This window comes from Lissotriton helveticus, chromosome 4_2, assembly GCF_964261635.1.
Source record: "Lissotriton helveticus chromosome 4_2, aLisHel1.1, whole genome shotgun sequence".
NCBI classification, from domain to species: Eukaryota; Metazoa; Chordata; class Amphibia; order Caudata; family Salamandridae; genus Lissotriton; species Lissotriton helveticus.
Window position 1 is genome coordinate 146,325,167 of NC_136064.1, and position 72,089 is coordinate 146,397,255.

Consider the following 72,089-nt stretch of genomic DNA (forward strand, 5'->3'; position numbering starts at 1 on the left):
AATGTACAGAATACCACACATCTCTCCCCCCAGAAACAAAACAAAAACAAATTTAAGACACATAATCATTCAAATACGCTGGTCTTTTAATAATCCTAGAAGATGCACGCAAGGCAACTGAACTAGAATCATTACACACTTTAGTAACATTTTTTGGCCTAGAACTTGCTGTCTCAGGGTACGGAACAACAGAAACCCTGTTAAGGTTCCACACCCTATGGTCTTGAGTCCTGACAGCATTGCTAAACACTTTAATGACTTTAATGGGAATAGAAAAACTAACCTTAGAACCTGGAAGTTTAATTACTACAAAATCACCAACTCTAACCCATGTGTTCTTTGCAGCTTTCCTAAGATCAAACAATTCCTTTCTTTTTTGACACAAATACTTTTCTTTGAAACGTCAATCAGGTTCTTTTGAAGAAAACTCACAAAGAGAGTCACCAACATCTCTCACCCAAGAAGGTTCAACGAGGGTACATGGAACCCTCCCCTTAAAAAGAAAAAAACTGAGATTTCCCAGTTGAAGAATGAGGGGTCAACCTGTATATCTCCACTTTCTTTAACACCTCTTCTTTCCAATTTAGACCTGAGGACTTGGCCCAGGATATAGCCTCCTTCAAAACTCTGTTAAATCTCTCAATCATTCTGTTCGTTTCTGGATGATATAATGAACATTTTCTATGAAGAATACCTCTATTCTTCAAATAATACTCCATCTGTTGTGAAACCAATTGAACCCCATTATCCGTGAGAATGGAATCTGGAAATCCTTCCCTAGCTATAAGGGTATCTAAAAATTTTATAACCTGACACGTCTCAATACTCTGCATGAAATAAATTTCAGGCCATCTCGAATATAACCATGATAAATGTCTGTTGACCATTATGAGGGATCGGAACAAGTATATCGAAAGCAACCTCACTCCACGGTTTCTTAGGAAGATCCCTGACTACCATAGGCTGAACTCTCACCAATTTGGATTTACCACTATGAGTACATACCAGACACTCCCTGACAACCCTCTCAATGGAAATATCCATTCCTGACCACCAATAACATGTATGCAACCTCTCCTTGGTTTTTGATATGCCAGAATGTGACTCATGGGCAAAGTCAATCAACTTCCCCCGAACCTCAGATGGAGGAACCAGCTTAGTGCCTCGCAACAAAAACCCATCACAGAATCCCAATTCATTTCTAACACCCCAAAACCTTGAAACCTCATTGGAACAACCTTTTTTGCTCTCCCAACCTTTGTGTAAAAGAGAAATAACCTCAACAAGAACAAAATCCAAAGATAAGAGATCTCTCCATTTCTCTTTACTCACAATCTCTTCATCAATAAAACAGACATGCATCTCCGGATCATCCCATTCACCCACCTGTACCTCTTCATGTCCAACATTTACTAATCTGGAGAGAGTGTCTGCTACACAATTTTCAGCACCCGGTATGTATCTAATCTCAAAATCATATTCCTGCAGAGCAATAACCCATTTGGTTATCCTACTTGAGATAAGGTTAATTCCTCTTTTGGAAAAGACCTCACACAAAGGCTTGTGATCCGTCTTCACTACAAATCTAGTCCCCCACAAACATTTTTTAAACTTCCTGATAGCCCAAAACACCGCCAGACCTTCACGTTTGATAACAGAGTATCCGGACTCAGGATCTCTTAATCCACGTGATGCAAACATTACAGTAGACATACCTTCCTTACCCTCTTGTTGTAGTACCGCACCAAGATGACCCTTAAGACTCGCATCCGTAGTGACAACAGAAAGCTTGCCAGAATCAAAACTTGTCAAAATTGGTGGAGATTTTAACCTATCCTTTATCAGATTAAACTCTTCATTACACCCAAAACTCCACTTGAATTCACAGCCTTTCTTCAACAAACTCCTCATATTGGCTGTTAAAATTGCAAATCCCTCAACAAATTTATTATAGTATTCAACCATACCAAAAAATGTTGCCAACTCGTCCTTACAAGAAGGAGGTGGCATCTGAGTAATAGAATCAACAAGACTGGATTTAGGAGAGATACCTTTTTGTGAAATCACATCCCCCAGATAATGAATAGAGGACGTACCAAATTTGCATTTCTCAGATTTAATAGTGAGATTGGCATCATCCAACTTACTCAGGATATCAAAAAGACATTTCTCATGTTCAACTTGATTCTTTGCAAAAACCAGGATATCGTCTTGGTAGACACAACAACCTTTACAGCCCTGCAAAATCTTCTCCATCATACGCTGAAAACAGCTGCTGCCAAAACAAGCTCAAAGGGCATACGTACAAATCTGAAAGAACCAAACAGGGTGATGAACGAAGTGAAATCCCTAGAAGCCTCATCCAGTTCGATCTGATGGTAGGCTGAGGACAAATCGATGGTGCTAAACACCTTAGCCCCATTCAACAAAGTGAGCAATTCTGAAATATTTGGTAAGGGGAACCTATCCAGAATAACACACTTATTCAGTTGCCTTAAATCCACACATAGACGAAGTGAGTCATCCGATTTTCGGGGGGGCCACAACAGGAGAAATCCAATCCGTTGCTGTTACTTCCTCAATGATACCACCCTCTTGCAACTTACAGAGTTCTTTTTTCATTTCCTCTCTCAGAGCTAAAGGTACATTCCTCGCCTTGCACGAGAAAGGTTGTGAGCCTAGCCGCAGAGGTATTTTAAGTTTGAACCCCTTGAGACAACCCAAAGTATTCTTGAACACAAGAGGAAACTTTTCTTTGATTCCAGTTTCCAACAGACTATCAGAGGATACGGTGACCTTTTGAACAACCTCTTTAAGTTTGATGGGAGTATCACTACCAGGATCTAGTACAACACCTAAATCACCTTGATGGAACCAACTCACAATGCTATCACCCTTAAGTGAAACATAAATCTTGCCTGAAGTATGGCGGCCCTTATATTCAATCGACCCGTTAAAATATCCTTTCAGGGGTATAATTTCACCCCATAGGCTAAAGGACGTATGTCTGGCTTGTGCAGCACAATTTTATGTGACAATTTGGATTAAAAAAAGTTTATTGAAACAATGGTGATTTTCGCACCAGAGTCAAATAAGACTTGAGTTGACTCTCCATCAACTAAAATAGAATCTAAAGGACAAGACTTGCGTTCACTAAGGGAGACAAAGTCTTCCTCTAAAATCTCTGTCTCTACTGACTTCACATTAGAGGAAGCAATCTTGGTCTTGCAAACAGCAAAAAGATGACCCTTCCTCTTACATTTGGAACAGATAACATTCCAAGCAGGACATTTTTTGTCACTGGCCAAATGACCTAACTTATCACATCTGAAACATCTTGGTACAATTATTTTTTTAGAATCAAATCTGGACGTATTTGAAGCAGTAGAGGAAAGTGGGCTGGAAGTAATTTTCCCAGTGTTTTTAACCGATTGTACTGGTGCTTGTTTATCTTTGTTCAGGGTATCAACACATTTGAGAGAGTGTTCAAGCCTCCTAGCAACCTGCAAAACCTCACTCAAGGTAGGCTCGTCCCTCAACCAGAGTTCTCCTCTTACCTTCTCTATGCTACAACCAAACATGAACTGATCTCTAATCCTTTCATCGCTTAGATTTCCAAACTTACAGGAAGAAGCGAGCTTCCTCAGTTGAGTAACATACCCTTCCACAGTCTCACTATCCTCCTGTTTCTTTTTTGCAAATCGATATCTCTCAAGTATAGGGGAGACTTTAGGTAAATTATGTTTGTCAAGCTGCTTCAAACAAATCTCAAATTCATTCAACGCTGACTCTCCTCATCAGTAAGTTGGGGAAGATGGTCAAAGACATCTTGACCCTCTGACCGTGGCAGTGGAGAAGGAGAGAGGTTTTACGCTCAGCCGATAGACTAACCACACACACCCTGGCATAACGCTCAAATACTTTCCGCCATTTCTTCCACTTAATTGTAGGCTCCCCAGGGGACATCAGGAAAAATGGGGGAGCTGTGACATTTTGCATGTTCAAGGAGAAAGAATTATACACTCAGAAGAATAACTTGGACCGTAATAGTATGCTGTATACATAACACTGTGAAACGAGTCACACTAAAAGAAACACTTGACCTCTATTATATGACACCGTAGGACAGTGACAGTAAATATAAATTAATGTCACCATAAATGTGTTTTTCCCTTGTATTTCTCTAATATGCGTATAATTCAATACATATATCACAGTGAATAAAAACACATCTAATGACAGTGACAGAAATAAAATGACATTGTCAATGTAGTGACCATACAAATCCACTAGATGTCACTGCTGTACCACTATGTGATGAAGAAATGTTATGAAAGGTACCTCAAGTCTTGAAGTACCGTACAATGAATTTGATGTTGGCTGGAAATAAAACACTGCAAGAAAAAAGAAAGAAACCCTTCAAAAAGAAATAATAACTTTAAAAGAAAAGAGAACTTGACAATGCAATGAAGCTGAAAGTCAGCACAAAATGGCTGACACGCACGACGCGATGACATCACGCGTCATAAACTACGGGATCTTTGCAGGCTCGAATTTCCTCCCCACAGAGTGCTTGGCGCGCGCCAAGCGGTGAGTTCAAAGGATGCCGCGAGCCTTTACCTGCAGGCCCTGTTTACTTTCAAATGACTGACAGACCATTTGAATGACGACTACACGGCACCTTCTCCTTGACTTTCACACGCTCAGCACCAGACTTGGTTTTGTTTTACACAGCCACTGTCAGTGCAGTTCGAAGTAACCACAAAGCTTCCTTAAGTAAGTTGAACGTCACAGGCTTAATTCAAACACAGCTTTGGAGCATGCCTCCTTCATGCCTCCTTTCATGCCTCCTGTCATGCCTCCTTTCATGCCTCCTTTCATGCCTCCTTTCATGCCTCCTTTCATGCCTCCTTTCATGCCTCCTGTCATGCCTCCTTTCATGCCTCCTTTCATGCCTCCTGTCATGCCTCCTTTCATGCCTCCTTTCATGCCTCCTTTCATGCCTCCTTTCATGCCTCCTTTCATGCCTCCTTTCATGCCTCCTTTCATGCCTCCTTTCATGCCTCCTGTCATGCCTCCTTTCATGCCTCCTTTCATGCCTCCTTTCATGCCTCCTTTCATGCCTCCTGTCATGCCTCCTTTCATGCCTTCTTTCATGCCTCCTTTCATGCCTCCTGTCATGCCTCCTTTCATGCCTCCTTTCATGCCTCCTGTCATGCCTCCTTTCATGCCTCCTTTCATGCCTCCTTTCATGCCTCCTTTCATGCCTCCTGTCATGCCTCCTTTCATGCCTCCTTTCATGCCTCCTTTCATGCCTCCTTTCATGCCTCCTTTCATGCCTCCTTTCATGCCTCCTTTCATGCCTCCTTTCATGCCTCCTGTCATGCCTCCTTTCATGCCTCCTTTCATGCCTCCTTTCATGCCTCCTGTCATGCCTCCTTTCATGGCTCCTTTCATGGCTCCTTTCATGACTCCTTTCATGCCTCCTTTCATGCCTCCTTTCATGCCTCCTTTCATGCCTCCTGTCATGCCTCCTTTCATGCCTCCTTTCATGCCTCCTTTCATGCCTCCTTTCATGCCTCCTGTCATGCCTCCTTTCATGCCTCCTTTCATGCCTCCTTTCATGCCTCCTGTCATGCCTCCTTTCATGCCTCCTTTCATGCCTCCTTTCATGCCTCCTTTCATGCCTCCTTTCATGCCTCCTTTCATGGCTCCTTTCATGCCTCCTTTCATGCCTCCTTTCATGGCTCCTTTCATGCCTCCTTTCATGCCTCCTTTCATGCCTCCTTTCATGCCTCCTTTCATGCCTCCTTTCATGGCTCCTTTCATGACTCCTTTCATGCCTCCTTTCATGTATATTTCACTAACTATCAGGAAAGAAGAGTTACATGGGTGCTGGTTGGGCTGGGTGGGAAGAGTGTGTGTATGGGGAGCCTTATGGGAGTTGGAGTAATGACAACTGCTCTGCCCCCCACACAGAACAACCACTTCATCGGGGCCTATGGCTAACTGACGTGAGTGGAGAATGGACTTGCAAGGTGGCGACACTGGGGACTGGTTGCTGTAGCACAAGGCCTTGATGGGAGTTGTGGGCTACTCAGACACTGGTTACTAGTGCCAGCCATCTTGCCAGTACAATTCCCCTCATTGTCAGGAAAGCTGAGTCCCATGGTTGGGATAGATGGGAAGTGGTATGTAGGACAGGACCTGATGGGAGATGTAGTCAGTGCAAACATTCCTCACACCCAGCCTGTAGTGTATTTCCTATATTCCCAATAGGCTCTGCGCATTGGAATAATATACCCTGCAGCTTAGACGTAGGACTTATGTCGACTAGGTCTCTGCTGAATATATTAGACTTGATTGTGTGTGCCAGCTAGCTCAGAGGTCACTAGAAACTTTCTCGAATAAACAAGAAGGGATTAGTTTCTGACAACCATATGACATGACAACTTTGTTTACCCAGAATGAAACGTATCTCTAGAGTCGCGGAAACAATAGACGGCTATTTCACTCAGTCAGATGTGCATGATTCGTTTCACCAGAGTTGCATAGAAATAGAGAGACGGGCATTTTCAATAAAAGTATTTATTGAACAGTCTTATTTTTTAAGCATACGAAATGTACTGCTACAATTGAAATGCTAGTTAAGAAGTACAATGCATATAATACGAATAGTATTATAAAATAGTGCTGTAAAAGCATGATATGGTTTCTAAGCCATAAATATAGAATACATAAAATGCATAAAATACATACAACAATAAAAGAGTGGCTAAAAGTACTCAACTGGTGCTTCTAACATACGCCTACCCCGGTGTACCTAACCTAAGTCTAGTACAAGGGAAGAAGTAAGTGAGGAGTAGTTTAAGTTTTAGCATTTCTCTGCCAAGAATCTGTTCAAGAATTCTCTAGGGATCTAATCAGCTCCGTACCTTGGTTTTAGGATAATAGAGGGCTGATATCTCTCTCTTGGGACTCGATCTTCCAGCAACCCGCAAGGGCAGCCTGGAAACACCGGAGCTGGATTTCTCGGCAGGAGAAAAGACAGAGTCTCTCAGTGCGTCAGTTGGAGGGTCGGCTTCCTTCAGCACTTGCAGCAGCAGGGCGTCGGGCAAGTAGTTAGTCGATCTGCTCCTGAACCATCGTGTGTTTGACTGGGCATTATACCCCTGAAGGTGCAGAGTCTGACGTAAGATTGGACATAATATCGTTACTAGTACCATAGTTCCTTGAAAACTCCCGGATTTCTTTGATAAATTAGTATTCAAGCAGGGGGAAGTTCCTGACTGCTGAAGGCTGGTTTTACCACGAAATCAATGTGGATTCTCGGAGTTTAGTGGAAGTAGCCATGCCATATTAGGGCTGCATAGGTTATAACTAAATAAGGCAATGATTCTTTATGCCTATATAAGGACTGGGTGAATTATACCTATATATGGGCATGAATCGGGAAAAATTACACTAGGGTCCTAGATTCCCACATAACAAGCCAAACAAACTCATCAGGGACCATGCTTTCCTGACAGTGAGTAGGGATGTATTAGTAAGATGACTGACACTGAGGACTGCTGCTCAAAGCACAAGGCATGGATGGGAGTTGTGGCCAACTCAGACAGCAGGCACCTTTGCAGTCTCACATCACCCAGATTACACTCTGGGTCACACAGTCCTGTAATGCCTTGACTAGGTGAAGACTGTACTTGGAAAGCACAACATATTTTATTTTTACTGTGTTCAACCACAGGAGGCAAAATAGAGCAGTTTCCCAATCAGGATGTCATGTGCTACTCAAGGTTTGATCATCATGGGAGTGTGAGCGTTTCAGTTAAATGTCCTTTTCCCCCTTTCCCCCAAAAAATGCTGCATCAGCCAAGGAACTGTAGCAGGGATTCTGCTCATACACAGAACTGTTCATAGAGACTTGGATCCTCAGTGAATTAGGGTGAAACAAAACTCACCTTAGTAAAATCCCTACCAGACTAGCAATCAGTGTCTCATTGGTTCTTCCATACCCCCAATGATTAGACAAACCAGAACATGGAACTTAGAATACCTCAGGCAATGTGGAACACTTGAACACTCTTTCGTTATACTCTCATGGTAGTCCAAAATGGGGAGTGAATGAAGACACGTGCAAATTCTAATGCCGTGTTCTCAGGCGCAGTATCTTAGCTAATACAAGCAAACAAATTATAAGCAACACGATTGTCAGCATAGTTACTATTCCAAAAATACAAAGGGAGAACGCATGTTAAAATGCTAAATGAAAAAAGACTAGATTACACCTAGAAATCACCTTCCCTTCCTAGTAGGTTATTTGTATATCTACAGAAGGTCTCTTGGGTTTACAAGGGCGGCCCCATACCTCTGGTTCTAGTAGAAATGGATCACATCATTTCCTACACCAGCTCTCTGCATGCAAATGTTCTCCAACGTGTGTTTGCATGCCTGCGCAGTGCATTATTAAATGTGTCCAATTCAGAGGTGGCCACAGCTGCATATATGTTATGTCTAGAATGTGTGCTGATCAGATCGAACAACAATCACTGTGTTGAAATAACATTGAAGGCATCGACACTCACTGTTCAGACAAAGCTTACCAAGCAAAGCTGCTACTATAAGAAAACATTATTATTCGCGTGTGAAGCAAAACAGTCTGCTAGACTCTAAACATTTGTAATAATGTGTGCGGTATGCAAAGGCAGCAGAAAGGGAAAATGACGTTTAAACTTATAATAAGCTCATGCTAATTTAACACAGTGTAAATCCCCATGACAGAATAGCACAAACTCACAACATTTACAAAAGTGAATGCACCACAATCACAGTAGGCATCATCATAACTAAATTTGACAGAACCACAGGCTGTTAGTTGTCATGGTGACAGGCACAGGTCTCGGATTGTGTGAGCATTGAGTATAAACCAACGTGGTATCCTCATATTGGTAATGTATCAAAGTCACTTGCGGTCCGATGATGTATTTTGAACCCTGCAGTAGGCCTGTCATCTGTAAGCAATGGAATGCAATGGATGGATTCAGAAAATGCGACCGACACAGACCTATGTCTTTGAACCTATAGACTGTAGGCTTCCTCTGCGGTTTAGATATAAGTCTGTTGCTTCCCTAGAGAGTGCACTTGATTCCAGGACCTTCTCATCTCTTTGCTGCTGTCCACATCCTCTGGGAGCTACAACGATGTGGTGAGCGCAGAGCCCCAGCATTCACAGCTGATCAGAACTAGATGCTGCTGGACACGCTTCTGCCTCTGTACAGCCAGCTCTATGGCAAACCAGAGGAGCAGGTGAGTGATGATCACACAGCATTGTCAGTTAACATGTGCATTAACCATGCACTACTCACATTAGGAATCCTGGAGGCAAGCATGTAAGCTGTTATGTTTCAAAGTTTCAAAGTGTGTATATAACTGTTCTGGGCAAGTAGACTGCTGTAGAAGTGTATGCACTGATGTAAACACCATGTTACTGTTCTCATGGGAGAGAGTCATCATTGAACCCTGGTTAATTGCACAGAATGCCACTTTGCTCACCTTCAGCCAGTGTGGGTAAGCTGCTCAAGACCTATGTGTGCCAGTATTTGTCTATATACCTATAGCTTGTAAACTAAGGGCCTGCCTCAATGTCATCGTTTAGGTCAACTCCCATCAGAAAGTCTACTTGTGGAGGACCATCGGCAGGAAGGTGTGCTCCATGGGGGTCAACCGTCGGCGCAGTACTCACTGTAGGAAACGGTGGCAGGACGTGAGAAGCTCGACCAGGAAGATCACAAGAGTCCAGCTGGGCCTAATACCTCCAAGCAAGAGTGGCGTGTGCCGCACCCTGACCCCTCTAATGCTCTCTATCCTTGCAGTGGTCTTCCCTGACCTGGATAGGCAGTTGAGCGTCAGACAGAAGCAGGGACGGGGAGAGTATGTGGCTTGTTGCACAATATATCAAGCCATGCATTTGCAAGTATCTTAGCCTGTGGGCCCTCTCTTAGGTTGTAAGACACACAAAGCCACTGTTCATTGTTAAAAGATGCATATGCACAAGGACAAGGAGATGCATGTTTATGCCCCTTTCTTCTGGAACATGTGAGGATAAACTGGTCTGGCAATTGACTGTAGTGCCATGTTATTGTAATTGTAATGCATGAGAACAACATGGGGATAAACTTCACAACTATTGTACGTGCTCAACATGCGTCAGCACTTTGACAAATGCCTGGACTGTTCTCTGTGTGGTCACACCAACTCTGTGAAGGATGTTAATGTTGGAGCACTCCGCTGTGAAATCCCGAGCTATACATCCAGGTAGTGGCTAAAGCCTATGTTGAGGGCTTGATGAGTACTGATAGGTCAGTGCACCAAAGTCAGGTCCCATCAATCGTGCCCAGTGTACCTGGGGGTAGATGTATCAAGATTTACGTTTGCGATTTCTTAATAGCGATTCTTTGCAAATCGCTATTATGAAATCACAAAATGCGATGTATGTACTTTTCTGCGAGTTTTCTGCGATTCCTTAAAGGTCGAATTTTTTTTTTTGCGATTTTTATGCAACTTCTAATTTTGCGTATTTCGCAAATTAAGGAATCGCAAAAAAGCGTGAATCTGCTGCTGCCAACAAAAAAAATGCTGAGTCATAGTCAGGAAATGCTCTTCATTAGTATCACCTGCATGCCTGAGCCACACCCAGTGGCAGTTGGAATCCTGTTTGGCTGGAGAGCAGACCTGTTTGACTTCAGTATGGAGGCTGCAAATTCAGAAGGAGGCCCCTCAGCTGAGAAAAGGAAGAGAAAGCAGAAGTTTTCTGAGAGGGAGGTGGAGACGCTGGTGGAGGAAATGGCCTGTAATCACAAACTTTTATTTGGAAATCAAGCCAAACATGTGCCTGAAGTGAGGAAAAGGAAGATATGGCTTGAAATTCAAGAGAAAGTGAATGCGGTGGGAGTCATCCCAAGATCTATTGATGAGTTAAAAAAGCGTTGGTACGACATGAGGCTGAGGGCAAAGGAGAAGCTTGCAGAGAGACTGAAGGAAGCTAATAAAACAGGAGGAGGAACAGCAAATATAGACCAGCCAACCCCACATCAGGAGCTTGTTGAATCAACAATACAGCATGAAAGTGTCAGTGGAGTCTCAGCCATTGATAGTTCCGAGCACAGAATTGCAGAAGAAGGTAAGAAGGATGCAAGATTGATTGCATTTATATGTATGATGTTTGTGTGTTTTTGTATGAACATGAAATCTGAATGAGAGCAATTATTTTGAGGATGTTGATTAATGTAATGTCAGAATTAATCCCCTTGATTTTTTAATTTTCAAAACTAATTGACTTCATTACACTTTAGCTTCAATTAAACCAATAACTGATAGTAAATAGACACAATTACATCTGTTGTTTGCATTTTTTAATAGTTACAAAGCAGACAGACAGGCACACATCTCATGTGCCTCTTTCTTTATTCCCAGATCATGTTAAACAATCACATGATGGTGATGGAGGGCAATCTTCCCAAGAACATATTACAGCCCCTGAAGAATTAGTTTTCAATGATGAAGAAGAATCCATTTCTTTGTGAGAAGTAAAAGAAGAGCAGTTGCTCAACTAAAAGCTTTCCAAGAGTCAGATGATGAACCTAAGGGATCAAGACATAGTGCACATGTGTCAGAACAGGAAGTTGTTCATTTTGAAACAGTTAATGATTCCGCTAGAAAAAGATCATACTCTGTTAATCCTACCAGACAGAACAGGGGCGAAGTTACAGAGACCACAAATGTTTTTGCTGGTTTGGAGCAGAACATGCTTATAGTCCAAAAGAAGCAGCACAAAGCATTAAGTAAGGTCAATTAATGCACAACTAAGCAAATTAAATAAGAGCAATAGCAACATTGGTGATGGCATGAGGCGCATGGCTGACTCTTTGGACAGACTCTGTGTTGCATTTGGAAAATCTGAGTCTAATAGAGTGAGAGATTCACGCAGACATAACATTAGATTACAGAAATACTACTCTGCAATCAACAGACTGTGCACTGTGACAGCACAGAGCAATAGGCGCAGTATTGCAATGCAACGCATGGTCAGTGAATGCTCAAGAAATGTTGCCAAAGGGCTTGACAAAGTTTCCAATTCTTTTGAATTACTAAAGACATGTAACAAAGGTGCCAGTGCTTTCTTTGAGCCCATTGAGACTGAGGACACGGGAAGTAGAAGTAGCAGTAACCCTACGCCAACATTGTACACCACTGAACAGAGGAGTGGGAGCCATGTGAGTCCACACACATCTGTGAGGAGAAGCAACAGACAGGGCAAAAAAAAAAACTTTTGTCACATATCTTACAAGGAAATAGCATGTAACTGTGACCAAACAGTCTTTGATGTATGCCCTGTGGATTAACAGGATTCAGATTTCTTTTGCATTTGTGATTTACTAGAAGTAACATTTCTGAAATCAAAAAACAGTTGTCATGCTTTTTATTCTTACCTAGAAATAATTGTTTGTAATTTCTGCACGCCTTTGTCGACCAGCCACAGCTCCTAACCCTGTAGCACATCTTCTTGGGGGTGGTACATCATCATTGTCTGAAGATTCAGGGTCACTTACTTCACATTCAGTTCCTTTTCTAATGGCCATGTTATGTAACATTGCACAACTTGTGATTAATTTGCAACACAGTGATGGTTTATATTGCAAGGATCCTCCACTTTTATGGATTCTTCTGAATCTGCTTTTCCAAAAGTTCTTTCAATAACTCCGCGTGTAGAGCGGTGCGCCTTATTGTACCTCCTTTCATGAACATTTGCTGGATTTAGGTATGGGGTCAAAATTAAGTCACGAACAGCATACGCACTGTCTCCTACATGGTAATTTGAAAAGTAGTTTATTTTCTGAAATAGAAGAGATTGGAATTTATAATATGGATTATGTGTTTTGAAAAGGCACTTACCTAGCAGAAATCCATCTCCAAATTCACCAGCACTCAAAAGTCCATGTAATCCACTGTGTCTAAACATGTATGAGTCATGAGTGCTACCTGGGAACTTTGCAACAATGTCAGTTATGACATACTTGGCATTACACACCATTTGAATGTTTAAAGAGTGGTAACTTTTCCTATTCCTATAAACATATTCAGTTGCAGCAGGAGGAGTAATGGCAATATGTGTCCCATCTATACGTCCCATCTATACATCCAATAACATGTGGAAAATGAGCAATTTTATATTTGGATATCTTGTGGTGTGCTGGAGAAGTAAATATGATGGTGCAACCTGTTCATCATTGCATCCAAAAAAAAACTAAAAAGGTTTTTGGAACAGCCTAAAATAACATCATGGCTTGTTTTCCTTTTTCCCTTTCCTCCTGGGCAAGGAGAACCCAAATGATGTCAAAAAGAGCGGTACAGAGCGGATACTGATGGAAAAAAGTACCCATGCCCTCGAGCTTCAGCTCACTTATTGGTGTCACACTTGGGTGCTGACTTGGGTCTTCACCTCTAATTTATACATTTACACACTTGTTGTCTTTCCATGCAGTAGTCTTGTGGTTACAGTGAGCTTAGTTTGTTGTTTTCTTGACCCCTAGATATGCCGCTTGACATCACTCCCAAGGAAGTAGAACATTGTATTACACTTAGTAAAGGTGGTAAGGCACAGGGCCCCGATGGGGTCCCCATCGATGCATATAAGACTGAACCCAAATTGTGGGGACCTCTGTTAGCATCTGTTTTTAATGCTGCTGTTTGTAGTGATGCACCTGTTACCTGGGGACAATCAATTATTGTACCCATTTATAAAAAAGGCAGCAGGTCAGAGGCCCAAAACTATCGCCCTATATCCCTCCTTGATTCTTCGGTTAAAATTATGAGCCGGGTCTTGCTAGTAAGATTGGAGGAATGGGCCGAGCAGGAGGGTATTCTGGCTAATAGCCAATATGGCTTCAGAAGGGGTAGGGGTACTCTCGATCAGTGCATCAATTTGGATCTGCTGATTGGGAAGTACACTGAGGCTAAACAGGGCTCCCTATACCTCTGCTTTGCAGATCTGAGCAGTGCTTTCGATCTAGTGGACCACCCCACCTTGTGGACCACCCTGCTCAATCTAGGTGCCCCAGAGGGTATAGTATTCTTTTTGGCCAGACTATACGACAAATTGCAGACCTGTGTTCGTTTTGGTAAAGGGGGGGAATGTACCCCGAACTTCGATGTTAAGCGGGGCATTAGACAGGGCTGTGTTTTGGCCCCACTTCTTTTTATCTGATTTATTAACGGGATTGATAATGTTTTAAAGAAGGTGGTGGCTGACGCCCCCCAGATCCATGGCGACCCTATCCCAGTGTTATTATATGCCGATGACGCTGTTTTACTATCAAGAACGCGATAGGATTACAGCGTCTAATGGATAGTTTCTCAGCCTTTATCAAAGCAAGGAAATTGGTGATTAACAAAGGGAAAACTGTAATAATGATCTGTGGGAAAAAAAGGAAGTGTCCAAATGCCTTTTTCATAGATAAAGAAAAAGTCCAACTTGTGGACACATTTTGTTATCTGGGAATTACCTTTGCAAATGACAGGAAATGGTCCAGCGAATTCACCAATATCCGGAATAAAATGGCCAAGAATGCCTATGGTGTCTATAGATTTGCCTCAAAAGTGGGGGAGAGGCGCACCTCAGACATGCTTAAAATTTATCAGGCTAGGTGTGTGTCTATCGCATTATATGGCGCAGGCATATGGGGCTAAAGCCGGCATGACAGCTTACAAATTGAAGAAAATTATTTTTTTTAAAAGCTTCTGTGCCTACCTGTCTCAACCTCTAATGAATTAACCCATCGAGAGCTTAATATCCACTTTTTAGGTGATTTGTTATCCCTTAGGCCTTTGATGGTTTGGCGCTCCATCTGGCTCAGAGAAGAAAAGGCCTTTAACAGATCAGTTATTGAGGATTGCCTTTTAATGGACACATTTTTAGTGATCCCATGGATTAAATATGTTGTTGTCTGTTTTTCGGAAATTTATGGTGTTAATATTGTTAATGACCCATCTGAAGTATCCAATATTACTAAGATTGAAATGAAAAATACCTTTCTTGGATTTGCAGACAGAAAGCGTAAATTAGCCTCTGGATCATTATCTACTGTACTGTTTTATAACTCATTTGTCACAGGAGAAGTGTTTCCATTGTATCTCCTGATGGTAACTAAACAATCACACAAGTTTGTACTTACAAGGTTGCGGTTCGGGATGGCACATTATTTAGTGGCTCATCCCCAGATTAAGAAACATCCGACAGGACCATGTATGTGTGATTCTAAATCTACCGAAAGCACTCAGCACTTTCTTTTGTTTTGTGAACTGTACAGGGAACAGCGCACTATGTTTTTGAAACCTATGTTTAACAAATATGGTGCACGTACAGTTAAGGAAGCCATGGGTCTGATTTTAAATTTACAATCAGCAGATATTTGTTTTTATACTGCAACGTTTTTAAATAAGTGCATTTACTCCAGGAAAAATATGATTTTTTAATGTACTGTATATACGTTTTTTTTAAATCCTTGGATTTTAATCTTTTTTAAACATGATGTATTTACTGTTTACCTTGTGCTTTCATGGTCATACATTTGCACCGAATAAAAGCTTCATGAACTGAACTGACCCCTAGATATAATTGTTGTTTTTGCTGTTAGAGTTGGGGCACATGTCTAGCTTGGGTCGTTAAATTTGCCCTCGGACCCTCTTTTCTAAGGAGTTTGTTGATATATCCTTGACCTCACACATCATAAGGGCTGTGTGCACTGGTACAGGGTGCCCACTTTAATTAGTGGACAACATATACCAGGCCACCTTCTCACAATATTCTTTACCGAAACCTGTGTTTTTTTTTTGTATCGCAACTATGTGTATAGGTTTGTTTAGAAAATAAGGCACATACTATGGAACCCAGAAGAATCACACATGTGCCTGCTGTGCACTAGTGAATATTACAAGTAGTGTAAGAGTCAGAGTTATCTTTTAGCAATAAGTGCACTCCCATCTCTGAAGGAATCTTCAACCTTTATGTACTCAAGCCTCACCGCTTTCACAATGGTACTACGTATTCAGGTACCTTAAGGTACAGGTGGGTTCCATGACTATGCGTCCCTCAGGTTTGCATAGAGTAGGCATGGCTCTGTAGGAAGAGTGAACGTTAGAATGTACCGTTGGCTAATCCATGGCATGTCTAGGACCCCAGGAGATGAAAGTTGAACCCACCCCCTTGATTGATCAGGGTTTCTCCTGAGTCTAGCTGGCTTCCACTCTGGTTCACTGAAAGCGGCAGCAGCAGTGACAACCTAAAGGTCTCTCTGTCAACAGAGGTCCCTCGCCTGAAACCCCAAAAGACTTGGTTAAGTAGAGAAGGAAAGATTCCATGCAGGAGGTTCTCTCTTCATTTAATAATTTAAAAAAGGCTTCAGAGTAGAAAAGGTGACCACATGGGCAGATTAGCGGCTGGGGATAGTAGTCTCTTTCTTTGTAGTTCTACAGCATTTCTGACCATCATGCCAACATCAAACCCATCTAAGTAAGGACTCTCGACAGTGCTCTGGTCCTTGGTCCCCCTAATGACCAAAACAATCCTGATGCGAGCTGCAAGCTGGTATGTTGGGAGATCTGCAGAATTTCAAGTGTTCTTCATTCAAATCTAGGTCAATATTCTACAGTTCAGACCTGACCTTAACTTCACTCAGTTGGAAGATTTATCACTAACTCAACCACAATCGGGACATTGAATATTTCATTTTTAGAAACTATTTATGCCAAGGCAGAACCCATTGGTGATGCGGTTCTTTAAAAACACTTAGGTCCTCATTTTCTAGTTTTTGACACACGGCAGAGCATCACCCCGAATGTAGCATGTTACAATGCATACTTTTACATTGTGGTAGGAAACAATGTGGCCATTACAACGACTGCGTTGTTACAACACAATGTTATTACAACACAAGTCATTTCATTGACTTGCCGCAACATTAGGAATGTATAATTTATTATTCCAAATCCAGCCTCCGCAACAATAGGGAAGGTATTGGAAAAGTACATTATATACTATTTCTTATGTTAGAGCACCATCTACTGCAAGTCGATCAATGACTTGTGTATTAATGGCATTGCATTGTAACAAGGCAGTTGTTGTAACAACCATCTTGTAAAGTCTAATGACCACGATATAAAGGTTGTTTACCATCACTTCACTATTCTGTACTGCGCTGCATCAGAGAAAAGGACAGGAGTGCGCTGTACCTATGAGATAGTATTCCTGTCCCCTTCACTTGCGCTGGCACCCCATTGGCTGCCTTCCGCCAACTCAGGCATCCTTGCACTCTGGTTCAAGGGTGTCTTCAGTGTAGCAATGTTTTTTTGCAGAAATGGACACCTTCCTGTACACAAACTATCAATGGAGGTATTTCCCTCGTTCTATATGTGCTCAGAATTCAGCACACATAGAAGAAAAAAACAAGATACAGTGCTTTCCTGTCCTCTTCCACCGTGCTAGCACACAATTGGCTGCTTTGCACGAATGCAAGCATCCGTGCACCATGGTGCAAGGGTTTCCACGTTGTAGGAATGATTGTACATATAACCATGCACAGTGGCTTTTCCTGTCTTTGTAAATATGGAGGAGCAAGATATGCAACCAGTTTATCACAAAAAGTGGTGTACTGGTGGTGCAGGGGGCTTCCCAACGCAGGAAAAAGCCAACCCCATGCCTCAGGCACATTTGCATCTCTGACAGGTGGGAATATTAAGTACTCAAGAGGTTTACATCCCTAGAAGTCTAGCTGCACCCCTAGGGTGGGCTACCTGGTTTGTACAACCGAAGAAGGGTTCTGCTATTTTTAAGGTAACGGAACAGAGGTGACCACATGGGCTGATTAGCTGTTGGGATAGTAGTCTACTAACTCTCACCCCCCCCTAAAGATCCAAAATAAATGATTTAAGAAGCTCTTCTGACATCAGAACCTGAGATCTGATGATTAACTTTCAGCCAAATGACAAAGAAGAGATCCGAGGCTGCAACTTCAGGGCCCGAGCAATGTCTGCTCCTGTGACAACCTCAACTGCTTAACTATGACTCGTCCTGGACCAGAAACTGATTCCAAGGGGAACTGGTACTCCCCTGTGCAAGCCAAAGGGAACTCCAGAACCCCCTTTGAGTAGAGGTACTAGCCCCCTGCAACCTGAAGCCAAAACCACACCCAGATCCAAAGAATCACTAACCATCTGGTTCACCGAGGGAATCACCCAAAAGTAAATGCTTCTGCCATGGCTTATTGGTAGCCAGTCTGGTTACCACTACCTTGGTTTGATGCTGTGCCTTGAAGGAACCCTGCAGCATCCTCGACCTGTGACACTTTTTATTTTCCATCCCATTCCTCACAGCAGCTCCTGTTCTTCAGCGCCAGGGACAGCAAAGGCTACTCTATCCATTTTTGTGTCTACATTTATATCAGAATTTACTTTATTTCTATAAACTGGTATTGAATTTCTTTTAATTTAATCCATGTTGGTACTCTGAAATGCTTGTTACTCTAATAAAGCCTGACTGCGCTGTGCCACACTACCAGGACTGACCCAGGGATTTATTAGTATAAATCCAAAGGAACTGTTTGCGGTATTGTGAGATTATTGCATAGTGAAGTCTAGCCAGCCTCACTGCATAATAATCCACTATTCTACAATAGCATTCTTCCATTTCATGGGGGACAGACATAAAAAAAGCAGGCAAGGCTAAATTATGGATGGATATAGTTCATGCTGGCGATGCTTTGTTCTACTAGTCACTACCCCTACAGAGCTAGTCTCACTATTGTTTACGCCAACCTCGCCTTTGGTCAGGCCTGGTGATGCCATCACAGTTGTCCCAAGGGTGCAGTCTACCTTTTCAGCAGAAGAGGTTTGTAGCTCAACCAGGGAAGGATGATACCCTGAACCCTTTTTAACAGGCCCCTCATTGTGTCCCTACAAACTGCACAATGAGAAGGATGGCAACTTCCTCACTGCTCCAGGGGTGGGTCTCTATAAAACATTAAAAATAGATGTAGATTTGCTTGCTGTACAATACATTGAAATCATTTCCCTTCTGTTCCTTTCCCTGCGGCAAATATTTCCCATGTGCTCCAAATAATCACCCACGGGAAGGTGCAGTTTAGAAAACTGTTTCCCCTCTTCCTACAATCCCCACTAAAAGGAGGAGTAGAAATACCCTGTGATTATATGGGTATGTGTACCCCACAGCTGTTTTAATAAAGATTAAACCCCATACATCAGTTCAGTAGATTTATATCTTTTCTCCAATTCACGTGTGCCACCTGTGTTGTCCCTTTGTATTCTGAGTCCATATAACAATCAAAAAGAGATCAGAACAAAAAGCGTACATTATTCAGTGTTAAATAAGTAATGCTACATTTAGAATCCTACATAGAAATTTAAATGTCCTAGGTTTGTAGTCTCTCTGCTGGCCATTGTAAAATATCCGATGATCCGATGAAGAGGTCTTGAAAGCTGTGCGGTGCTATGAAAACACAAAATTCACATGTGCATAAATTGATCAATCACATGTGCACTTTATTGGTTGTTGCTAGAGCTGGTCTTTTGCATTAAGTATTGCTTGGTATTCAAGTCCGACCTCCAGAGGATGATATAACACTTGGGAATGAAGATACACCCCAATAACCCAGCAGCTGAAGACAAGATAGCGAAGATCTCCACGGCCACCATATACTTCCCTTGCGTGCTGAGATATGCAGGTATAAAAGCGATCCACACGGCTAGAAACACAAGCATACTGAAGGTGAGGAACTTGGCTTCGTTAAAACTCTGTGGCAAATTACGAGCATAAAATGCAACCAAAAAGCTGACTGAGGCCAACAAGCCTAGATATCCCAACATCAGATAGAAGAAGAGAACTGAACCCTCGTCACATTGGATGATGGTGGTGTCTCGTATCTGTATCTTCACTGGGAACGGAGGGTCAAGAAGCAGCCAGACTGTGCAAATCAGGACTGGAGCAAATGAACACAGAAGGACAACGCCACTGGGTATTCTGGTCCCAAGCCATCTTGAAGACCGGCTGGTGGGATCGCGAGCATTGAACGCTATAATCACGGTGATGGTCTTTGCCAGGACAGTGGAGATACTGATGGCAAAGCTAATACCAAAAGAGTTTTGTCGGAGCATACAGGTCGCCATCGATGGATAACCAATGAAGGTAAAGGAGGAGAGGAAACAGAGCATTATGGCGAAAAGAAGCACATAGCTGAGAACTCGGTTATTTGCTTTGACGATTGGCGTGTCTTGGTACTTTCTGAAGGCACAGAGAACAAACAGGGTGAATAGGAGAAGAAGGCTGGTTAAAAATGAAAGAGCTGTCCCCAAAGGTTCCCCAAAGGAGAGGAACTGCAGAGTGGTGGAGAAACATTGCGTCTGTCTTCCATTTGGCCACTGGTCTTCAGGACACGGCCAACAGTCAACTGAATCTGAAAGGAAAGAATGAGGCTGTGGATAAGAATTTTATGGCAAATGAAATAGTGTATGGACTGGCTATCAGGTTGAGTTTAGCACGAATTATAAGCTAATAAACAACAACAATAACAACAATCCTGTTTACAATGACAATTTGCATAATTTTATTGTCTGATTAATGTAGAAAGTGTTCGGGTCTTGTTGAAGATGATAAGGCTCTGTCGATTGGTTATAATGCAGGAATTATCTAGTGGAAGAGGAGTGGTTGAAGTAGGCATAATATGTTTGGTGGTAGTAGGCTTTTTCAAAATCCTAGATTAAATTCCTTTGATTATTTATAGGTCAAAATCTTTAGTTGTTACTCTTGACAAGAGATATCATCTCCAATCACAGAGTAACACTTTGGGTGCGTCGGGCATATCTTTACTGAGCAGCAGGATGGCCGCTCCTTGGAGGGCTCTGCCGGTCGGACTCCAAATCTGTTCATCCATCTGCTTTTCCAGGGGTGCCTGACACTGTAAAACCAGATGTACCTCTTTGCACTACACTCGTGACTTACAGCAATAACTGGGCGGTTGCTCTCAAGGCTCATATTGAAGCATGTGAAATTGGTCCTCCCGGGGACTGGTGTGGCCTGGCTGGAACTACTACTTGGGCTGCCCCCGCTTGCCACACCTTGTGCTGTGCCCACGATGGCTGGCTATTGCTGCTCGGCGGTCATGGCTGGCTGGGTCCTCTGAGCTATGAGCAGGACCCACCTAATGCCCCTTTGAGAATGCTGTGCTGCTGGAAGGGTGGCCCGTGAGTCTCCCCTATCACGTTTGGGCACACCATCTACCCGATATCCCTGGAGGAGGGGGCTCGGGCTGGGGCACTATAGGTGTGCCCATGCCCAACTGCTTAGACCAGTGGTTGCGCAGGGCTCAGGGGTCACCAGCTCCCTATCGCCAATGGGGTTGCTGCTCATTCTTCAGCTGGTACTGTCTCCCACTTGCCTACAGCACCCTCAGCTTTGCCGGTCCCCGGCATCAGGGCTGGTGCATCTGAGGGCTGAGTGGTGTACTGGTGCATCTGACCTGGCAAACCCTGCTGTGGAACCTGGCATTAGCTTTTGGGCTGGTGACTGGGGTGGAATGCGCTCCGGCATGTATCATACAGTCCTGCTCCCCAGGCTGTCCACGCCTCCATGAACATTTGGGACTCTGTACTCTGCCACGGGTGTCGCGTGGTCTACATCTCTCACAGAGGCCATTCTTCCCTTAAAAAACCAAAGGGGATGATGGACGGAGGGTTGAGCATTGCAAGCACTCACCCCCAGTCAACTGATCTGAGTTTAATCCATCATCATTCTTTAGCTCACTCCCCCACCCAAGTTCAGACATGGCCATATGCAAATCAGTCTGACCCTGTGCCTCATGGGAACAGTCCAGGCCGAACTACCAAGCCATGTCTTCCCTGGACAGGAAACAAGCATCTTGGGACCGGTTTCTGGTTATCAGCCTTCATTCAGCCTGAATAGCTTGACTCCAGTGGCAAAGTGAGCAAGGGACCCGCGTCTGGGCATACACTGCCAACTTAGGATGAACAAATCAAAACCAAAGTGTATTGCATTCTTCCCTTCGGGCTACAGTCCACATATCATAGTGTCTCCCTTCACTACACAATTGCCAACCTGCTGGACTATAACAGTGAGGCCCTGTGCCACCTCACATTGGGCAGCCAATGAAATCCGGACTCAACCACCACACCAGCTACACCCCTTCCAAGTGCCCTGTTACTGGCTACACTAAATGAAGAGGCTTGGCGCTAGCACCACTCCTGAGTCAGCTTGTGCCCCCTGTGATGGTAGGTGCCCAGGGTGAGGCGGGTCTCTGCAAACCTCTGCTTTCCAGGCTGAATACATCACAATTTTACTCCAACCTGGAAGCGATTCCTAGTTTGCCCTTCTCTGTTTGACTGCTCCTTGCTTCTGTTTGCCCACGCCGATCACACCTCCCATTGCTCATCATGGACAAACACAATACCGAAGAGTCCAAGCTCTTCTTTGAGAACAGGTGCCTCACTCGCCATGCTAACTAGTGTCAAGATCCTAAGCCCACTGCAGCAAGCCGGGGGAGGGGGATTCACCGGATATAGACCAATGCACATGATTTATGGATGGCAAAACAAGACTGAAAACCATTGGATCTAAACTTGACCTTCTTACTGGCAGACTAGATCACATCAAATAATGTGTCAACAAACACAAAATCTTACTTGACCAGCTGGGAAACTGGGCCTAGATGATATCCAGGCAGACTCTAAAGAACATTTGCTACAAATGGACAAGTGTCTCAACATTATAAAAGCTACAAATGAAGATCTGGAAGCACAGTCCAGACAATCAATCTCTGTATCTACAGCTATCACCTAGATGGAGGACTGTGTTGGGAACTTACTGAGTGAACACTTTGGAGAAGGCCTGTTGGTGGTCTTCGTTGTGTAGCGTGCCCACCTCTCAACCAAGGTTGCCTGCGTGTGTACTGGTTTGCCTCACATAGTAGCACGCATATTGAGCTACCGAGACCATGATGCAGTCATGTGACTGGCACATGAATGTGGATCACTTCAGAACCAGGGTAACAAAATCTCATTTTACCCATATGTCACCCTAACAGTGCAAGCAGCCTGCCGCAACTTCCTACCTGCTCAATAACTCTTTCAACAAGCAGGTGTACCCTGACAAATTGCAGGATGAATCCCGAAGGATTTTTTTACTAATGTTAAAATTTGCAAAAAATGTAACCAAGATACTGCAGTCCCAAGCGGACTCACGTCACTCATCAGTGGGTGCCCAGATCAGTGATAACGAATGATTGACTACAGTGAAGGATATCTTCAATTGTTTGCCTCCCTGGTTTTTTCTGGGTGTGGTCTTTATCTCTTTAACCTTCTATAAATTTGACCGCTGTGCTATTAGCAAGGTAACTCCACGGCAGAGCTCGCTCTATTCATCCTCAGTCTGGCCACGAAGCCACCTATGCAGGGGGGTTAGCCTTGTGTTTCCTTGTCCCTGTGGGCGGGAGGCTAATACAAAGAAGCCTGATTGGGCAGTTGGTGTGGGTGGGGGTTGTGGATTGCTTTGTTTATGCTGCTGGAACCATGACACTAGCCTCTTCATATGAGGATATAATATAGCCAATATCACTTGGATTACATTTGTGGGCTTAAAGATCATAAAAAGTCATGCCTTGTTTATGATTTTTCACAGAGACACAAAATAGCCATTTGCTTTTTACAAGAGACACATTTTAGAGGCCTGCGAGCACACTGATTTATTCTCCTATATACTAATTTTGTCTCCTGCATACTCAAACTACACTAGGGATGTTGCTTTGCTTTTGCACAAAGATCTCCCATGACAGTTATCTCACTCTCTCACAGATCCAGAAGGGTAAAATATTATACCAGCAGGTTCATTGCATAGGAGGCCAGTGATAGTGGGCACAGTGTATGGACCCAACTTCTACAAACTCCTAACTTCTTTTCTGGGATTTGTACAAAAATCTCCTGCTTAGGCCCCTGGGTTCTCAAATGGAGCCATGACTTTAATGCAATCATGGATAGCCAATTGGATCTCTCTGGTGCCTCACAAAGCCCACATCCATGTTCCCCTGTAGCCCTGAACAAGATAGTCCAAATTGCCTGCTAGACAACTGGAAAAAAGCACTCCCTCTGGTTCGAGAGGTCTCTTTCATTTTATCCTTTTATAAGGCTTGGTCCTGACATGAACTCTGGCTGGTGTCCAGGGAAAGCCAATCTCGGATCTCCTCGCTATCTCACCTACCACCTGCCCTTTCAGTCATGCTGATGGCACGGATTCTGAAGGTGCCTCCTTGTGCCTTTACTTGGTGCTTGCCAGAGGGAGCACTACTAGACGCAACCTTTTGGGAGGAGATCCGTGATGACTGTAGGAGAGTAGGGTCTGCAATCCTATGGTCACCCCAGATTTTTGCTTTTTGCTTCACTGATATACGACTTTCCCTGGCTGTGGGCCTCCTAATCAGACCCACAGCCTAGCTGTTCTCTCTCTAAATTGACATCCATGTACTTTAGGTGCATTTACCAATTGGTATTGGGACACCTTATCAGACCCTGTACAGTGTACCTTAGGTACCCAGGGCATAGGTGAACCCAAGGCCCACCAGGGGCTGAAGCATGTATTATGCCACCCCTGGCTGGCCATCTAAACAGACACAACTGGCTGGTAAGACAGCTGGGGCAAGTTGGTGTAATCACCCTTTGCTGTAGATATAGTATACCTATATCTAACCCCAAAATGGACACATAGATTCAGTCACTCCTATGGCAGGCCTTATCAATCCTGAAGGCAGAGTGCTTGGAATTATGTGAGATGGTGCTCTTGCATGAGCTGAGCCCGTCTGCAGCTTGCGGAACCAAGCCCTAATAGCTGTTCCATGATAACGCTATACCATATACTCTTAAGTGCATTATAATCCTTGGGGTTGAATGCTAACTTTGGTATAGCATTATCAAAACATGTCGAGTAAGGTGTCATATGAATTGGAATACTACCCCGTCACCAGTTCTGGCGACGGGGGTAGCATTTCACCCTTCTAGAGGGACACAGCATGTATGTAACTGTGAACCCCGGTTAAAGTTAACTCGAGCCTTGGCATCACAAAATGGATGCTGCCACCACAGACACAAGTCTGACCTCCTGCTGCTGGGAGTCCTTCCAGCGAGGGAGGCTTGGACAAAGCGTTTCCTGCCTTGGGAGGTGCTAGCACCACCCCAGACAGGATTTTGTGTATTGGGTAGGACAGGCCTGAAAGGAATGAGACATGCCTGGGGCACTCAAGGTGTCCTGTGCATACACCGGTTCAAACCAGCTGCTGGGGCATCCCTGCCCCAGCTCTGGCGCGAAACTGGACAAAGGATAGGGGGTATAACCACCCCCCTTCCTGGTCCCACCCATAGGAGGGACCTAGTCGTAGTACAGCACCTTTAGCAGGATAAAGGTAGGAGCTGGTCCCATTCCAATTTAGATTTTCCTGAACAACTCTACAAGAAGAAACTCTGGACTTCGAAGTTCTGCTCCACAGAAGACTGAAGAATCTCCCTTGTGGGCAAGGAGTGTCCACCATGCAACTGCAGGCACCATCAAGCGTCCAGCAGCTTCACTTTGTCGTCTTCCCTCGAGGATCCAGACTTCAGAGCCCGACGAGACCCGGATTCCCAGACCTCTCTGACCTCAACTCACATCTGCAGCACAGCTGAGATCCGTGGGTGCGACGAGACACGTGGGACCGGCCATCTTGGAGAAACTGCACTTTGCTTCCAGCACGACTTCTGAGGTAAACTCGACCAAGTGCTTTGGGGATTGAGAAGCCCCAGCCCCGAGCAGCTCCTGCACCGAAGATCAGCCCTCCAGCTTCCACGAGATCTGCGTGGGGCCCTTCTGCCTGTTTGCTGCTCGACGCGTTGTCTGGTCACTTGCCGGCTCGCTAGTGACCTCCTAGACGACGAACCTTGAAAACTACACTGCTGGTCTGGTTGCTCCAGACTGGCCCTTGCTCCCTTCCAAAAGAGGAGCACCCCAGACTCTCCTAGTCCGCACCAGACACCTTTTCCACTCACCGCGTGGGTTGCCTTTGCCAAGGCCTGTTGACGCCGAATCCGGAACAAGCACTGCCGACAGCGAGAGCCTGCGTGGTACAGCTCGTGCCTCCATCCTGGTCATCGAAGACACCTCCTGGTCCACGTGGCTGCAGAGTCAAGCGTCCACTCTTCACCTGATTGCGGCGACGACATCTGGTTCCTTCCTGGTTCCACTCCAGTCACTGGCTAATGACTTTGAACATTGTCCCCTCTGCTTTCAGGTCTTCAGCATCCCTGATCTGCCCTTGGATCACACAGGACATCTTCCTCCTGGTCTACAATACAAAATAAGACCCAATCCACTGAAGTACGTCTATATCAGTGACTAAAAGAGGGTTCAAAAAAATCTAACTCCCCACTGCTCTCTTATCCACTTTATAAGGAGACAACTGCACTGTCCTCCGCCAAAGTTAAGAACCTGTTCTCCCGGGAAACACACAAGAACACCCAGTAATAGTGCACCAGACTATAATTGGTCACACACACGTCCACACCCAACATTGGACACCGCTCTTAATAGAGCAAAAAATGTGAGAGAAGCAAATGACCCCTCACGGAAACACCACCAACGGGGTAACTGGTATGCAATTTCCAGACAAGCCCCTGTCTCATCATCGGTGGTCACTTGCTTCTCAAGAAAAATAAGCAGAAAGGAAAACACTTCTGACGTAAGTATGTCCCTTGATTCTTTCGTTAAAACTTGTTATCGTGACGTGCCAGGAAGGCACCTTTCCTCAGCCGTTTGACGTCAGAAGTGTTTGTTGACCTTGATGAAACAGGAGCGGCCGGTACGAGTGGCTTGGCTGTCCCCTGCACGCGATAGAACTAGTGTCCAAAAAAGTGAAGTGGCAGCATTTGAGTGCAGCCCTAATGAAACTGCTTAAACGCAACATAGCAGTGAAACATGTCGGCACTGGCAGCAGGTTATGGTAGGCATGATTAGCTACCAGCCTTTTTATTAATTACAGCACACAATCACCGCCCTATGAATAAAATTGGTTAAGGGATTGTTGTGTGTGTTTTTATGCACTCAGTTAGTATTATTTGTGTGTGTGTTTGTCACCAGCAGATAATTCTGCAACTCACTATATGTCACTTTACATGTTGTTTGTTTTGGACACTACTTTCCTTTCTGCTTATTTTATGGGGGTCAAGTCTGGGCCCTGACTCAGAGCCCCCAGTTCACTCTGACCGTCCCTGTATGTCCAGTTTCTGACCCTGAATCCAATGAGCTTTGATCTCTTCGGACTTCCACTGCCCTAATGCTGTGAAATCAAAAAATATATGTATTTAAGATATGTTCAATCTATTGTGGGCAGTGTTATCTGGCTGCTTATAATCGTTGGTTGCAATCTCGATAATTCAGGAAACTGCAATTAAAGGTCTCTGTGGGCCCCCAGTAATGGATGCTTCCCAGTTAAAAAGCGGAGGTGGTGTACTGTTGAAAATATATTTATTTATTTTATTTATTTATTTTAAAGGTTTTATATAGCGCTGGCTGGACCCAAGAGTATCAGAGCGCTTTACATAATTAGGTTACAACACCGAGAGCATATCACACTGGGAAAAAAAGAATAATTTGCTAACAAAGAATACGGGCAATCGAGCTTTCAAAGTGAAAAGAAGTTCAAATAGGAAGTAGCAGATTGAGGAGTAGGTCATGAGGGCAGCGAGGAATTATATATTAGGGCAAGTGTTGAAGAAAGTGAAAGATTTTAGGAAATATGGAGGGGGGAGAGGTGAATAAAGATAGAGGGAATCCTGAAGAAGTAGAGAATAGAGGGGTACAAAATAACCAGAGAGGTCAGGATAATTAAGACCCCCAATATTTGTTGAGAAGAAACAGTTTGAGGTTCTTTTTAAAGAGGGGGTAGGATGGGTTACAGTGAAGATCTTTGGGAAGGGTATTCCAGATAGAAGGGGCGTTGCCTGAGAATGAGCGTGATTGAGTTGCTTTCTTTTTTAGCTGAGGAGGGATAAGGACAAGAGAGTTAGTGCTTCTCAAAGTTCCAGTACATCCTGCTTTTTGGAGTTTATCTGAAAGGTAGGAGGGGGTGTTTTGGTGAAGGGCTTTGTCTGTGATGCAGGCAGTCTTGTAGGTGGATCTGCCTTCAATTGGAAGCCATTTGAGGTTTTTGATAATAGGAGAAATGTGATCATAGCGCTTACAGTGAGAGATAAGCCTGGCCGCGAGATTGAGAACGGATTTAATAGGGGCTAGGTGAATTTTAGAGGAGCCGGCTTGGGTGGTATTGCCATAATCTATTCTGGAAAGGACCAGTGATTGTATAACAGATTTAAAGTCATCTGCTGGAATGAAGGGTTTGACGTTTTTAAGGTGATGAAGAATGAAAAGGGCACCGTTTGCCCAGTTTTTGATGTGGGGAGTGAGATTGAGATTCTGATCGACACTAATGCCGAGGGATTTGACCGAATTGGAGATGGTGAGAGAGCAGTTGAGTGCTTTAATATCCGAGATCCAGTGTTGGATACGGAGCGAGTTGTTCTTGGGAGAGAATAGGATGATTTCAGTTTTTTTGGGGGGTTTAGTTTGATGTGGTTTTGATGAAAGCAGACTTGGACCTTAGTCAGGGCATCATTGAGATGTAAGATGTAGCTATGTGATTTGATCTTGTAATATAATTGTGAGTCATCAGCATATATTTATTTATTTATTTTGAAAGTTTTATATAGCGCGAACAAGATCTTTGCAGATATCAGAGCGCTTTACAAAGCAGGGAATAACAACACGAGAGTGAGTAGCAGGTCATTCAGTATATCGACATTATAGGTAGTAAGTGAGATGGATAGGTACATGAGAGAGCATAGTAGCACAGGTAAATCAATAATGCAAGAATATAGTCAGGTAAGTGAATCAATAATACAGTTAAAACACATAGTCGTAAGGATCGAGCAGAATAATACAGTAAAAACACATAGTCGTAGGGATCGAGCAGAATAATACAGATCGGTGCAAAGACTTTACAGATCCACGTTAATAGGTCAAATGTATTTGGCCATAAGAATAGCTTTTACTTCTTTCTTAAAAAGTGTGACGGAAGAGATGAGCCTGGTTTCAGGAGGGAGTGAGTTCCAGATCCTGGGAGCCATTCCTGAAAAAGAGCGTTTATAAGTTTTTTCCTTCCGGAATCTTCGAGGTTTTAACAGAGGTTTGTGTATGCCTCTAGTGTATCTAGAGCCGCCAGAGATTGACAGCTTCTGAGTGAGGTATCCGTGAGAGCTCAGGTGTATAGCCTTGTTTGTCATGCAGGCTATTTTTAGATGTATTCTGGCTTCAAAAGGCAGCCAGTTCAAGGATTTCAAGTCAGGGGAGATATGCGAGTGTTTTTTAGACCCAGTGATGAGTCTTGCTGCAGCGTTTAGAGAGTCTCTTAGGGGGGCAGTAGTGGTTAACGGGAGACCGCAGAGGGCGATGCTGCCGTATTCAATTTGCGGGATTACTAGTGCTTGTACTGCAGTTTGGAAGTCTTTGGCTGGTAGGAAGGGTTTAAGTTTCCTCAGGGTATTGATTTGGAAGTTCGCACCCTTAGTAGCCTTGCTGATATGTTGCTGCATGTTGAGATTGGAGTCGAGAGTTATGCCTAGAGATTTTGCTGAGTCCACGATGGTGGGTAGGACATTGAGTGCAGTTAGCTGTTTAAGCCAGGTTTGAGTGGTAGAGGTCTTCGCGGGAGGTGAGATCAGAAGGAACTCTGTTTTCAGAGCATTGAGTTTGAGATGATTGTTGGCAAGCCAGGATTGAGTGCTTCTGATCGTTGAGTTCAGGAGTAAAATGTCATTGGGGGATTGTAGTTTGAGATACAATTGGGTATCATCTGCGTACATGTGAAACAGTACATTGGATGCTTGTAGTAAGGAGGTGAGAGGTTCCATAACTAGGTTGAACAAAGTTGGTGATAGGGAGGATCCTTGGGGGACACCTAACGAAACAGGTATTGGCGAGGACATCAGGTTGTTACTCTTGAATTTCTGCGACCTGTTGTGTAAAAAGGAGGTGAACCACTTGAGAACAGTCCCAGATAGACCCATTCTAGTGTTCAAAAGTTCGAGTAAATTCTCATGTTTAACAGTGTCGAATGCTGAGGAGAGATCAAGAAGGATGAGGAGGCAGGTATCATTTTGATCGAGTATTTGAAGGGCGTCGTCAATTATGTGAGTCATAGCGGTTTCAGTGCTATGTCCTGCTCGGAAGCCTGATTGATGAGCGTTGAGGAGATCAAACTGATTAATGTGTTTAGTCAGTTGTAGTTGTGCGCATTTTTACAATAGTTTGGCGAGAGTGGGAATATTGGTAATGGGACGGTAGTTGTTTAGGTCGGATGGGTCAGCAGTAGGTTTCTTTAGTAAGGGTGTGACTTGTCCAACTTTGAGGGAGTCAGGGATGGATCCTTGTTGGAGCGAGCTGTTGATAATTTTAGTCCACAGTGGAAGGAGCAATGAGGTGAAATCTTTGACAGCGTTGGCAGGGAGGGGATCCGTGAGGTGATTGGAGGGTTTCAAGGTGCTGAGCAGTTTGCCTATTTCTTCTTCAGAGTAGGTGTCAAAGGATGACCATGTAGCATTGTTTTTTAGTTCTGTGGGTGTTATGCAGTTGGGTGTGGTGTAGAGTCTTGCGTCAATGCGAAGATCACTCTTTATGTTGTCAGTTTTTTGGGCAAAGAAAGCCGGCGAAGTCTTCACAGGAAGGTGCTTTGCCCAAAGTACTGAGAGGTTGAGGTTGTTCCTTGGCTTGTGTTCTGATTAGCTCAAACAGTTTTCTTGGATGGTTTTTTGCTTGGTCGAGCTGGAGGCTGAAGAAGTTTGCTTTTGAGCGCTTCATTTTCCTGAAGTAGGCGTTTCTCTTTTTCTTCAGGGTTTTCAGGTGCAGTGCAGAGGGAGCTGTTCTCCAGGTGCGCTCTGCCATTCGCATGGCTCGTCTATCTTCATTGAGACTCCAGTCGTACCATGGATTGGAGATTTTAGCGGAGACTCTTTTTAGCTGCATGGGAGCAGCCTCATTAATTATTGAGGTCATGGCGTTGAGATAGTGGTCAGTCAAGGATTGGACATCTGTAGCGCCCGTCGGAGGGAGCAGGAGGTCGCGGCTGTTCGGGGGTAGGGAGTATGGGTGGAGTTTTTTCAGGTCTCTTTTCCATATTATAGGTCTGGAGGATTGAGTCGTGTTGAGTTTGACTTTTTCATTGATGAAGAATGTGACAATGTGATGGTCTGACCAGTCACAAGGTTGGATAGACTCAAGTTGAATAGCGTCCTCTTTGGCGATGATAAGGTCGAGGATAGATCCTTTCTCATGGGTCGGGCTGTTGCATAATTGTGTGAGGTCCAGGGCGTTGAGGACATTTTTAAGACTATTTACAACCGCATCATTGTGATCGTTCCAGTTGAGGTTGAAGTCACCAAGGTATATTTGGGTGAGCTGTCATCCGGCGTTAGTTGAAATCATGTCCATGATTTGTTGGGCGAAGGTGAGGTTGTCTCTGGGTGGGTGGTAAATGCCGTGTAGCGAGCATATCGGTTTGCCCTCACTGATAATATCGAGGCAGATGTATTCGCAGGAAGTTGGGGGGGAGGGTAGGGAAGGTGCGGAGACTTTCAGAACAGAAAGGTTGTTCCTGTAGATGCATGCTATTCCACCCCCTATCTTGCCAGACCTGTCAAGCCTAATGATGTGGTAGTTGGGGGGAACCAGAATGTCCATTATAGGTGTAGAAGATTCGGTTAGCCAGGTTTCAGTCAGGATGATTAGGTCAAGGTCCAATGTTAGGATGAGATCGGCGATGGCGGAGGAGTTTCTAGAAGCCGATCTGCAGTTGAGGAGAGTGCATTTGAGACGGGGTGTGTCGGGGGAGGTAGAGGGTACTAGAGAGAGGGGGACTTTTCTAAGGTTATTCGGGACGGAGATTCTGTTGTTTAGTGTGGAAGGTCTACGGGGATTTGAGTGTATCGTGGGAATGGGGAGGTGCGAGGCGGTTGTTTTGTTTAGGGGAGCTGGGTCGTAGGAGCGGAGGAGGGTGAGAGTGTCGACATCCGAAAGAGGGTTGCATGTGCGACGGGGCGGTTGTTGCGATTGTGGGCAGGGATCGCTGTCCAATGTGGGCGGCGGGTGCGGTTGTTGCGATTGTGGGCATGGATCGCGGTCCTGTGTGAGGAGTGTAGCTTGGGCGCATCATCAGGACGGGTGGGGAGACGGTTGAGAGGGGGGTGGTGGTGAGTGGGGTGTGTCTGGGGGGTTTGATGAGTAGCTCTTTGATGGTGTGAATGTCTTCTTTGATGGTGTGAATGTCTTCTTTGAACTGGAGGAGGGAGGACATAATCTTGTCCAGCGTGGGATAAGTGTTAGTGCTGGGGGTGGCAGTCATGGGTGAGTGGCTGACCTGGGAATTAGCATGCGTGTGGGGGGGTGGGTTGGTGTTCATGCAGGGTTCCGTGGTGTCGGCGTACGAGTTGGTGTGAGGGAGGAGAGAGGGTAAGGGGGCGATGGGAGTGGATGACGTACGGAGGGGGTTGGTGGCGTAGAAGAGGGCATTGGTGGCAGGCGGAGAGGGCGGGGTGAAGGTGGAGTGTATGTTGGTGGTGATGGGGGAGCCTGAGGGGTAGTGAGGGCTGAGAGTGGGGGGGGAAATGGTGTTGGAGATGGTCCTGTCGTGGGGGGAGTTATGATAATAGATGTGGTGTGCTCTGTGTGGTTAATTAGCGGGTGGTAGTGGGGACTGAGATTGGGGGGGGACAAAGGGTGGGAATTGTCGTTATGCGTGTCGTTCTCGTGCTGATCTAGGTTAGCGGGATTGTGGGTGGGAGCTGTGGTGTCAGGGGAGGGAGGAGTGGAAGTGGTATGTGTGGGTGTCCAAGTGTTGGTGTTAGGGGGCGGCTAGTGTGTGAGGGGGAGAGATTTGTGACTGTGATTGAGGAAAGTGGAGTGGTAACAGCAGGTGGGTGATTGACTAGGGTGCTGGGGGTAGAGGTGAGGTGCGTGTCGTTCTGATGCTGAGCTAGGTTAGAAGGGTTGCAGGTGGGGGCTGTGATGTCAGGAGTGAAAGTGCTGGAGGAGATATGGGTGGAGGTCCGAGGCTTGGGAAGGTGCTCTTTGAACTTGGGGAATAGGTTGTCTAGTAGTTCCAGGTTCTTGTCTGTGGATTGAATTAGGACCATCCCGTTATTGTAGATAGTGATGGTGGTTCTGCCAAGGGAAGAGTTGGGATGGTGTGATGGAGAGAGTTAGGCCATGAGCCGTTTTCCTGGTGGTGGAGACGGTGAGTAGGGTGAGGAACGCTTTTCTCCATTGAGCTCTTCGTGAGGTGTGGAAGATGATATCAGTGTTCAGGGATCCATTGACCAGTGAGAAGTAGGTGTCAGCAAAGGGTGTTTCAGGGTGGGACCTCAGGAAGTTGTGTTTAAAGCGTTTAGCGGCTTTTTTGGTGAGCGTGGATGGGTAGTTGATTCTATATGTGTGCTTGCCGATGAGATCCATGTTGGGATGGCTGTAGAGGTGGGTGTGGGAGGGAGAACGATAATAATACACATGTGCAAAGAATAACTCTCAACCGTAAATTACATAGCACAAGAGTGGCACTAGTGAATGGCCCAAAAATAACCAAAATATAAGAGGTAACATTCGGTGCAGTCCAGAAATAACGGTGAGTGGGTGCAGCTTTACAGAAGTGTACAAGGTATGTGAGGTAGCAGTCAGTTAACTGGAGCCATAGTGACACTAGTGAATAGTCAAAAATAACCAGAATGTAAGAGGTAGCATCGGTGTATTCCAGTAATAGAAAGTGAATGTGTGCAGCTTACAAGAATGAGCAAAATATATGAGGTGGCAATCAGTGCATAATAGGGATAGAAGTGAAATGGGTGCAGTTTACACACTAAACAGTATACAAATAGGAATAAAATACTAAAGATATACTGGAACCAATATAGGTGCAGACAGAAGGCTACAATATACAAATATGACACTGGTGAGCAACCGGTACAATATGAGGTTGCGATCGGTGCAATACCGGTGGGGAAAAAGTGAGATGGTTACACAGAATGTATAAAATACAAGTAGAGGTATAATACTGCAATAAAAGGCATACACTTAATCACATGAAGATTTAGGTACAGAGCTATGTAAAGTCTGTGGTAGGTGAAATTGGTCTAGGGAGGCCAGCTCTAAGGGTATGTTCAGATAGTGGGAATGACTAGTCCAAGATGGCCGCCAAAACGAAAGAGAGACCAGACCAGAACACGATGGCCTCCCAGATAGGGGAGATCGAGACGATAGTCCTCTTTTGGTGTTGTTGCTTGTAGAGCAGGGGAGGGCAGATTCAGTTTCTGTTTGAGTAAGCCCCAATTCCTAGCTTGCTGGGAGGGAGTCTTATCTCTGTTTTGCTGATCCCTGACCGCGATGGTATGCAGCTTTACGGTCATCTGGTGGGCAAGGGCCATATTAACCAATGGTGAGTGAAGAGACCGTAAGCCCGTGAAAATGCGAAGCCTACAGTGCAATACGGGCATAAAATGAAAGACCGGCATGAGTGTTTAAAATAGTAGTTTTGCGCGCAAAGTTCAGGGCAGAAAGTGGGAAACTGGCATGAGTATATAGTGCATTGCGTTCAGTTACCTTCCGAGTCGTAAGGCTGCACCAACGCTGTTCAAGTCAGGCACTTCCGAAGCAGAGCTGAGCCGTGGCCGCCCAGCCACACAAACAAACCAACAAGGCACACCGGAGACGCTCTAAAGGCCGATTGCTCCGTTCACGATGATCCACTGGGAGGGGAGAGGGGGGAAGGCATCCAGCCTGCACATCCCCTATCACCCGCGCTGGGTTGGTCCGCACCAACTCCAGTCCGCTTGTCTCCCGCTCCGGCGGCCCCCGTGATACTGATTGTGGCCGGGTGAGGTGGGGGGGGGTCGATGAACCCTCCTTTGCAGCACGCTCCACAGGCACACAGACCACCGGCATAGCCACACCGAACTTCCCGGAGCAGCGAAGACCGGTCCTCCCGCCGCGTTCCAGCCCGGGGTCCCCGAGTAGGGTGGGGGCCAAATGCAAGCGGCGAGTGCAGGCAGGCGGGGCAGCCTCCGCACTCACGAGGGCAGTGGGTTCCGTCGTCCGTCAGGAGCCTCCACGGTGACAGCGATCCGGTTCAGGCTCATGCCCCACCAGTCCGGTGCAAGCGATGGTGATCACAGGCTGGTCGGACACCTCCGATGGCAGGCACAGGCTCAAACTCCAGCCGTCCTGGGCTCCGCCAAATGCTCCGCTGCAGGCTGCAGGCTGCAGGGGTCCAAGCCGTCGATGGTGATTACAGGCTGGTCGGACACCTCCGGTGGCAGGGATCAGCTCAACTCCAGCCGTCCTGGGCTCCGCCAATGCTCCGCTGCAGGCTGCAGGGGTCCAAGCCGTCGATGTCACAGGTACGAGTTTACATCGCTTTTCCAGTTACTTTTAACATCCAGTCACTTGTATTTATTCTGGTTACTTGTTTGCAGTCCAGTTACTTGTTTCCTCGCCGTAGAAGATGTGTGCTATCAGGGATAATTCCCAGAGAGGGATCCCAAGCACTAGGAGCTCCGGACTAGAGCTCCCACCAGGCGGCCATCTTGCAATGCACATATAGGTGATAACTGATTTTAGCTTGCTTAAGAATAAGGGTGAGGGGTTCCATGAAGAGGTTGAAACAGGTTGGTGAAAGGATAGAGCCTTGTGGGACACCCGGTGAGAAGGGTTGAGGTTTGGAGAGGCAACTGCTGACTTTGATTTGTTGAGTTCTATTTTGGAAATAAGAGGTGAACCACTAGAGGACATTGCTGTCAAAGCCGACCCGGTATTTGAGCATCTTGAGTAAGGTGACATAGTTAACAGTATCAAGGGCTGCAGAGAGGTCAAGGAGAATGAGGAGAAAGAATTCGCCTTTGTCCAGGGAGTGATGAATGCCATCAGTAATGTTGAGCATTGCTGTTTCTGTGCTGCAACCCTTTCTAAAACCAGACTGGAAGGCGTCAAGTAGGTTGAAAGTGTTGATGTGATTGTCCAGCTCTATCAGGACCCATTTTTCGGGGGCTTTGGATAGGAAAGGAAGGTTCGAGATAGGGCGCAGATTGTTTAAGTCATTGGGATCCACCGCTGTGTTTTTAAGGATGGGGGTAATTTGGCCCAATTGGAGGGAAGCAGAAACAATACCAGTGGCAAAATAGTTGATAATATTGGTCCAGAGAGGGGCAAAGATGTGTTTAAGTTCTTGAACCAGATGAGCAGGAAGATGATCTTTGGAGTGTGAGGATGGTTTAAGTTTGGAGATGATGTTGAGGACAACATTTTCTGATGTTGGATCAAAATCACTCCATGAAGCGTTGTTTTTTAGCTGGAGATCTGTAGAGTTAAGTTTGAGTTGGGAGACAGAGGGGAGGAGTTGTGAGGGATCATGGGGGGGAGGGAAGTGGAGGAGAGTACCCGGGGGATGCTGATGGTGGGGTGTTGGCTGAGTGAACAGGGAGGTGGGAGGAAGGATTGTTTGATCTTGGTGACTTTATCTGAAAAGAAGCAAGCAATTTCTTCACATCTTTCAATAGTAGCTAGTAATTTAGGGGGGCAGAGGAGCTTTGATGTTCGTCCCTGGGACGATATTTAGCCTGATCAAGTTGAGAACGGAGGAAAGAAGCTTTTTCGTTAAAGATGTGTCTTTTGTAATTGGCCCTATCAGTCCTGAGGAGGGTAAGATTTGAGGTAGAAGTTCGGTTCCTCCACAAGCGTTCGGACTGCCAGAGAGGTTGTCTCTCTTTGTTTAGGTCAGAGTTGAACCAGGTTTTAGGCGGAATATTTTTTGGGAGCTTTAATTTGGTGGGGGCAATTTGGTCAAGGGCTGTGTGTCCTAGTTCTCAAAATACTCCTCTGGATCTCTGCCTTCTACAGCCCTCTGAGAAGCCCACAAGATACACATGATTGCACTGCTAACAAACCTCAGTAACCTCCAATCCATTTACCCAATGAGACTTTTCATTTATCTATGTACCTCACATGCCAACAGTGCAAATGTATTGATTGTGACCCTTTCATTCAGCAGTTACTGCATAAAGCTTGGTCTCAAAATATGTTTTGGTATAAAGGATTGCTTGTAGTATGACCACAAATACGTGTCTTTACTCTGTCTCTTACTTAATCAATCACACTTAATCAGCCCCTAACAAATACTGCCACTCAACTTATTACTCAACTTATCACAAATCACCTTACGACAAATGGAGTGCCTTTTCTTGATGAAATAATTTCCTAATTTTGCCCTTTTAGGGAGCACCCGGCCACCATACCTCTGCGTCCAAAAATGATTGCGTTGTAGTAATCAGGGCTGCAACTCTTCTAGACAGGGCAGCTTTCCTCTTGCTGTTCTGAGCCAGGAGGTCATTCTGTCCATACGTGGGGCCTCCAGCTGTCCAGGCAGTGAGGGTGCCAGCAGGCGTTTGCCCATTTCTGATATTTCAGACTACTGCTGTGCCCCACCGCTCTGTTTCAGATGCTCATCACAGCATGGCCGCTTATTGTTCTGTGCAGTAACTGCCATCTCGGGATGCAGCCTTTCTCCTTTGTTCTCTGCTCCATTTTGTAAAGACTGGGGGAAAGACAGGAGACCAGTGGGCACTCACTAATCATTTCCAATTGCTTCACAGGTCTGTTGTCATTCCCGGTCACCAAGACCAGAGCATGTTGCAGAAGGCTGCCTACGCCCCTGTTCGACCATGGCCTCTCTGGCACTCTACTCACTCTGCATATGACTTTTATTTGCGGTGGGCTGCTAGGTATCATGGCAGCCTTCACCATCTCAATCATCACAGGACCCTCCTGAGCCCCTCTGTATTCACGGTTAGTCACAGGCCATACGTTAAGCACTCTTAGGAGCAGGCCAAGCCAGAACCCCACTGAAGTGTGACCTGATCCTTTGGGCTCATGGCCATGTCCCATTCACATATTTTCTTGTATCTATTTCTTATCAATGTGATTTCCAGTGATAGGTGGAGCATATTCTTACCATTTCTATTTTGATGTATGATCGGTCTGTGGATCCAGCGAGTGGCCTTCGATTACTGCAGGGCCTATATCTGTGTGTTGACTTACAGGATATGAAACCAACTCTGTATAAAATGCAAGGTTGGATAAACTAGTAAGTGAAACCCCAGGGAAGGGTACAGAGGTCTTCATGTGTCCATGAAAAGGAATTGTTTACAGACAAGTCTTAAGTGTAAAGAGCACAAGTAATATCTCCAGTCCAGTTCATTGGATGCTCCCAGAGCTGTTGTTCGACTTCTGCTGAGTTTACTGTTTCAAGCCTAGACAAGGCAGGGGGCACTCTGTCGCTTGCATGGGCTCAGCGTTATACCACCATGTTATCAACTCATCAACATGTCAATGCTGAGCTAACTGTGTGATTGACATATAATACTAGTAAGACCTTATGCTCACCTGTCTTATTAGAAATCTCTCCAGCAGGACAGGGGACACAGTCGAAGCAGCAGCTGGGCTGCCCTTTCCTCGCAGCCTGTCTGAACCCAGGGGGGCAGCTCTCGCTGCAGAAGGAGCTGGGAACCTAATGTCAAAAGTTAGAAAAATGAAGCCTAACTCAGAAACAGTAAACAAACATAAAAAACAAACACACATACCCACACACACACACACACACACACATGCTCTCTCACACACACTTACACAGATCCTAGCTGCACATCTGGGATTTAAGTACTATACAAACACTGTGACACAGAAGTGCAAATGGACCCCTATGTATAATATATATTATGCCTTGTTATGTAGGGTAAATGAATGGCATTCATGAAAGGCACACATCTGAGTGAGGCAGCTTTGCTTTTTGTGTCAGTAAACCATTATCTAACCATAAAAACGTGTGTTGCCCGGTAATTGCCTTCAGTTCCAGGCATGTGCAGCAAAGTCTGACTGAGTGTCAAATATTAACAGAATTTTGATAGAAAGGTGAGATGGCTCGGAGTGCTTATCCTATCTGCCCATACTCACCAGCTCTTTACATTGTGCTGTAGTGACGCACTGATTCTGTGATCTGAGTGACGTAGAGCTGTCAGCTCGCCATGGTTCTCCCATCACTTAGATCACACACAGGGATCTCAGCTGTCTGAACGGTGTGTGCTGTCAGTGGTTCACAGCTCTCACAGGGCTCAGATGACACATTTGAGGATTAGTATTAGGATCACTCTGAGGAGCTGGCAGTACTAAGATCACAAGGTGCACTATCGAGTGCTTGGAGAGTGTGGGATGTGGGGCCCAGGTAAGCCATTAAACCAACACCTGCATGTTGGTAAAACAGGTTGGATGGGAAGCGCATGTGGGCAATGCAGAAAGGGAGATGTGGTACACCACAGCTCTGGCATTTATGACCACTCTACCCTTTGCAAGTAGGCAAGAGTGTTTTGGTGGCAAAACCTGAACCTTACCCTTGGGTAAGTCTAGGACTTTCCTTTAAGACCCTAATAGCTTTTGACCAAGGCAAGGCAGCTCAGGGATGAATGGCCCACCTCTCTTGGCCCTTGTTAATGTCTCTGGAGCAGTTGTTCCCAAAGGTTTAAGAATCACAGCCCACTTTTTAAAATGACAAGCATGTGTACTGCACCTAGCTTTAACAGGCATGAGGTGGGGTGTTTTTCTGATATAATAGTACATATGCTTTCAAAATGTAGTGAATTAAGACAATCACATTATCTTTAATTTGGTAAGTGTCATGGACTTAACCACATCCTTTGTTATACCATCATCAGAAGGTGGCCATATGTGCTGGTTTGTTTGTATGGATCCCAAGTCTGACACCTTGGTATACTTATGATGTGGACACAAGAGCCTTTCTAAATAGAGATTTATAGGTTCTCAAATCAAGTCATATCAGGCTTAAATTCTGAGGTTGTTAACATGCTAGAGTTGGGGGTGTTTGAGCCCTGTAGTAGTGCATAGGGCAGGTCCACTGGTTCTGGTACCCAAGCCAAACCCAATGATTTTCTGTGTGGACTACTGTGGTCTAAACTAAGTCACCGAGACTTGTGTTCTCCACATGCCCAGAGCTTATAAGCTCATAGACAAGTTGGGGACTGCCAGGTGTCTAAGTACATTTGACTACACTTTAGGTTAGTGGCAGTTAGCCCTCACATAAGGAGCTAAATAGAGGTCAACCTTTTTGACTTATGAAGTCCACTTTCAGTTCAGAGTGAGTGATGTCCTTTGCGTTGACAAATGCACCGGCCACTTCCCAAAGGTCGGTGAACAAAGTTCTTTCATGTTTAAAAAATATTGAAAATTGTGTTACTGGTTGAGGGGATAGAACGCTACCCAAGCAACATCCACAATCCTTGTCAGGGTGAAGTCATGAGCAAACCCCAAATGAACCTGTGCTTAACCCTCTCATAGCTTGGCACAAAAGCTTTAAAGGTTTAACCTCGAGGCAATGTGTAAAGTATTTATGCACCACTTCAAACGGTAATAAAGTGAAACAACAAGGAAAACCCCACGCCAATACAGAAAAATAGAGTAAAATGTAACACATAATTTAAGACCAAAATCTAATCACAAAGCACTAACTGCGGTTGTCTAATTGCCTCGGGACAAAGTCATAAGTTCAGGTTGACTGTGTTGGAGCACCGGTCAGCTATAGGGACCAAGCTAGCGATGATGCAGAGTCTTACATCAAGGGTGCGTTGTGCAGCAGTGGTTCTTATGAGCTCCATGGATGCAATGCAAGTTTCTGTGTTATCATCAATGATGTTGTTGATGAGGGCCTTACGATGGGAAGTCCTGCGTTGAAGATGCGTCATGCCTTGGCTGGTTCAGAAGCAGCTGCGGGGCTTGCAATGAAGAGCCTTGCATTATCATGGGGGATGCCATCGACAAGGAGCTTGGGATACAAAAACCTGTAAGGAGAATGCATAGTACAGCCACGGCTCTTAGGAGGTTGCTGGCAGCAATGCAAAGTCCTGCATCTGGGAATCGTTATGCAGTGGTCCCGATGTGGAGTTTGGTGTCTGACATTTCAATTTTGCTTCCACCACAGTTGGGCTGGTAGTGCACCTTCAGGCCCAATTACAAAGGTCCAGGACTCTTTTGGCACCACTTGGGTGGACAGGACTCACAGCTGCCCAGGTTCAGGTGATGGGTTCAAGATGGAGGAAGTCTGATCTGTCCCTAAGGCTTCTGATTGGGAGTAAAGCTAACTAGCCTTTGGAGTCACTCTGGTGGTCACTGGAAGGATTTGATGTGCATCCTGGGGACAGGATGCAGATAAACTTCTTCCCACTAAGTCAGGAAGGCAGCACAGCAGCCCATAGGGTCAGCAGAGAGGCAGTCATTCTTGCAGCAAAGCAGCAAAGCAGTTCTTTCTCTGAAGTCCCGATGTATACTGAAGAGTTGGGGTCTAAGGTCCAATATTTACACCATACCCACTTTGAAGTAGGAGGGATTTCTAGAGGTTTCCATCAACTGACTGAGAGTGCTCAGGCAGAGGCTTTGTGATGTGCATATGTGATAGATCACAACTTCTCCGACTTCTTATGTCAGAGGTGCCCATCCTGCTAACACCTAGGTTCCCTGTTTCTCTCTACCTGGGAGCCAAACGCAAAGACCAACTACCAGCTACACCTAGCCAGGTGACCAAGGAACCGGCGGCAGACACCAAATAATTGTGTCAGGAACATGAAAACTTTCTAAACGTGACATTTTCATGATTGTGACTGAAAATCTGTCTTTACCATTAAAGAAGGCTTTTAATTACCATTCTTTAGACACCTAATTAAATGAAGTATGGAAAACCAATATTAGTCTATGGGAGAGTTAGGCCGTGCAGTACTGAAAAACACATTCAATAGTTATTTTCTAGGTACATGCTCAGCATCTTAAATACACTGCACTCTGCCCACTAAGCTGTTCAGGGCCTTCTTTAGGCATTGATGTACGTATTTAAAAGGAAGTTAATTGGCAAGTCAAAATGGCTGTTTAGAAATGCAAAGACAGACTCAAATGGAAGGCCAGGGATATTTTTATAGTACTACTTAAGTGGGTGGGAGAATCAGTGCTGCAGGCCCACTAGTGGGACAAAAGGGGGTGGTGATCGACGGAGCATCTGAATCAATCAAACACTCACACCCAGTCAAAAGATCTGGGTTTAATCCATCACCGTTCTTTAGCCCACTCTGCCACCCCAGTTCAGACATGGCTATATGCAAATCAGTCTGACCCTGTGCCTCATGGGAACAGTAGAGCCCGAACTGCCAAGTCATGTCTTCCCTGGACCGGAAACAAGCTTCCGAGGACCGGTTTCTGGCATTCCAGCCGTCTTCAGCCCGGCTTGCTTGAATCCAGTGGCAAAGTGAGCAAGGGACTCACGTCTGAGCATACCCTGCCACACTTATGGCGGTCAAAAGCGGTACAAAAGGGAGTGGTGATGGACGGAGCATCTGAATCAATCAAACACTCACACCCAGTAAAAAGATCTGTGTTTAATCCATCACCGTTCTTTAGCCCACTCTGCCACCCCAGTTCAGACATGGCTATATGCAAACCAGTCTGACCCTGTGCCTCATGGGAACAGTCCAGCCTGAACTGCCAAAGCCATGTCTTCCCTGTACCGGAAACAAGCTTCCGAGGACCGGTTTCTGGCATTCCAGCCGTCTTCAGCCCGGCTTGCTTGAATCCAGTGGCAAAGTAAGCAAGGGACTCATGTCTGAGCATACCCTGCCACACTTATGGCGGCCAAAAGCGGTACAAAAGGGAGTGGTGATGGACGGAGAATCTGAATCAATCAAACACTCACACCCAGTCAAAAGATCTGGGTTTAATCCATCACCGTTCTTTAGCCCACTCTGCCACCCCAGTTCAGTCATGGCTGTATGCAAACCAGTCTGACCCTGTACCTCATGGGAACAGCCCAGCCCGAACTGCCAAAGCCATGTCTTCCCTGAACGGGAAACAAGCTTCCGAGGACCGGTTTCTGGCATTCCAGCCGTCTTCAGCCCGGCTTGCTTGAATCCAGTGGCAAAGTAAGCAAGGGACTCACGTCTGAGCATACCCTGCCACACATATGGTGGCCAAAAGCGGTACAAAAGGGGGTGGTGATGGACGGAGCATCTGAATCAATCAAACACTCACACCCAGTCAAAAGATATGGGTTTAATCCATCACCGTTCTTTAGCCCACTCTGCCACCCCAGTTCAGCTTGTTTCCGGTCCAGGGAAGACATGGCTTGGCAGTTCGGGCTGGACTGTTCCCATGAGGCACAGGGTCAGACTGATTTGCATATGGCCATGTCTGAACTTGGGTGGCAGAGTTGGCTAAAGAACGGTGATGGATTAAACCCAGATCTTTTGACTGGGTGTGAGTGTTTGATTGATTCAGATGCTCTGTCCATCACCACCCCCTTTTGTACCACTTTTGGCCGCCGTGTGGAAGGGTGATTAGCTAGATCTCAACTAGAGGAGAGCCACTACCCTAACAACATCATATGAGAAGAAAAGACAGGTAGGCCTCACCCACATCTTTGTGGCATGCTACATCAAAGATGATCCTTTCCCACCTTGGTTAGATAATACCATCAAGATGGTCTGTCGCTCAAGGTGAGGGAGATCAAAGAAATCTGTACTGGATAGAACTGGGATCCACAAAAATGTTTAAACTACCTTGGTATGTTTATGGGTATGCCAGGCAGTATTAAAAGCACCTGCTAAATGAAACAGATATATAATGTATCTGTCAACCTTTCTTCCAGCATATTTTGGCCCCTATCCGGGTAACCAGGATCTCATGTATATCAAGTTCCTAACTAGACCTGTGCTAAATATGAGAAGGTCTTACCTCCTAATTCCGTCCAATACAAGATGTTTGTGGAGAAAAAAACAGAGGTAGGTATACAAACCACAATAGCACTACAAATTAAGACAGACTGTCCTTTTATGTTCTGATTGTCCGATTGTCACCTTGAATCCCAATGCAGGACATTAAAAGCATACAATATATGTGAGGATTTTTAGTACATCCAGGTGGTATAGCCAATGACCCCACATTCTAGAGGTTCGGGCTCCAAGGTGTGTAGTCATTTACCCTACATTGTGGAGGTGTGCACTCCATTGGATATATGCATACAGCCCATTTAGAGATATTTGAATTGTGTTTTGTGTTATAAAAAGGAGCGTCATACAACTTTTTCTTTCACAGTTTCTGTACTCCTCTACACCATCCAAGCTGTCAGATAATTCACTTTAAAGCTCCTTTAACATTGCAGTCAGAGAAAGAAAATAAAACACCAAACCCGAAAATAACAAGCAGAAGACACAGCTTGACACTTATTTCTTTCTCTTTCGCTGGTGATCCACTAGTGAGTCGTGACCCACAGTTGGGGAAATGCTGCTCTGGAGGGAAGAAAATATATTTTCCCAAACAGGGGGATGTTAAAACAGCACTAACTGATGGTTCATTGGAGCAAGCCCTATGTTCAATGTATCTCCCTTAAATGAATTAGGGTCAAAACGTATTGACTCATATTTGACCCGTACTGTATTTGGGTGTATGATAGTGTAGGAAATGACCATCCTTTGTGTAGTACACACACAGATTTGCTGGCTGAGGAGCTCTGTGCACTGCACTCTTGCTAACGAGTAGTAAAGTGCCTGTGCTCTCCCTTTAAATGTGATTTATGCAGAGTCACCTCATAGGCTGCAAGACACTCATCTATGCCATCTCCTACCACATACGTAGGCTTTGTTTAACCTTATATGCCCTGTGGGACTTCAAGTCCATCTTGAGTTGGCTTCTCCTATGGGCCAGCAGAGTCTTATTTTCCTTTAAGCCGAAGGTCGATTTCCTCATATTGGTATTGTACAACATAATTCTGGCACTGCCACTAAACTATATCTAGAGTCATTTTACTCAATATTGCTTAATATATACAAAATCATCAATAGAGTTTTTCTCTACAAAATAGCTTGCAACTCAAGTAAAACTTTATATTATACCCATCACAGTTAGGGCTTTCAAATCTAATTTTGTCTACTTCTTTTTCGTTAGACTGTAAAAAACAATCCATGCCTTCCTGTAATATGTTTATATGTTAAACTATAGTGTCTAATGGATACTCACTGACCCATTTCTGACTAAAATTACCTATACTCCCAGTGTCAACATGTACTTTATTACACTTAGTGTCCATTGTGTTTGCACTTGTGTCTGCCGCAGTGTGGGAAAATAAAAGGCAAAGGCAAGCCTGTCTGTGCCCGTCCGCGCCCATGGGGCCCAGGATCCAGACACCATGCTCAAACTCTCATTTACACCTCTAAGGAACTTTCACAACTTGGTGTCATACGCACTCAATCCTATTACATGGGCGCTCTTCTGCTACAAAAAAATCCTGCGGACACAAAGATCCTTTCCTGAAATCTCAGAACCTACTTCCCATACCCCCCGGTCACCGGGGACTTATAGACTCAGGTATTCGGCACTACGAATATGCTATCTCAACACCCATTCTTTAGTTAAACATCAGCTTGATGTTTTCCTCCTCTTAGCATCTGAAAAACCAGACATCATCTTCGTAACAGAAACCTGGCTGACACTTGATTCTACCCCTAACAGCCTGGCTGCATCACCTACCGACTATTACATCCTTGAAGTTAACTGCCCGCCAGGAAATATAGGAGGCAGAGCAGCAGTGATCATTCACCATGACCACAATATCACTGCCCTCACCTCCTTAAGTCTCCCTCAAGTAGATAATATTGCCATCAAATTCGAGTCCGACTCTGTGCTTTGGTCTACAGGCCTCCGCAGCACATGCCCTTGTTCCCTTTTTAGCTGAGTGAACAAATTGCCAGCCTCGTAACAAATTACGGTAAAATAATATTAATAGGTGGCTTCAAATATTGGTCTGGTGACACACTTGGCGGGCTTCACTCTGCTAAATTGACTGATCGCCTAACCAACCTAAACTTTGTCCAGCGGGTATCCTCAGCCACATACATCCAAGGGCACATATTGGACCAAGTCTGGACCTCTAATCTAACAGTGTCTGCATATGGTCGGATCACCACCTAATAAAATTCACAGTAATGATCCCTACCAGCAGCAAAACCCCCACGGTCGAGGGGGTATAATTAGGAAATGGAATACCCTTATCAAAATTGAATTTCAGGACACACTGGCCAGCTTAACCCCAACCTTTGATCCTGATGTCAATTAATCAATCAATAAATCAATCAATATATTTGTAGAGCACACTACATACCCGTGAGTATCTCAAGGCGCCGAGGAAGTGTGGAGGTGCTGCTACTCCTCGAATAGCCAGGTCTTGAGAAGTCTCCTGAAGGCCAGCAGATCCTGGGTCTGTCGGCGGTGGATGGGGAGGGTGTTCAAGGTTTTTGTGGCGAGGTGAGAGAATGAACTGGTGCCAGCGGTCGCTTGATGGATGCAGGGGACTGTGGCGAGGGCAAGGTCAGAGGAGCGGAGCTGGTGGTTCGAAGTGTCGGTGAGTCGTTAGTTGAGGTATGCTGGTCCTGTATTGTGGAGTGCTTTGTGAGTGTGGGTGTAGAGCTTGAAGGGGACCCTCTTGTTGACGGGGAGCCAGTGCAGGTCCTTCAGGTGGGCTGTGATGTGGCTGTGGTGGGGGAAGTCGAGGATGAGGCATGCAGAGGTGTTCTGTGTGCATTGTAGTCATTTCTGGAGTCTGGCTGAGGTTCCTGCGTAGAGAGCATTGTCATAGTCTAGTCTGCTGCTAAAGAGGGCCTGGGTAACCGTCCGTCTGGTTCCAGTGGATATACATCTGTAGATCTTGTGCAGCATGCAAAGGGTGTTGAAGCAGGAGGAGGAGACAGCGTTTACTTGCTGGGTCATAGGCAGTGAGGAGTCCAGGGTGACTACCAGGTTGCCTGCTTGGTCAGTGGGTGTCGGTGCAGCTCCCAGTGCAGCCGGCCACCTTGAGTCGTCCCAAGCATGAGGGGGTGGATCCAATGATGAGGACCTCTGTCTTGTCCGAGTTCAGTTTCAGGCGGCTGTTCATCATCCATTTGTCAATGGCCTTCATCCCTTCGTAGAGGTTGGACTTGGCGTTTGGTGTAGTCTCGTGAGGGAGAGGATCAATTGGGTGTCATCGCCATACGAGATGATGGTGAGGTCGTGCGATCGGGCGATGTTGGCGAGTGGTGCCATGTAGACGTTGAAGAGTGTCGGGCTGAGGGACGATCCTTGGGGTACGCTGCAGAAGATCTTGGTGTCTTCAGAGCAGAAATGGGGAGTCGGACACTCTAAGTTTTGCTGGTGAGGAAGGAGGTGGTCCAGTCCAGTGCTGTGTGGTGGGCATTGTGGTGGTTTGTAGGCAGGTGTAGTTCTTCCAGGAGAAAGGCCATGGGTGCGCCCTCGGGCTGGCCCGGAAGCAGGTGTGTGGTCGGCCGGCATTGAGTGCGTGGAGGGTGCTGGTGTTGTAGCGGTGTCAGGTGTTGTGGCGTTCGCAGGGCCACGGGATCTGGCGCTGGGCATGGTCCATGGTGCAGGTGCAGATGGGCAGTTAACCTTTCAAAATAAATCTATTGAGGCCCACTAAGCATGGTATTTTTAATACACCCACACCCGCTCCACCACTTTGCACTACACATAGTCTCTCACTTTGAAGTGCTCCTGCGTAGTTCGTGAGTCGCAGCACGCCCCTTTTCATAGAGAACTGGGAGGGCCCCAATGATGTAGCATGTCACTGTGGGGCAACCCTGGTGAGAGAGGGGACACTAGAAAGACATTTTTCTTTTTTGGCAGGTACCACTGATCAATCAGGTCAGTTACCGCGACATGAGCTAGGTCTTGGAACCCAATACTTTGGATTCTTGGTTGTACACTATATATTTGGAGGGCGACCTAGTCTCTCATTCCTCCCTCTCCCCCAGTCTTATACTTGGACATAGTGATACCTCATAAAGTGGTTTGCTGATTAACTGCGTACACAGGTGGCAAACAATCTGGTAGCCATCAGTCGCCACTGGGATATACATCTCCATCTTCCATGTATAGATAGTGAATGAGCGACCATACTTAAAGGACCCATATCCAAGCCCAGGGATGCCAGTTTCAGCCTCTTACAGTACTATATAATACTCTGAGCATACCTGACATCAGTCAAAATAAACAAATATTTCAAGCTCACTGACATCAACTGCGCTAGGTGCATGCTGATGGATGTAAATTAATTTCATATGTTAGGAAATTGTACTGCTCTCACTACTTATTGGCTTGCTGTTGTCACTTACTTTATGGGCTGCACCGTGTGCACAGTGAAGTATACCTGGGAGGTGTACCTCCTAGACCTCTATCGCAGGTCCAAAAAATACAAGGTAATGTCAAGGTTCATAGTCCTGGTATTACTTGTAGTTTAACACTTGATTACCTGACATTGGAAGCGTTGTGAGCCCCTACCCGTGATGGCGTGGTTCTGCTCGTTGACAAACTTGGAGCAGCCAGAAAGTGTCACCTCGCAGCGCAAGGATATCGCGGGGCTCTATAAACTCCTGATGAGGGCCGGATGGGATACAGTCCTCCTGGACCCTGAAACATCTAGCAAAGAGATGAGGAGCCCCCGGGAACTACTATGGGCACCAACAAAACCATGGTGGTGACGTGCTGTGAAGCAGAGCGGACGCACTAACAAGGCTCAGCGGATAGATGCCTAGCCTACCCTCCATTCTAGGAACCTACTCACACACCCAGTATACACAACAATTCCAGCGCACGGTGGATATCACCACTGACTACAGCTGTGGGTGGACTAGTAACAATTTCACATGACAGAGAATTCAGTTGAGCAAAAGTTTGCACTGTCCATACGCTGACTTTGCCCCTCTCCCCTCCCTTCCCTTCCCTCTTTTCCCTTACTCCCCTTCTCTGAGATCTAATAACACCAGTAGCAGCAGCCTCTTTTTATTTGTAACATGTCACCAGGCAACAGGAGCTGCAGTAATGCTCAATCCAGAGAACATTAATGATGACCACCATGCGCACTGCTGCTTACTTGATTTTTGAGATTTAACATCCCTGTCCCCAAATCTTTTTTTTAAATCTTTTTTTATACTTATATATTATTGTTTGTATGCATAAAACCATGATGTTATCTCCAAATTGTAGTCTTTTTTTATGTCTTGTTAAACTTCAGCAAAACAGTTTCCATTTACTTCTAGGCAGTTTGTTATCTATAGATACATCAACTTTACTTCTATTAATCTAATCCTTATGTAAGATGACAGGACTAGGCCATCACCCAGGGATCACCACCCTCACCTGGCTCTTTCCAGTGTTCCACATCATGGCTCCACTCTTCATCCTGACCTGCTTCCCTTCAGTGACACTGGAGTCATACATCCCCACTTTTACCAGTTGTACTGTGTCATTCAGCGAGATCTGGAGGTTTAAAAAGTCAAACGCAGGAGGCACGTCTCCATTCTGGTCAAAGAAGATTTCCTCTCCTGTGCCAGTGGTAAAGCGCACATTCCTCACATAGTACAACATCTGGAATCAACAATTAGAGGGAACAGTGAAAAATCTAATATGAACTCAGAACATGAACCAAGAGAATCTTTTTCACACATGGAAATTAAATCTGCAGTTAATATCAAGGTCAGTTTGAGTTCTCCTGGCAACATATTCAACTTAACCAAATATACCTTGAATTTCTACAAAAACACCAAGCACATTGTATTTATTTATTTATTTATTTCCATCCACACCTGCTGGACATGCTCGGTACCACGATTGATGCTGTTCTCTTCCTTTGATGAACATCATCCCTGGCTGCAATTGGTGGTGGAATGTCACTAGAGGAATCCCTGCTTGGGACCACATTTGCATCTATGTCCTTGATGACAGACAAAGGAATCATAATGTCATTCTCATGTTCTTTGGTTTCCACAGTTGGATTCAGTGTAAAGGACAGATGATTGCATGCTGAAGTTTGCATCCAATCCTGGAGCTGCCAACAGAACCCATCCCATCTCTACGCCACAGTGCCCACCCACATGCTTGACAGATTTCCTTATCCACCCAGAAGCAGACAATGAAGAGGTAAGATGGCAAGCATCTAAATGTAGTCTGGATCAATAAATAACTTCTGCATATTTTCAGAAAGAAGGATTAACAATCCAATACTAATTGGTAAGTGGTCACAAATGTTGAGGAAATAAGTCCAACCTAAGATGGACTTTGTCTATGTGCAGCACTGGACAGCAGACATACAAAGTCAATTAACCAATCAAGGATTTATGAGCATGCTACTCACCCGTGAAGGTCTCAAGGACCTTAAAGGGGGGTCCGTAGATCTGTTTAGCCAAAGAGACAGGTCTTGAGGGTCTTCCTGAAAGTATTCAGGGAGGGGGCATGTCTGATGTCTGCTTGTAGCTTGTTCCATGTCTTGGCTGCAATGTGAGAGAAGGATCTTCCACCACAAGGGCGGTCGGCCACCAGACGCTATCCCATGCAGATGGGTGGTTCCGAGGACGAGGACTTCTGTCTTCTTGGCGTTGAGCTTCAGGCAGATGTTGGTCATCTAGACTGGGAACGTCTTGCATTCCTTTCTGGAAATAGCTGCAAGGGGGGCCATGTAGATATTGAAGAGGGGGGGCTCAGTGATGAACCCTGTGGGACTCCGCAGGGGATTTACGTGGGTTCAGAGGGCAATGGTGGGAGTGTGATCCTTTGGCTTCTTTCAGTGAGGAATGATTGGATCCAGTCCAGGGCTGCTCCTTGTATGCCTGCGTCATGTTGTCTGGTGACTAGTGTGCAATATGAAACTGTGTCAAAGTCTGCTGATAGGCCGAGTAGGATGAGGGCTGCAGAGTGGCCTTGGTCCAGGAGGGTACGTATGTCATCTGGGGGGAGTAGGGAAGTCTCTGTACTGTGGATGCTTCGGAATCCATATTGTGATGGGTCAAGGAGAGCATTCTCTTCAAAGAATTGCGTCAGTTTTCTGTTGACTGTTTTCTCTGCAACTTTGGCTGCGAAGGGGAAGAGCGAGATGGACCAATAGTTCTTGAGGTCGGTGGGATCAGTTGTGTGATCTTGAGCAGGGATCTGACTTTTGCACACTTCCAGTCATCTGGAAATGTGCATGTTTTGATAGAGGAGTTGATGGTGGATTGTAGTTTGGGTGCGATGGTGGCCGCGGCCCAGTGGTAGATGTGAAGGGAGCAAGGGGCAGTGAGGGCCCCCAAGTGGATGCTTTTCATGGTTGAGGGAGTGTCTCCAGCTGTGATCAATGTCCAGTTGGATATGGTGGGCTGGCTGGTGTTTCTGGGGGGTGGAGGGCTATCTGTGGCACCTGTGTAGAAAATAGAAACCTTGTCAGGGGTCCCACCAATACTTGGTCCTTTTAAACCAACACAGAAGACATCGGTACATAAGCTGAAATATAAAAAGAGCATCTTTATTAACCTCAAATGAGGAAGACTACGTCATACAGAAGCCTTAGCAAACAAATGAGGCAGTCTAAGGAGTACAGAAAACTGGGGCCTTACATATGCTTAGGGTTACATAGTCAGCATAAGACCAAGGGGCAGTCCTGGCTCTTGTAAGCATGCAAAATGACTAATATGGACATGCAAGATCTGCTTGCTCAACAAAGTGGGAGGAGAGTTACTTCTCCATACAGCAGCAAAAATAGCCTGACAGTTATACTAGAGAAGGAGGTGCATTCTACTAGCTAGGCCCTTCTGAGCATGTGCGAAGGTGGAAGATGCTAAATATAGTTTGTTTCTAGGCAGATTACAAGAGCAGTCAACACTGAGGGAGGACAGAGCACATGGCGAGCATGTGGCAGCACACGGCAAACTAAAATGGCTGCCAGAAATACAAAATGACTTTCAGCTCTTGCTAACAAATCCGTCCAACCTTTAACAGATGGTCCTTTTAGCATGAGCTAAAGGCATTCCTATGATTCAGTAGGAACATGGAAAATATTTGCATATTAATTTTCATAAATGTATCAATATCCTAATTCATTGCTTGGTGGGCATTTTCCATTCTAACCATTTCATTAAGCGGGTACATGTAAGGTATAAGCAGGAATACAAAGGGAACAAAGCATTAGGTCATAATTAACATACAGATAGCAGGAGAAAATAATGACCACTATTACAAACAGAATTATAATTTTTCCTAGTCCTAAGCAAAAGCAAATCCTAAAATCATCTAGTAAAAACATTTTCAGGGCTCTTTTGCATTTCAGTGACCATTCATTTTAATTTCAGAATAGCCAACAACACATATCTAATAAAAATATTTTCCAATTGACTTTTACATTTTCCTTTTATGAGGGCTAGAGCATCAATCATATCTGGGACCAGGAGGACCTCACAGGGCCATATGAATTAGGACGAAGAGCTGCAAAGGGCTGCTCCTCCTTAAAAATGGGACGACTAAAGGGGTACATTATTGACAAGAAAAAAGAAGAAGTCCTTGGGGAAATTGAAGCCGCTGTACAACCAACCAGAGGGGAGTCTTCTCCCTGTGTCCATTTCAGCCTCACAGGCAGGCTCTTGTTGTTTCCATGGTGGAGCTGCACAACTCGCAACTCAAGAATCGCCCCCCCCCCAGGGCAAATGCTCTTAGCGATCCTGTCCAGTGTCTCAGGCAGTGCACCAGTTTTCTTCACTTCAATCTAACAGGCACCAGAGACATTACCTGTACCCTAATCTCAAATCCTTCCCTAACTCCTGTATTGCTCTGCTGGCGCACTGCTCATTTGTTGGGGCCACAGATTGCATTCAGTGTACCCAGGTATCTCTTGACCAACAAACAAAGGAGCAAACTTGCATTCACTTTAGGACCAGGATTCAGAGGCCTGATGCTAGGATCTCTGAAGCAACCCTTGTTTCAAAAGGGGGTCACCTCAAGCAAAGCCTCCTCGCCATTCTGGTCGGTCTGTGACTCTCAGCTGGGCATCAAATATTTTTCCTTCCTGATTTGTGACCCGGTCTTTCGCCTAAGACAGTGGCAGGGGCACACATTTTACATCCCAGGGCTTCCGTCTTCACTGAGGACCTAGTTGCCAGCAATGCCTGTGCTGGTTACCTTCACTTTGGCTTCAAGTTGGACTGGTGCTGACGGTGACTCCCCAGGCTGAATCTGATGTCCGGGCCCTTCTGGCAATGGTTGTAAAGCAGCAAATATCTATTGGTGGACAGAACAAAAGGTCTTTAGGCAAGGCACAGAAACAGTTTATCAACGGAGAGGATAGTCTCAGAATACTTCCTAATCTTGGGACGCCCCATATATTAGCAAGGAACCCAAGAACCACTTCCATCTTTCTATGTGAGAGAAAAAAAAACAACAGCCTGGAACCTTTGGCAAGTATAAAAGGAACTCTTTGGCAAGAGAAATACATCACCCAATCCCAAGCAGCCAATGCAGTCTGTATTAGTTTTCTAAATTGTGAGGAAAAGAGAAAAACAACACAGACATACCCTAAATCCTTACACTGGTGTATTCCTGTGTACTAATCTGAAAACCCTAAAAAAAAGGAAATGTTCTACACTTTTACTCATAGATTTTAAACTACTTGTACAGGACTGCAGCCACTTCTAAAATGATTCTTCCTAATAAAAGCACCTACATTGTATGCTTAGGACCATGCTCTCATGTTATAGGAGCAGCAGAAAAAATCTGCTAATTTAACAGGGTTCTTATCTCTAAAACAACATTTTCTTCAAAACATTTTTTGCTAAGGATCACATGGGCATCTTCCCTGCGATCTACTTTTCATGATCCAAACTATGCAACATCAGCTCTAATACGGACTGTCAGTTTATTTACAAGGACTAGCAAATAAAAAACTAGCAATGCCCTTGAAAAACTATGTAGCATGAGAATAACATACAATAATGGTGTTATCACCTAAGAATTTTAGAACAAAAACTACCCACTTCTAGCTCCCCTTAAAGGTAAATAAGGGAACAGCAATCTAGACTATTTATCCTGTCATCATTTCATCAAACAGCATGGGCAGTAACATAACATATATTTTTATTCATTTTATTAATGCTAACAATGTTTAAAACAGTATTACTGAATAGCCAATTAAATGTTTCATTGCTATTTCACAGACAATTTAGACAGGCTAAAACTAAATTGAGAAAAGGAGAGAGCAATTATATTTTACCTAGCTTTAATGTGTAGAGGAGCTACCCTCCTTCCCCCATTTTGACAGGTTTCACTTCTGTCAACACTATCAACCCCTATTTGTAGCAGTTGGCCATAAACAAAGTTATAGGAGGTACATAGCACTTTTGAGAGGGCTAAAAAACATGAATACTCAAACCCCAATCCTTTTAGTAAGTATACTAGTTGTAATATAAGGGCAAATGAAGTCAAACTAAATCCCATTGGCTCAGCCCTAGTAAGCGCCAAACTAAAAGCATTAGTGCTGTATATGTGGCCAAGCTCACATATACAATTGTATTGTGGTATCTTCATATGAGTGCATAAAAGCTTGCTTTTGCCAACAAAAAATAAGCACAACTCCTCCTTCTTTTCCTGCGCTGCCATCTAGTCTTTCAAAAAGTTTCAGAGGTCAAAAAGTCAAAGCAGACCTTGCTCTGGCAGCCCTGCCAGGCTTCTAAATATAGAACTGACTTTTAACTCTTCCCAGCTGGCCTATTCTGTGTGCACATTTTCCATGCAGCTTTCCCTATTCAAAGTCACCCTGAAAACAAAAAGCTGACCTATTCCCCTGTTTGTCAGTTTAATACCTTCTGCTGGTTTTTTATACATATTTTCAATTGTAAGCAGTGTGCAATATACTTGTCTAACAATATAGAAGTCAGCTATTTGTAGTATACCTAAATGTATGCATTTACTGAAGCCTAAGACACTTTAAAAGCTGCTCTGAATGGAAAGAAATTGCTGTTTAAATAGTGAATTTTGCCCAATTTCGACTTTGATATTTGGGGCACTTAAAAATGAATATCGTATCATTTCTTTGCATAATAGTCATCCTCAGAATGTTCTCTACAAATCCCAGAGATTTGGGCATTAGAAATATCATGTATACCCATTATAAAAATTAGTTTTTCTACGCCTGCGCAGAGTGAAATTTCATATGCAAATATCCTCATTATGCTGTACAACACAACTTAAATTTAATTTTAATGCTAGGAGGTCACAGTATGAGTATTAAGCTTTATAAATATTAAACAACTAATTTAAAAGCACATCATATTTAGAAACATTCATTCATAAGCCTAAGCACAGAATACTAACTTGAAACATGAAAAGTTTTGCACCACTTTTTTTAAAAGGACAGTCATTATTTAAAATCAGAACCACGGATATGCTTATGTTAAAAGGCTTTAGAAAAGGAAATCCTTACTTTAAATGTTTTCCTTTTATCCAAAATAATGAACCTGATTTTTTTAACTTTTTAAAACAGCAGTCTGAAATGCAGGGTTTTACACCATGTTCTGTAGTGACAAAATCCTGGCTGAGTCAACATTCCTGTCTCTCCGTGGCCTACAATCAAACTAACAGCTGCTGCTCAGCAGTTAAAACACAGCTGTTGTAAAGCTTTTTTTAGTGTTGAAATGGAAGCACAGTGACTGTCTATTTAAAACTGAGGAGGCATTTCAATTCATGTTCTATAATATGTGTTTAGTTCAACAACATCCAATTTACTCAGATGATGTGTTTGCCTGTTTATATCTAACACAATGTATCTAAGGAAAATGGTGTAACATTTTATAATTATTTATTTATTGCAAAAACACACAATTTCGGGTTTTTTTAGGCCTATTTTATTCCTATTCAATGTGAATTCTAATGTTATCTTTTAAGCATTAGCAGTTTGTACATGTGCATAATTGCTTACTCTTATCAATCGAATAGTAACATGTAGTTATTTAGCATATCATATGGTTCATTTCTGGATTGTTATTTAATTTTTATTTTTTTATTAATTAAATGACATTTTGCATAACAGACTGATGACAGCAAGAAAACACAAACACACACATTGAGCTCATTCCAGACATATACAGAAGGGGTCATACACTCAGAATCCCATAATACAGTGCGCTTCACTCTAGCAATCCTTACATAAGGAGCTCAATCGCTATTTACTTACAGAAGTATCACTAATGTGAAAACCACAAACCATATAGACATTTAAACACACATTTAACCCACAGATCAACACTTAAGACAGAAACAAAGGACAGCCCACAGACTGTACTTAAACCAAACCATATGTAAATACTAGTTGTAAGTCATATTTACAAATACAAATACAGATATAGAATCAGCAAGGAAGAAATATGTTTTTATACCTAAACCTATCTAGCTATTCCCTCAGGGGAGCCGGCAAATTTAATTCACATCTCACTATGGTACCTCCAAAAAGCAACACATTCTTCGATGTGTGCTCGAAACAGGCATGCCCAAAAAATTGCAGAATATGCAAATAAAATAATCAAAGTATTGTTTAAGGTACTCTTCGTACGTTGCGCCAATTTCAAATAGAGAAAAATCTCCTCATTACCTGCCTACATAAATTGCAATTTACATATTACATACATACTAATCAAAAGTTGGCCAACGCAAATCTAAGCCACAGTAAATGTTACTAAACGATCTTACCAATTCAAGGCATCAAAACCAACAGCAAGTGCCGCAGAACGACTCTTACCAAACAAATGGTTGTCCAAATTCTAACTGCCAAGTTCTGAATGACCCAACGGTTGTTTTTTTAGAATTCTCACGCTTAAAAGGTTCTCAGTCAGGAGTGACATCATATGGAGGATCAAAATCAGGAAGATCAGAAATATACTGGGCTGCAGAGACAGAGAATCCCCAGAAAATCCAGATTTTCATGGTCTGTTTGTGTACGGTGCGTATATGAGGAGGGTGCATTTTATGGTGTCACCGGTGCTGGTGTTGGTGGTGTTGGCGGGTGGGGTGGCGGTGAGGGTCTGGTGGTAGTGGAGGCAGGAAAACTGGATGGGGTCATGTTTGGTGAGGCCTGTTGGCATTCTCTAAGTCTTCCATTGTTGAGTGCGAGGAGGGTGGTGGTGTCGTAGGGATGGGTAGTGGGAGGTCCAGGGTTCCTGGCACTGGCAGCGGTAAGGTCATGGACGGGCATAGACAGGCTTGCCTTTGGCATGCCTTCTGCACACCAGTGGCACACTCACTGCGCATGTCCTCTGCGCAACCGCGCAGCAGTCACCATTAAGTAGGGGAGGTGGGAGGGAGGAGAGGCATGCATGAGAATATAAAAAAGGTGGAATTAGAGCCAGACACAGATGGGCACAATAGAAGTGGCACAACAGGGAGAAAAAAAACCCGCTGTGAAAGGGTATGGGGGTTGCAGGCAGTCTTGTCCCAGTTGGAGTGGGCATCAGGCACATGAGCGGGCAGTAGCCTTGAACCTTGAACCTTGAAAAGGTTTCTAGTTAGTCTAAGCATACGTTTTTGTACTGGAAAGGTTCCCTTCCAGTACACACCCTATGCTTCACTCACAGAGACTCACTTGCACTATGGTACAAAGATGTGTCTGTGGTGCACAGCAGCATATTTATGCATTGGCACTAGGGAGAGGGGAGCAGCATTTTCAGACCACCACCCCCAGGGCTCCATGTAATTAACATTGTGGTGGCACAATGCCCCCGCAGCACCGGGGACCGCCATCCCCGGGCTTTTTATATTAAATAAAAAATCAAACCTGTGAGGGAGGGGCTTGAACACCCCACACGCCCCGGGGACCACCAACTCCCCTGTGCTCTATATATGTAAATTGGGGGGTCCCTGATGGACCCCCCAGCCCTGGGGAACACCACCCCTTGGGGCTTTGAAGAAGGTTGAGGGGGCCACACTGCCCCCCTCCTGGAGCCATCGAGGGCCCCGGGGACCACCACCCCACAGGGCCAGCTCCTATAGTGTCCCAGGGTACCCACACTGGAAATCGCGTCCCTGATTTAAAAATCGCGGGATGGGATTGCCAATCCCCCCAAAAAAAATGAAGCGCGGCTCCCACGCTTCAATGTTAATTAGTGGGGGGCCATATCTCGGGGGCTTTTTAAAAATGAAGTATGGGGGGCTCTATCCCCCCAAACTGACCCAGGGACCGCCACCCCCTGGGGCAAAGTATGTATTATAGCAGGGGGCACACAGCCCCCCGAAGCCCCGGGGACTGCTACCCCCAAGGCTTAGATGTATAATGAGGGGGCCTCTAAGGCCCCCCCGAGCCCTGGGGACTGCCACCCCCTGGGGCTTTAATATGATGTATGCAGGGGCTCACGGCCCCTGCAGACCCGGGGACTGCCAACCCCCAGAGCTTTTTTTTTTTTTTTAAACCTGTATGGGAGGCTCAAGCCTCTCAACATGCCCGGGGACGGCCACATCCCCAGGGCACTACATATTTAAATTGCGGAGTCCGTGACGGACCCACCAGCCCTGGGGACCACCACCCCCGGGGCTTTTAAATATGGGCCGGCTCTTGCAGTGTCCCGGGTGCCGACCCCAGGAACACTGTAGTTTGCTATGGTAGGGCGGGAGCCTCGCGGCTCCCACCCTACCATAGCAAACTGCTTTGATTTTTGAAAGAGAGAGCAGGAAAACTGCTCTCTCTTTCAACAACCAAAACCGATTGCTTTTCTACATGGAGAGCAGCATGTTACCTTCTCCACATGCAGAAAAGGAATGCCGGCTCCCGCAGGATGCGTGGAGCCGGCAGGGACCGTGGGGTGCCTGGGGACATTCCACGGAGCTGTGTTGCACAATGTTGTAAAAAGGGGCATGACCTCTGAACACCTCTCTGCAACTCAGCTCCCTGCCGCATACTGGAGGTACCTGGTGGGCTAGTTGGCCCCTAGGGGACCTCTGTATTGAAGAGGATTTAATTCCCCAACTTAAAACGCGCCACAGGGTGTGTTTGCACGCATGTCACCTCGGGCCCTACCCCCTTAATACACTATTGAGCAAAATATTCCTCTAAAATCAGCCAAGCTATGAATTCCCATTTACTCACCCTTCAGGAGAGACCTCTGTGCTGCATCTTTCAGCCCTCTACTGATCCTGAAAAGTAATTCTAACCATACTTACAGTAACTTGGATTTCCTTCCATAAGCTAACATTGACTGGTTTCACTTGGAAATTCTTCTAAGTGTGGAGTTTTGGAACTTTAATGAATTCCTTACGAATTCCGATGTACTCACCTGTTATCAGGAGAGACCTCAGTGCTGCATCTTTCCACCCACTACTGATCCTGAAAAGTAATTCTAACCATACTTACAGTAACTTGAATGTCCTTCCATAGGCTAACATTGACTGGTTTCACTTGGAAATTCTTCTAAGTGTGGAGTTTTGGAACTTTAAAATATTCTTCTAAAATCAGCCGAACTACGAATGCCGATTTACTCAGCTTTTATAAAGATAGACTTCAGTGCTGCATCTTTCAGCCCAGTACTGATCCTGAAAAGTAATTTTAACCGTACTTACCAGTAACTTAAATGTCCTTCCATAGGAAATCATTGCCTGCTATATAAATATATAGGAATTAAAAAAAATATATAAAATAAAAAAATATATATTACAATTTAAATATAAAAAAAAACATTTATATAAAAAATATGTCATGTAATTTAAAAAAAATATCTAAAAAAAATACTTTAAAACAATGTAGTAAATCAGTGTGAAAAAAAAGTATTTAACAATTAATACATTTAAAAATTATCATTTACAAAACCTTTGAAATTCACTGAAAAAAACGTAGGTTTCAGTCACGTTACAGTTAGGAATTAGCATTTAAAAAACATTAGAAATTCACTGAAAAAACCAAAGGTTTCAGCCACGTTATAGTTAGAAAATAGCATTTAAAAAACCTTAGAAATTCACTGAAAAAACCATAGGTTTCACACATGTTATAGTTAGCTGGACATTTCACTCCTACAAAACTATTGAAATTTCCCTGTTATGGTTAGTTCAGCTAACAATAACTTGCACACCCGCAATGCACTGCTGATGACGTCACATATTACATCACTCTTGACATGGTCAGTGACATCACTCATGCCATCACTGATGACATCTGAATGGCACTGTTCGCAGAGCTACTGAGATGCATGCAGGACCGTAGTTCTGCGGTACAAAAGGGGGTGGTGATGGACGGAGCATCTGAATTAATCAAACACTCACACCCAGTCAAAAGATCTGGGTTTAATCCATCACCGTTCTTTAGCCCACTCTGCCACCCCAGTTCAGACATGGCTATATGCAAATAAGTCTGACCCTGTGCCTCATGAGAACAGTCCAGCCCGAACTGCCAAGCCATGTCTTCCCTGGACCGGAAACAAGCTTCCGAGGACCGGTTTCTGGCAGAGTGGGCTAAAGAACGGTGATGGATTAAACCAAGATCTTTTGACTGGGTGTGAGTGTTTGATTGATTCAGATGCTCCTTCCATCACCACCCCCTTTTGTACCGCTTTTGGCCGCCATAAGTGTGGCAGGGTATGCTCAGACGTGAGTCCCTTGCTCACTTTGCCACTGGATTCAAGCAAGCCGGGCTGTTATATTCAAACTGTTTTGTTTCAATTGAAATATATATATATGGCTTTCTGTGAATATTGTTATTCCAGTGTAAAACTGTATGTGTGTCTGTGGTTGTTTTAGATTTAGGGTGATTGAAGTATGAATGAATGTTGATTATAAATGCATTGAACCTTTTTTCGTGATTTTTTATGGTTGTATTGATGTAAATGTTATGTATATAAGGTCCTGTAACTTGAAAAGTTGGTGAAATCATAAACCAAACTTATTCAATAACTATTCGTTAAAAAATAAAGGATTAATTCTGCTCACAAATGTGAGACTAAAACATCTTGTTTATTTCGGATGTTTTGAGAATATTTTGTTTGAAATCATTCACAGTATTGGCACTTCTTTTGTTTTTTATTGCAGGTATAATGTGGCATAGGGCTTTACAAGGTGACGCATCTCCCTAGATGCATCACATTGTAAATGGGCCACAATGTGGGCATTGTTCACACTGTATTTGCATCACAAACAAAAGCGATGCAAAAGCGGCACAAAAGTGTTGCAAGGGGCTTGTTAATCTGCCCACTAGTTGGGCCTGTGTGTGTCCGGTAAGGGTGTAGGGCCATAGATACTGCATTCAGGGAAGTGTGTGCCTTTGTCATACTGTTATTTGCTAGAAATGCCGCAGTAGGTGAGTCGACCTGATTGGGTCTACAACTGCCTTAGTTGCTGCCATACCAGGTAGTCCTGCTTTTGCAGTTGCTAGATAGTCTAATGGAGACTACCATCATTACTATGGCCAATCGAGGCCACTGCAGCAGGGTCTGACACTCTTTGAAAGTATCGGGCCACTGCTCACCACTGTGCTGGCAGCCACATGTACAGAGACCTGAGCCAAGCCTAGCCTTCTCGGTAGCCTCCACATCTGACTTTGATCACTGCAGGTTCTGCCCGTGGGATGTGGGCCGGACTGCCAGATCCTCACTGAGCCTCTAAGGGAAGAACATTGAAACTTGAGAACATGGTGCACAATTGACCTGTGAGGACTCTGAAACTGAGCATACGCTTGACTCATGAGGTAAAGTAAGTAAGTAATACATACTATAATTGGGCCATAGGCCATCAAAGTAACACAAGAACAAAGTTAACAATACAGTACATTGTTTTGTAAACAGTACAACAAGCTTGGGTAAAAAGTTACATTAAGTACTACTCTAGGTCAGATTACACAAAACATGCACAAATACACAGCCAGAGACAAAAACTTGAGGATAGAATTCATACATAACACAATTAGGCCATATAACAATCAGAAGATGCTACATGAATTAATACAATTAAAACTCATTACCTACAGAGTAAAAGCTTGTGCATCAATTGTCTAGTAATAACTGCATTGATTTAACATAACTAGCAGAAAGTGGCAAAGGCTCTTGCCTCATAGCAGAAGTACAAATGCGTACCCTACAGGGCCCCACAAAAAAGCAAATAAAATAAAGCGGAAGGGCTACATTATGAAAAGTAGGGCAAACTATGATCCTAAGCAATCACATTTGCACATTAACTAGATATAGGACTCTATATCTCAATGGACAGGTGGGCAGAATGTAGGAAGGTAGCTGCATGGCTAACACAGGAACCTAGTGTGGTTGCAGGTACAAATGCATCCTCGCCCATAATCAAAACTAGGCACAGCAAAGTTATAAAACACTTAAAGAGAAATTAGCTGGCCCAAGATTTTCTGAACATCTTCAGAACCTAAGGAATCTGCACATGCCTATTCTGAGAGTGTAATGCAAGTGTACAAGGAGCATAGCAGAATGAATAACAAGCTTAGAAACAACATAATAGGTCTAAGTGCTTCATTTCTACAGGACTATGACCCAAAATGAGTAATCAGATCATCCAAGGTGTTCTTTGCTGGCAGAGCAAACCACTCAAAGAGATTCTGCTAGATGAGAAATATTGTAGTGACATGCCGTAAGCGAAGAGAAGGAGTGTTAGACCTGGCACCATTGGCGTGGGTCTCCCTTCCATTTTCACTGTTGTCTCCTCTGTTTTTGCTGGTATTAGATGCTCTGGGCGCTGTACCACTGCCATTAAGTGCCACATCGCAAATGCTCCCTGTGTAAATATGACTGTTAACTGGTATATCCCTGATTGGTTTATTTGGTTTACCTGTTAGTCCCTAGTAGTGTGGCCTGTGTGTGCCCAGGGGTGGTAACCCAAATGCTGCTGGTGGGCCTACAGCACTGGTTTGCGCCACCCACAGAAGCAGCTTGTAAAGTGTTCCTCAGACTTGCCACTGCAGTGTCTGCGTGCAGTCCAGAACTGCCATCTTGGCTGTGAAGTGCCCACACTTCCCAGCCCCTGAAGCTTCCCTTAGCATCATGTCAGTCACCCCTATGGTAGGTGCATTGTGTGTGTAAGGTAGGACATGGCTTGATATGTGAAGCATGTCCTTGTAGTGAATCTCCCTCCATTTTGTTTTTCACTGCTACAAGGCTACCTGAAATCCATGGGCTAGAATGGGCAGAATGGCTATTACATATTATAGTCCTATCTGACTCAGGGAACATGGTAGAAATTCGAGTTTAGTATGCCTCAACTCAGAATGATAAAATACATATTTTAGTGAAGTTGATAATAACATTCTGTGTTTGGGCGACCATACCCAACCGTCCACATTGAGAAATCTTCCAGACATTGTCTGGAGTAAGATTTTCCTCGGTCGCACTTGCCAACTTAACATTGGTGAGTGTGGAGTGGTAAAACTCCACAAACTCTGGGAGTGAAACGGAATTTCACGCCCATGCCACATTGAGATCCAAACAGCTGATGCAGAGTTACGACTACAAATGACAGAATCTGTTGTCAGATTGCATCTGGTTTTTAAAAAGGAGGTCCTTCCAATTTATTTTAGAGAGACAGGGAGGATGTCTGGTACTTCACTGGGAGAGAACTTAGATTAAGGGTGCCAACACCCTAAAGATCACCCTTTGACCAAACATTGTTTTACTTCAACCTTGCCCTTACAAGATCACCCCAGAAGACATTATCAATGAAAGCATGATATAGCAGGGTATTCTAGAGGAAATCCTCTTGAGTCCATTTAACTCCACGAGCATAGCTTTGCAAAATGCACATAAAACGTGGAAGATATTTAAAGATCTCCCAAAAATTAACCAAACTGTCATTCCATGCTGTCCTGTACTACCGAACCCTGCTAATATTTTATTCCAAATTTACCCAGAGCTCAAATGGTTCATGTCAATGACCTCTATCAAGCCTTCATCGTGGTTCCCTTACACAAAGATAGACAATTTATTTTGCATTCCAGTTCAAAGAGAAAACTCTTATGTAGTGTTGCGCTCCTCAACGTTATGCTGAAAGTCCATCCTATTTCAATCAGTTACTCAAAAATAATCTGGTCTCTCGGCAGATACTATGCAGTTCAACTCAAATTCAATACATCAATGATCTTCTGATTGCATTGATGACCAAGGAAGCCTATAAACAAGGAACAATTGCTCTGCTTAAAAACATGGCTGAGCAAAAGGGGGTGATGATGGACGGAGCATCTGAACCAATCAAACACTCACACCCAGTCAACAGATCTGGGTTTAATCCACCACCGTTCTTTAGCCCACTCTGCCACCCCAGTTCAGACATGGCCACATGCAAATCAGTCTGACCCTGTGCCTCATGGGAACAGTCCAGCCCAAACTGCCAAGCCATGCCTTCCCTGGACCCGAATCAAGCTTCCTTGGACCGGTGTCTGGCATTACAGCCGTCATCAGCCCGGCTTACTTGAATCCAGTGGCAAAGTGAGCAAGAACCTCAACGTCTGAACATATCCTGCCAACTTATGGTGAACAAAGCTGTACAAAAGGGGGTGGTGATGGACGGAGCATCTGAACAAATCAAGCACTCACACCCAGTCAACAGATCTGGGTTTAATCCATCACCGTTCTTTAGCCCACTCTGCCACCCCAGTTCAGACATGATCATATGTAAATCAGTCTGACCCTGTGCATCATGGGAACAGTCCAGCCCGAACTGCCAAGCCATGCCTTCCCTGGACCCGAATCAAGCTTCCTAGGACCGAGCTGGACTGTTCCCATGAGGCACAGGGTAAGACTGATTTGCATATGGCCATGTCTGAACTGTTGGAACAGGAGTAACAACCCATCAACCACGTTGGGATTGGGGTAAGAATATGTATTAAACAAACAGTATCCCAACAGGTATAGTTCAATTAGACAATTAAATATGATATGAAAAAAACATTATCAATGACAGAAACAGGAGATGTTGTATGTGCCGTTGGCATCATATTTATGCAAACCATGGGAGAGAAAAGACATCAGTACTATCAGCACTGTGAGTAAAAATGATACAACGTAAGTTGCACTTGGTGCAGACACGGTGCAGGTGATTTGCACAATAGCGACGCAAGTGACAAAAGTACTCAGCGTGAACGGCGCAGTAAATACAGGTGTACAATATATACAGTGATAGAATACAATGTGACTGATCCTGATTCGGAACATACATTCTTGACTTATAAAGATGGTCACATTGTAGATCGTTCCTTTTGAATGGGCTGGGGAGTCGACGACGTTTCGATCCAGTTAAGTAAGGATCATGCTCAGGACAGGGTTGTAAGATGAGGCAGTGCTGAAGCGGGGAGGGAAGGGAGTAGGGTTAGGGTAGGCCAGGAAGACATCAGTGTAAAGCAGTGGGAGATGACGTGGCACGCTCTCAGGTAGTCAAATTGCCGTAGGATGACCCCATTGGTAAGGTCAGCATATGCAAAGACTGGTGGGTAAACCGGTAAACAACACGGTTACGCAGTATTAAATTAATTGGTGTTGTAATCCAAGGAGAAGCGGGCATCTAGGCAAGAAGAACTGTAAGCCACGTTGAATGGATCAAGTACCCTAATGTGTGTCCTGGGGTTAGTTAGGAGAGTGTAAACCGGTAAGACAGAGCCAGCGTCTGTATGGATGTCGATGAACAGTTGGCGCTATAAACACCCAGGCAGTACTAAAAACGCGTGTTTGTGGCGTGCGTGGCGTGTGGCAGAGTAAGTCAGGGAACAGCTGGTACTCTAAGTAACGCACAGGTGGGATTAAACCGCGTGTAAGCGGCGCATGTGGTAAAATGGATGGCAGGTCGGGGAATGATTACTGCTATAGAGCACGGGCCTGACTAAAACCGCGTGTAGTAGAACTAATGGCAGATCAGGCCATAGGTGAGGCTTTGAAACACGGGCAAAATTAAAACCACGTGTATGCGGCATGCATAGTGGAACTAGGGGAGGAGGTGGAAGGCTGATCGGAGGGAGGATATGTCAGCGCATGCATTTAATATACCTGTGAGCCATCGGTGGTGAATAAGTCCTAGGTGGCGGCTCAAACAGACATCAGGGGGGGATGTGATCTGTGGGAAAAACAGGGGTTTAGTACAATGGGTGAGGTAGGCGTAATCACGGGAGGCGGGCACGCGACGCAGTGTGCCTGGTCGGGTTCTGTAGCCTCTCGCGACAGGAAAATTGTTATGGACTTGGTTCCGGCAGACAAATTCGGTGTCTTCCGTCCGGTGGAAACTGCGGTACATCCACAGGGGGACCGCAATGGCAGATACTAAATCTGGTGGGAGAGAAGTACTGATCAAGGGACTGTGGGGCAGGTGCAAGCAGCCAAATACCTCTGGCCGTGTATGGAGTGCTTCCGGGTCAGTCAGGAGCCTCGGGACGTAGTCACGGAGACCAGAATTGCCAGGAAGGGAGTAGAGTACGGGGGCATGGCCAGGTGACGTGGGTTCGTCAATAGGTCTCAAGGGAGGGGGTGGGAAAGGGGCGTGTCGCACGGAGGCACTCGCATTGGCGTGTATACACGGGGAGAAAGCGAACCCATTGGCGCTCGCTGGGCAAGAAAATGGATCAGTAATGAAATTCGGGCAGCGAGCTGAATGTGACAGCTAATCAGTGCGAACAGCACAAACATATAGTAGCATACATTTAAATCAAGATAAATGTGGCAGCCAATACGTTTATGCGTCTTGATTGAGCAGATGGTAGAATACAACCTCATACCATACAGTTAGGAAACATTGGTTGATTATGAGAAACAGAGGTCAATTATGAACGTTGTTAATTATGAGAAACAGAGGCAAGTTTTAAATAAATATCTAGAACATGCATTCAATGAGACGTATGGCACAGACTTGCAACGACACAGTAGAGATCAGAGGGTACACATGGAGTAAGAAGATAGTATGATCAAGGCAAGTGGGTACAGAATATGTGGGCCAAAGGAATGGCCGTAGGTAATTATGGGATAGCAAAGTAGAGGCAGTGTGGGGATAAGGAATCATATGGCAAAGGTACTGTTCCACTCGTCCAGGGTATTGAGCCCTCGGTTGACCGAGTCACAGTATGTCATCCATTTACATTCACTGCGGATGTCGCCTCCTCTGGCTGGTAAAGAGACTTGTTCTACAACCTGCCAAGTCATGTCTGTGTCTTTGTGCTCCTTTTCTAAGTAGTGTGTAACCAATGGTGCGGTAATCGTATTGCAGTTAATGCGACTCTTATGTTGAATAATGCATTTTTTCAACATTTGGGTGGTCTAGCCGATGTACAAAAGGTTGCAAGGGCATTTGATGGCGTAGATGACGTTGGTAGACCTGCAATTGGTAAAGTGTCTCAATTTGTACGGTCTGACCTGAATAGTACTGATGTCCTTTCTCTCCCATGGTTCGCATAGATATGATGCCAACGGCACATACAAATGGATATATTGAGTCTCTTGTTTCTGTCATTGATAATGGTTTTTTCATATCATATTTAATTGTCTAATTGAACTATACCTGTTGGGATACTGTTTGTTTAATACATGAACTGTTGGAGGGCACTGGATTGAGGATGAATGTGATTTTCTATTTCAACTCCAGCCCACGTAACAGTAGGGAAGGTTTTGGAATAGAAAATCACACTATTACTTAACAAAGAGCGCCATCCAGCGCAAGTCGTAGTAATGACTTTCGTTGTAATGGCTGTGTGTTAAAGGTCGTGCGGTGTAAACACCACGGTGTAAACGATGTTTCCCCACAGCATCTGACCAACCATAATTTAACCCGCTATGTGAGAATCATGCTGGCAGCGAACCTATCTCTATCAGGAGAGGTAACACACTAACCTCAGCTTCTCCTTGGCCAACCCTGGAGGGAGCCGATGCGAGTGACTTTGACCATGACTTTGTTAGTGTTACAAAATTGTGCACAGAAAAGAGACCCAACATATTGGATGTACCCCCTTCCTGTTTCTGATCACCCTTTTTCGGGATGCGTTTTGTTTGAGAGACCAACATAGTGTTTTGAGAGCTACCTATGCTGTATTCACTCTAGTCATAGTCATAGTCATAATCTCTTGTATAGCGCACAGATCACCAAAGGTCTCAAGGCGCTTAGCAGCAGACGACAACCAAGTGAGGAGGAGGGGTGGTGAAGAAATAATTGGGAAAAAGCCAGGTTTTTAGGCCCCTACAAAAGGCCTGGTGATTAGACAAGGACAGTAGATGTGCAGGTAGCTTGTTCCAAAGTTGGGGGGATATGTATGAAAAAGCTCTGCATCCCTTTCTCCATGTTCTAGCCCTCGGCTGTACCAGGAGGGACTTAGTGCTAGATCTTAAGGTTCTGGAAGGTTTGTACCTGACCAATTTCTCAGCAAGGTAAGAGGGTCCTATCCCATGGAGAAGTTTATGTGTGAGACTGAGGATCTTAAACTGACTTCTTTGGCGCACTGGAAGCCAGTGCAGTTGTCTAAGGCAGAGCAGAGAGGGGGACCTAGGGGGCAGGCCTAGCACCAGGAGGCATACATTGCGTTGCCATAATCCAGACGGCTAACGACTAGTCCTTGAACCAGGGGTTTTCTGGACTCAATGGGTAGCCATCTGAAAATCTTCCGCAATTTTCGCAGTATTCCATAACAGGAGCCTGATACTTGGGTAACCTGAGCCTTCATAGAAAGAGCACATTCGATCATTATTCCCAGGACACGCACCACTTCTTTGGGATCGGGCATGGTCCTAGTTCTAGAGGCCACAAATCATGCAACCATAGTGTCTTTGCTTTGTCAAATAGCATGATTTCAGTCTTGCTATAGTTAGGATGGAGTTTATTTTCAGTCATCCATTCACTGATCTGAATCATACACCTCTTAAATCTAGTGTGGGTGTCAAGGACATCTAAACTACAGGTGATAAGCACCTGAGTATCATCCCCATAGGATACTGTGGTAAAACCATATGATTTTATAATGTTGGCCAAAGGGGTGAGATATATGTTAAATAAAATGGGGCTCAGGATGGACCCTTGAGGAACCCCGACAGAGAGAGGAGTGCTACTAGATTCCAAGGAGTTGACCTTAATATATGTATGCTGGTCCGCAAGGTAACTCTTGAACCAGGCCAAAGCCTTGCCTCTGACACCAATCTCCCACAGCCGTTGACAAAGAATGCTGTGAGAGATGGTGTCAAAGGCTGCTGAGAGATCTAATAAGAACAGAAATGCGAAATCACCTCTGTCCAGGGTGAGACGAATGTTGTCCACCACTTCCATTACTGCCGCTTCTGTGCCATGGGCAGCACGGAAGCCTGACTGCGAGGGATCTAGAAGCGAATGTGCTTCTACAAAACTGGAGATGCGCTTATTAACTAGGTGTTTGTAGTATTCTCTGTGTTGTGCCTTCCAGGCACCTGTAGGTAGAACCTTGCTTCTTCATGGTTCCATGCTTTGTGTCAGAATGCTGTAGTTTGGCAGTTGACCACTGTCTCTGCCTCCTGTCGCTGTACTTCTTCTAAGCTGAATAAACTCCTAATTACAAGCACCCTTAGAGTACTCTTTGAACTAACACTACAAAATTGTTGGCGACGATGCTTAGAAGGAAGTAAAGAACCTGCCTTACCTCGAATCTCCTCGTGTTCCAGCAATAGAGGATAAAACTTCGATGGAGTAAGAAGACCAGCTGCTTTACAAAAAACGCCTTGCCAGCGGATTATCATAAGAAGCGAGATAAGTAATTTAATTTCACTTCCAGCGCGTATTCGGCAATTTAAAAAAAAAAAGGCTTAAGCGTATTTCCCAATCAACGCTCTCGGCGTGTCACGTCATCAACCTGTCATCAGCGCGTGTGGTTGGCAACGTATCCGCATAGACTCTAACTTGTACGCGTGTGGTTGGCAGCGCTTTGTGACGCGTGTGTCTGTCACTTTACACACGTCACCTTGGCAACGTACGGCGGGTCTGATCGCGGCTTGAAGAGGGCGCTCTCACTTACCAACGCGACCTTGGCAACGAACGGAGCTTGTTCACATACGCCAAATCTGGTCACGGCCAGGAGCAGGCACGCTGAATGCGCTGGATGGTTAAAGATTTCTAATGAACATTTAAAGCTCTTTGTTTTCTGTACTTCACGCATTAGAACATCAACGCTATAAAAAAAACGAAGTCAACGCTCATTCTTTTTCTTTACACGTTTTTGCCATTTGAAGAAAAATAAAACATTAACACTGTCTATTACCCAAAGAAGTTTAATTCAAATAAATCCTCCTCATCATATGTTCAATCTCTAATGGTCAGCGACAGGGCAGGTCAATAAAAAATAGGAATTAAATATCTCTATCATTTTTTAAGAAAAACCGCATTTCGCTCAAGATGCAATCAGTTTCTCCTCCACCTCCTTTCCTGGAGACCCCAGGCAATCCACCTATAACTTGGAAAAAGTGGTTAGATGCTTTAGAGACTTATTTGGGTGCAATAGGTGCGTCAAGATATCGCGCAGAGAGGAAGAAATGTCTTTTACTACATTCTTTAGGTTTTGAGGGGAGAGAAATCTATAAACATTTACAACCTTTGATAAGAAACAACGCAGAAGAGGATCTAGACGAATATACCGAGACTAGAATGAGACTGGAGTTGAGATTTGATGTTAAGCCTAGTCTTGTGGTAATTAGACACAAATTCTTCAAAAGGGAACAGCTACCTGGGGAGGATGTTGAGACATATGCCTCTAGTTTAAGACAGCTGAGCGCGAAATGCGAATTTGAAGGTTTTAGAGAACAATTAATTAGAGATCAATATGTTTGTAAATGTTCCGACAAGTCCATTCAACAAAAACTACTAACGTTGGGCAATCCAACTATTGAAGAGACTATCCGTATGGCCAAGAGTATAGAATTGTCTAAAAAAGAAGTGAAGGAACTTGAGAAGAAATGTGAAGAAGCGGTTTCCATAGTTAGAACTAAGGAGAACAACGACAATAAAGCGGCTTTTGGTCAACAACGTCTTGAAAAAAATAACTTTCCAAATTCACAACGTTTTGAGAGAAATGCATTCTCAAAGAATGACATTTGTTATAGATGTGGCAATCCTTCACATAACAAGAACAACAAATTTTGCCCTGCCAGGAACTCTACCTGTCGGAATTGTGGAAAATGTTGACATTTTGCAAAAATTTGTCAAGTTTCCAAACAAGGGAATTCTACTTTCATCAATAAATCTCAAGGACAGAGCAATGTTAATGTGGTTGGGAATGTCACAGAATATTATGGAGGTACTGGGAGGGACTCAGATCCTAACAACTGTATCCAAGACGACCTTAGGGATATGGTTGTGGTGGTACGGGATGATGGTGTTATCACTGGCGACCCTTCAGAATGTGTTGACCCTTATGAAGATTTCGGGGTTGGTGATAAAGTCATTTCCTTGTTGGTAGATTCAGGTGCTAAAGTTACAATGATCACCCAAGAATTGTTTGATGAAACTTGGCCTGAAAGGAAGCTCTTGCCACCAGATAGAGCCCCTGTTTCTTATGAAGGACACAGGATAGCTCTCTTTGGTTTTTTTGAGGATATTATCCAATTCAGGGGAAGGAACATTTTTGGAAAAATATATGTTTCTATTAAAGGTTTGAACATCTTGGGGTGGTTTCACCAGGGGTTGTTTAAGATGATCCTTAGACCTGGCACTAAAGAACAGATTAGTATCGATGAATCCTGTGACCATTTTGAAAGGCTTGCAGTTGTAGAATCGAATGAATACATTGAGAAACTAATTCTCAAGTTTCCTGCTGTTTTTGGGAACAGTCTTGGCATGATTAAGGGTTTTAACCATGAAATAAAAGTGAAGGATGGGGCTATTCCTGTTAAACATAAGGTCAGGAGTGTCCCTTTCAGCGTAAGAGATGCTTTGGAAAAGGAGTTGAGTGGGTTGTGCAAGAAAGGGGTCATAGAACCTATAGAGTCGTCCTTGTGGTTGTCTCCTCTTATTGCCGCAAAGAAAAGGAATGGTGATCTGCGCGTCTGTGTGGACTTGCACA

General features: G+C 44.7%; 1 protein-coding gene across 1 annotated transcript; it reads right to left on the bottom strand.

Annotated features, from left to right (window-relative positions):
- Window positions 1–19,611: 19,611 nt before the first annotated feature.
- Window positions 19,612–50,150, bottom strand: LOC144751994 (vomeronasal type-2 receptor 26-like). The gene is made up of 4 exons (XM_078639952.1): window positions 49,941–50,150; window positions 49,475–49,702; window positions 38,630–38,753; window positions 19,612–20,522 (listed from the first exon to the last, which is right to left on the bottom strand). The coding sequence occupies exons 1-4, from the start codon at window positions 50,148–50,150 to the stop codon at window positions 19,612–19,614; spliced, it is 1,473 nt and encodes a 490-aa protein (XP_078496078.1).
- Between the last annotated feature and the right edge of the window lie 21,939 nt (window positions 50,151–72,089).

Excerpts from the sequence above, each read along its gene's own strand:
- LOC144751994 (XM_078639952.1), bottom strand. The coding sequence starts at position 50,150 with ATGCAAACTTCAGCATGCAATCATCTGTCCTTTACACTGAATCCAACT. Across the intron at positions 38,754-49,474 it reads GGAACACTGGAAAGAGCCAG|GTTCCCAGCTCCTTCTGCAG; the intron begins GTGAGGGTGGTG and ends TTTTGACATTAG. Across the intron at positions 20,523-38,629 it reads AGAGATTTCTAATAAGACAG|ATTCAGTTGACTGTTGGCCG; the intron begins GTGAGCATAAGG and ends CTTTCCTTTCAG.